The 72,089-nt window shown below is 44.2% G+C and overlaps 2 protein-coding genes across 3 annotated transcripts; one reads left to right on the plus strand and one right to left on the minus strand.

Moving 5' to 3' along the window:
• Positions 1-1,488: 1,488 nt before the first annotated feature.
• Positions 1,489-15,994, plus strand: tmub2 (transmembrane and ubiquitin-like domain containing 2). Its single transcript, XM_070864455.1, has 3 exons — positions 1,489-1,684; positions 7,386-8,006; positions 13,661-15,994. The coding sequence occupies exons 2-3, from the start codon at positions 7,408-7,410 to the stop codon at positions 14,010-14,012; spliced, it is 951 nt and encodes a 316-aa protein (XP_070720556.1). The 5' UTR covers positions 1,489-1,684; positions 7,386-7,407; the 3' UTR covers positions 14,013-15,994.
• Positions 15,995-18,452: 2,458 nt separating this feature from the next.
• atxn7l3a (ataxin 7 like 3a) lies at positions 18,453-59,343 on the minus strand. 2 transcript variants are annotated; one of them, XM_070864458.1, is made up of 13 exons: positions 58,864-59,343; positions 54,705-54,816; positions 50,793-50,925; positions 47,628-47,799; positions 41,200-41,297; positions 40,899-40,921; positions 40,734-40,779; positions 38,827-38,858; positions 30,095-30,163; positions 29,795-29,838; positions 27,718-27,789; positions 26,561-26,694; positions 18,453-23,215 (listed from the first exon to the last, which is right to left on the minus strand). In XM_070864458.1, the coding sequence occupies exons 2-13, from the start codon at positions 54,753-54,755 to the stop codon at positions 23,070-23,072; spliced, it is 1,020 nt and encodes a 339-aa protein (XP_070720559.1). In that variant the 5' UTR covers positions 54,756-54,816; positions 58,864-59,343; the 3' UTR covers positions 18,453-23,069. The 2 variants fall into 2 exon arrangements, with proteins under 2 accessions (XP_070720559.1, XP_070720558.1); XM_070864457.1 differs by lacking the exon at positions 58,864-59,343 and adding an exon at positions 52,577-52,775 and having other exon boundaries at positions 54,705-54,791.
• Between the last annotated feature and the right edge of the window lie 12,746 nt (positions 59,344-72,089).

The raw sequence follows: 72,089 nt of genomic DNA on the forward strand, positions 1-72,089 counted from the left end.
AGAGACAGACTATTATCTGAATGGTGACAGATTAGGAAAAGGGGAGGTGCAACGAGACCTGGGTGTCATGGTACATCAGTCATTTAAGGTTGGCATGCAGGTACAGCAGGCGGTTAAGAAAGCAAATGGCATGTTGGTCTTCATAGCGAGGGGATTTGAGTACAGGGGCAGGGAGGTGTTACTACAGTTGTACAGGGCCTTGGTGAGGCCACACCTGGAGTATTGTGTACAGTTTTGGTCTCCTAACTTGAGGAAGGACGTTCTTGCTATTGAGGGAGTGCAGCGAAGGTTCACCAGACTGATTCCCGAGATGTTGGGACTGACATATCAAGAAAGACTGGATCAACTGGGCTTGTATTCACTGGAGTTCAGACGAATGAGAGGGGATCTCATAGAAACATTTAAAATTCTGACGGGTTTAGACAGGGTAGATGCAGGAAGAATGTTCCCAATGTTGGGGAAGTCCAGAACCAGGGGTTACAGCCTAAGGATAAGGGATAAGCCATTTAGGACCGAGATGAGAAGAAACTTCTTTACTCAGAGAGTGGTGAACCTGTGGAATTCTCTATCACAGAAAGTTGTTGAGGCCAATTCACTAAATATATTCAAAAAGGAGTTAGATGTAGTCCTTACTACTAGGGGATCAAGGGGTATGGCGGGAAAGCAGGAATGGGGTACTGAAGTTGCATGTTCAGCCATGAACTCATTGAATGGCGGTGCAGGCTCGAAGGGCTGAATGGCCTATTTTCTATGTTTTTCCACGAGAGTTCACAGATGTTTCAATGAAGGACCCGATGTTCCAGTCCTGAACTCCAGTTGAAAGGGTGGAAGATGCCTGTGCGTGGATTTTTTTTTAAACGAGTGGTGACCGTTGCACATCAGCCACCACACGGGCTTGACAGAGCTCGGCCTTTATCCAGTGGCAAGGGTTAACCAGGACGACCGGAGACCTGCTCTGCTGCACGAACCTAGTGCACACACATATCGCAGTGTGGGCTGGCCCGTGCTGCCCCTGGGCCCTTGGCTCTTCTGGGCCCTGTACCGACATTCGCCGCACCTCTGCCACGATCTCTCGCCGCTTATCCGCCACAAAAAAACTTGCCGCTGCTCCGCCACAAACATTTGCCGCACCTCTGCCACGATGTTCCAGGGCCCGGCGCTCCAGCTCTATTTGTAGCCCCGACCTGCGGTGGTGTTCTCACACAGGTCGGGGCGGCCCACTGTTACCCCACTCCTGCTTAAAGTACAGGTACAATGTTGCACTTGTGCACTGCTTTTAAGCTTGTTAAAGAAATGCCACTTGATGACTCAAAATAATTGTACATGTGGCTCAAATTTCCCAGGAGACTGGCCCAGGCATTCCTTCAGGCCCACAGTTGCCTTCTCGCTGACGCTAGCAGCTGGTTGCGTTGACGTCATGGCGCAGTCGCGAAGGGGGGGGAGCGCGGCTTGCGGTGACGTCATGGCGCAGTCGCGTGGGGAAGAGCGCGGCTTGCGGTGACGTCATGGCGCAGTCGGGCGACAGGAGCGCAGCTTGCGGTGACGTTGCACTGTGTGTATGTTGATGGTGGCGGCGGCGGGAGCGGCGGAGGAGGAGGTTGACGTTGGGAAGGAATCTGCTGAGCCGACATTTCGCAGGCAAACTCGACTCCCAGCGCCCCGGGAACATGGTGTTCGGGGACAGGTGAGGAGGGGGAAAGATGGAGGCCGCTGCCAAGCGACGCTCGGGTGTACTTGTGTCGGGAGGCGCGCAGTTACCCGGCCTTGGCGGCGATGGGCTGAGGCCGGGGCCGACTGAGGCCGAGCTCTCCCCGGGCTGGGCTGGGCTGGGCTGGGCTGGCTGCAGCCTGCCCCGGCCCCTCGGATGGGTGGGTGAGTGGGGGCAGGCCCAGCAGCAGCAGCAGCAGCAGAGTTTACAGGGTATTATTTGTACTGTGCCATCAGCGCCCTGGCAGCTTGCCCAGGGCACAGCTCTGTGGGCGCAGGCATGGCCATTCGAGAAGATGTGCCTCAACCATTCCATGGAGATGCTGTGGGCATGACCCCTGTGTGTGTGTGCACATCTGCAACCCAGTGTCTCAAATCCAAGTAGTGCAGAATTACAAATTTAGCAGACTCTCAAATAAATATTTCATGGTAAAGTGCTGTGAAAACACTTCAGCAAGAATTCTGGGATTTGTGTCTAAATCAACTGAGATGCTGCCAAGCTGGGTATAACGTATTGCCATCAAGGGGTACGGTAGCACAGTGGTTATGTTACTCATGCAGAATACTGTCCTGCATTTCTAGTGTTCCAGTTTTACCTTTAGAATTTGGATTTAACATGACAGACCGGTTCAGGTGGGTCATTCGACACAGTTCAGTTACATTTCAATTGAAGTTTTAAAGATATTTTGCAATAAAGCTCAGACAAGCAGTCTTATATGTTTCAATAAGATCACCTCTCATTCTTCTGAATTCCAATGAGTAGAGGCCCAACCTACTCAATTTCCTCATAAGTCAACCCCCTCATCTCCAGAATCAACCTCGTGAACCTTCTCTGAACTGCCTCCAAAGCAAGTATATCCTTTCGTAAATATGGAAACCAATGATTGGGACTTGGCACTATTTAAATCAGCAGTTTGCAGCGGGATGAACAGTATGTGCAGAGCCACAGCCATTTATATGGGAAGTGGAGCTGAGCCTAAGATCCACTTTTGGTTTCCATATTTCCATGATCCGTGATTTAATTTGTGTCAATGCTACTCTTTCGTTTGTGGCCATAATCTCAAGCGGTGTCTAGCTTGAGGATAGTGCTCATGACCTCCCAGCAGCTGTCATAAAATGATTGTCATAAAAACCCATCTGGTTCACTAATGTCCTTTAGGAAATCTGCTGTCCTTGCCTGGTCTATATGTGACTCCAGGCCCACAGCAATGTGGTTGACTCTTAACTGTCCTCTGAAATGTTAGCCACTCAGTTGTACCAAAGTGGTACACTGCAGCGGTTCAAGAAGGCACCTCACCACCACCTACTCGAGGGCAATTAGGGATGAGTAATAAATGCTGGCCTTGCCAACGACGCCCACATCCCATGAACAAATAATTTAAAAATAAATCTCTAATGAGATGATCTCAAAACTGTGGACTGTTGAAATCTGGCCACTCATTAAGGAGGAATTCTTAAATGGGGAAGAGTTGATTTTCTACCACAAAGAACCCATAAAACCTAAATCGGGTAGGCTGGAAATAACCACAGTGTGTGTTGTACCAGGCACTCAGATCATTAATGATAACCTGCCAAACATTAAAAATCCCTTTATGTCTAGAATTTATCTCCCACCCACGAGACAAAGCTAATTTTTACACCACATGTGATGGTCTTACCTTTATGGTAGATATTTTGTGTTCCATGAAGATGCACAGTTTAAAATAGATTAGAATAATATTATTTCATCGTAGCAAACATATCTGCAGTCCTCTCATTAATTCAGTTACAACTCAACATTTATATCTAATTCCTATTTTAATTACTTAGCTAACAGAAAAACTGTTGGACAGTGGGATCTAATCCACATCCCACTTGTGGTGCTGGCCATAACTCTCACTCATGGTCATAGTTATTGGCTGAGCCTGAGTGTAGGAAATTAATTGCGTCCCACAGCTCCTTATCACGCATTATACACATTCATCCATACTTTCCTGAGTCAAGAAAGGAATGCAATCATTCCTGCTTCCATAAAACCAATGATAAATCTTCTGAGCTCTTAAGATTAACATGGAGATATGAATTACCGGATGGTACGTTAGTGATTTTGTAATCATACAGGGATTGAATTGTTTCATATATAACTAATGTATAGCAGTGATATTTTGGGGTCTATCTTTAGTTTATGTCACTATGTCTCAGTGTGAATGAGGCAAGGACTTAAACATATATATTTTGTCTTTGACTTGAGGAATGCTATTTAAATACAAGTTTTATTCATTTTTTCTTCAGATTATTATCATTACAATGAACAGTTTAAAATCGTTCGTTGAAATAGGAATGTAGAGATAATTAAAGTGCAAGTGCTTTAATCAGCTCAAGGTCTCTTATTCCAGTATCAGACATGCCGCTGCATTGATTATTACTATTAATAGAAGCAGCTAGTAATGGTGCTGTTAGCTTCATTTTAGGAATGTGGACCACAGCAGTACATTGCTGAAGGTTTTTTTTTCATATTTGTTCCTGGGATGTGGACGTCGCTGGCAAGGCCAGCACTTATTGCCCATCCTGAACTGCCCTTGAGAAGGTGGTGGTGAGCTGCCTTCTTGAATTGCTGCAGTCCGTGTAGTGAAAGTACTATCACAGTGCTGTTCGGGAGGGAGTGCCAGGATTTTGATCCAGCAACGATGAAGGAACGGCGGTATATTTCTAAGTCAGGATGGTGTGTGATTTGGAGGGGAACCTGGAGGTCTGCAGAAAGATATGTTCTGTGGGCCACTTTTGGATGGGAGACGGGATGAAATGTCAATTGTTGGTGATATTACTGGGCATATTTGTATGACAGTCCCCTGTCCAGTACTTTAATGCAGGTCCCTAACTGCGTTATTTTAAATTAGTTATTGACTCACTAAAATAACATACAGAGCAATGTCATACAAATGTGTATGGTATCCCCAACAGCAATTCCTAGGCTGTGGGAATAGAATCATTTTTTGACATTTTACAGACACCATCAACATTAAAACTTTCCAAGTCAAGTGTAACATGAATTAGGAACTAATTAAAGATCTTTCTACTCTACCTACTGCGACTAATGGAATGTTGACTATTATCTTGAGAGGGCTGGAGTACAAAGGGATGGAGGTTATGTTACAGCTGTACAGAGCTCTGGTGAGACCCCATCTGGAATATTGGTCCTGAAATTCCGTTTTGGCCTTCCCGCGGGCATTTTAGAGAAAAAAATACGCACCCACCTTAAGCTGCTGCACAGATTCGACTTTCCGAAGCTGAAGCCTCTCCTGACTGCCAGTCGCAGCACATGCACGTCGATGCGTGCGCAGGCCTACAGCTGGAGTCACATGGCTCTGGGCAGCCAATCAGGTAAAGTATCATAGTAATAGGAGTTCGTAGTAAACTTCTATTACTACGATTGTGATAGAGCCCGAAACACCCAAAACACAGCCCAAAACGCTAATTTAAAAAAAATAGAAAATAATTACACTACATTCGTTTAAATTAAAGTTATTAATGTCTTTTTAAAAAATCAGGAAATTACTTTTTTTTTAAGTTTAAGAAAAATAAACTTACCGTTGTGGGGAGAGTTTTTAAATGATAAAATATGTTTTAATAACTATTTTTGGATGTTTTTGTGTTTTTTTTTAAAAACACTTGCACCTGTAAAAGTAGGCTATGCGCCTGCTTTTTAAGCCGTAAGATTTTTGAGGACATTTGTAAGCGTAAATATCGGAAATTTCCACTTACAAATGTCCTCTCTCCCGAGATGCGGTCATCTGTCAAGCAAGAAGCATTTCCGATGCCTTCCCGGGTCCGTAGGAACTCCGTACGGACCCGAGGAGGCTGGAATTGTTGGCTCATTGTGTTCTCCGTTCTGGGCACTGCATCTCAGGAAGGATATATTGCCCTTGGAGGGAGAGGGGGTGGGGAGAAATGATTCACCAGAATGAAACTGGTGCTAAAAGGGTTAAATTATGAGGGCAGAATGCAGAGACTAGGCTTGTATTCCCTTGAGTATAGAAGATTAACGGGTGATTAAAGAATTTGATAGGGTAAGTAGAGAGAAACTATTTCCTCTGGTGGGAGAGTCAGAACAAGAGGGCATAACATTAACATTTGAGCTAGGCCGTTCAGGGATTGTCAGGAAGCACTTCTTCACACACAAGGTTGTGAAAATCTGGAACACACACTCCCAAAAAGCTGTTGAGGCTGGGTCAATTGAAAATGTCAAAACTGAAATAGATGGCTGTTTGGGCAGGGTGGTTATATTTCAGATAATGTCGTTCAGATGTTTGGCAGTTCTGTGTTCTGGTCAGAAGTGCTCAAAATGGCTGCAATGGCATGGTAAAAGAAGAATGAAGGTTCTTTGATATCCACGTCCCACTGTCAACTAGCAACTGCCTGCAGGATTTGCAAGTTCAAATTCTTCATGTTACCTACCACATGCCAGTGTGGTGTATCGTTGGGTAGCTGAGATTACAGATTAGTGTTGGAGAGGTTGTGGAGGAGTAAAACTATCTGTATTGTAATGCAGTCAAATTGACATTGCACTGCAAAACATTACACTTGCCTTCATCAAGTTTGTGTATAGCGCCCGACCTATCACATTGTCTCTTGGGCTTCCCTGCGGATGTCCAATTTGATGAGGAATGGGGCACTTAGTCGAGCTTTTCACAGTAAGTAATCGCCTTCCAATTCCCTGGAGAAAGGAAGCAACGCCATTTATATCTGTTTTTCCCCCCACCATTTACTGTTCACCTATTTTTCTCTGATTTTTATCTTTCTGTGGGTGTGTTCCTCCAAATAGTTGTTGACCTGGTGCTGAAAATCATGCCTACGACCTCTTCTAGTACATATTTAATGACTTGCTCACCTGATCCCAACCATCTCTACCGATATTCTGGTAAATGGTTCTCCTTGGCTTAGTCCTTGTCGAGATTCTCACCACCATACCGCATGTCTTAATTTACAGCATCATTTCATGCCACAATCTGCTTAGTCTTGCATCAGCTCTTTGGCTAGTTACAAACTTGTAATTAAGTTTGATATTGCAATATTGCTATTCTGCCTCATCGAGTGCGACCATGACACCTCCTTTATTGATAGATTTTTTTTCCTTGTATCTCTGTTTAGGGCTTTTCCCGCGTATTGTGACTGGTGCTACGTAATTCAAAAGTAAAACGTTTTACAAAAAGCTGAATCCTCCATCGTGGTCCCTTTTTTAAAAGAGCAACCTGGTACAATAATTCGTTTTCTTTAGTTTTTATTTCTGATTTTTGAATATTTTTGTTGAGTGCTGACCTCCGAATTGAGACAGCTGACTGGGGCAAATTAGTGTGTGATGGTGTAAGGATCTTATAGTCGTGTTTAATTGGATTTCCTCGCATTGTCAGTCTCTAATTTAGCTGACACCTCTTGATTCAAATGAACTAATAATTCAACATATTTTTTAGCGCTGAAATTCGCACTTTGCTTTTTTATTTCCATTGCTTATTTCAAATTATTGGAGGACTCAGAATTTTTTATGCAGAAATGGACTTAATTATCAGGAGTAGACTAATCAATAGATGAACAGCAAAAGACATTTAGGACATTAAAGATGTTATTAGTGACAAGGATGGCAAGAAAGCGCATTATAATGAAAGACTGCATGATGTTTACTGACTGTTTTCATTTTCCCTCAGTTTTTTTGAGTATTTTCTATAAATGGACCCCAGCGCCATGTCATTTATCGAAGGAGTTGGTGATGAAGTTACCATTCTGTGTGGCATCGTTCTCCTGGTTCTGGCGCTCATTCTCGCCTGGCTCTCCACACACGTGGCTGATCGTAGTGAGCAAATATTTGGGACCATTGTTACCACAGGGAACCCATCGTTGGTGGCTCTGGGCAGTGTAGAGAGATATGTGGCCAATGCAGCAGCCCCCGAGGCAGATGAAGCCCAGTCAGTAACAGCACCTGCTGAGCAAAAGCCCGAGGAAGAAGGCGAGTCTGCGCTGGGAGCATCACCTGGCAATAATGGACCCACAAGCGAGCAGGTGCCAATTGAAGGGGCTTCCAATTTAACCGATTCGAGTCTCGATCCTCTTCTGAACATACAGGGTTTACGCAAGCGAGCATCAACCAGTGAGATTAGCACTGGGGAGGGACTTGACCGAGGAATGCTTGAGAACTGTAATGCTCACACTCACACGGTGGATAGTGGTGAAGAGGGCGAAGGGCAGATTAAAGTGCGGCTGAAGTTTTTAAATGACACCGAAGAGGTTGCACGAGTGAAACCAGATGATACCATTGGATTTCTGAAGAGGTAAGATCATTGTAAGTTAAGATTATTTGGAGAATTTAAAAGCAGCTTTATCGCAGAACTCTTTGCTGTCCGACTCTCTGAAATGTCATTTAAAAATGATTTTAAAAATTCTACTAAAATTTCAATTGTAAAAAATTCCCGAGAACTTTGTATTTTGCAACAATGTAGCCAGATACTTTGTAATGTTTGAAAATGAAAGAAATGCTATCCGTAAAATATTGCTAACTGTTATAGAATGATTTGTTGACATGTAGTCACAATTAAAATACTATAAATATGGGAACATTGGTCTGAAGTTGACAAAGACCTGGGATTTCGTTTGCTCGGGGCTGGCTCCAAACTTAACGAGTATTACATGCCATGGGAGTCCTTGGTTCTGTGAGACTGCATAGCACCACCCTTGCTTTCTTTAAAACCTTTCAAAGTGTGCCAGCTGAGATGGTGTTGAGGCCTCAGAAAGATAGTCCATGGACTCGATGACTCCGAATGAGCTGATGGCGAGGACTGCACTCTCTTGTGTGCCACTAACAAGACGCATTAGCTCTCAGTGATGGAACTTTGCATAGTTCTCCCATGGATTTATGCCCCTGATTCCGAAAAGCCCATCTTTTTGGCTTTAGTAGGAGTTGCCCTTCCCTTCTTGGAGAAAATGTCGCAAAGAGTTCTGTGAAACATAGTCCATCAGCTGCCTTAAAGAGCCAGATTTGTTACATGCATCTAACCTGTTCAAAATTCTTATGTTCTTTACCTGCAAGTGACTGTTGTAATCTATCAGATTCATACAAAGCTCATTGAGCTCCTCAACCTGCCAACACAATACACAGGTCATAATTGGCAGTAGATTTTGGGTTGCTCTGTAAACCTACTATCTTAAGATTTTAGAGCTGACTTTGGTGACCATGACCAGGTTGACGTTTTTATTAGACAAATAGAAATGTCGTCATCAGAACCTTGACGTGATGCCTGGAATGGTTCTCTGACAAATCTAACGCTCACACACCAAAGTAGACACCATATCACCGTCGTCTTTTGTGAATTGTTAAAGGGCAGTAAGCAGTTGTCCCGAGCACCAACAGGATGTGCACAAGAAGCCCCCCACCCCGGGACCCCGTCCCTAATCACACACTGGTGATTCTTTTGGCCATCCTCTCAAGACGCGACTCGGGAGATCTTTTGTAGCCCAGTGGAGGAACATTGTTGCAAATGCTTAGGTCGGATAAACAAAAGAGCTGAGCTACTCCTTACATTTTAAGTCAGGATTGCTTGCATTTGAATCATCAAGGGAACCAAGCACTCTGGAGACGTTCTAGTAATTGAAGTGAACAGTATGCTTCAGTATGGTGTGATACAGGGGGTTTGATGAGGTGAGGTAGTGAAATTATTTTGTAAGCTTTGCAAATAATTAGGGCCCTGTGGCTATTAAAGACAATTTCTTAGAATTTTTCTGAGTGCTAATTGATTGCTATGATTGCCCACATAACAACAGTTACTATACTTCAGAAGTAATTTGTTAGTTGAGAAGCACTTTGAAATGTGCTGGGGGATATGAAAGGTGCTCTATACTCTATAAATGCAAGTTAGTGCTTTTGTTCTGAACAGGACAGATCCACAATGGCTTCCTGTTATTCAGGTAGTTTGCTCAGGGGATTGGCTGACTGCACTGGACCGTGAAAACACTTTCTTTGATGTGGTTGTTCATCTGCACTACTGTTTGAGGTTTCATTCCCCAGGCAGTCGTTACCAGCACTTGCATTGAGCTATAAATCTTCCCCCAGAGTGTTTATGAAATGCAGTTATATTGCTGCAGCTCAGCTACAGCTGTGACACTTGCATGTCTGTCTTTATTTACATAGTTGGTGTGTTGGATCACTTTATCAGAAGTCTACAAGAATGGAAATTCAGAAGCTTTGCTCTGTGTTCTTGTCAACTAAAAGCTATTTGGAGCCAAAATAAGAGTATTTGTACTGAACAACTCTGGGCATTCTTCCTTACCAACAGGCTATTTCTTCACACCCTCCAGAGCATGGCATCGCCCTTGTATCAAGAGCTGCAGTTGATTGCAAAATATGTTCAGTCTGAAATTACATAGTGCTAAAGGCAAGTTCAATGAAACTAAACCTTGCCCAGTGCCCTTCCGATCATTCCCCAGTTTCACAGCTGGCAGCAATGAATCTGACATCTTTTCTGATAGTTGGCCCGAGAGCTAAAGGTGCCAGCGTTCAGGTTACACCATCCATCACCACTGGGTGATGGTTAATGCACTGTGCGGAATCCAACCAGCGTGTGAACAGGCTGAGCTCCAAGCAGCAAAGCAAGAACTTATTTTCACAATGCACCTTGCCACATATCTCTCGCGTATCCCATTTACTATGGAGGTGACTCATGCAGCCATTTTGTGTAAAACAATGAACTGAATGACCAGTTGATCTGGTTTTAGTGGTGTCGGTTGAACGAAGACCGTTGGACGGGAACATTGGGAGAGCTGCCTGCTCTTTGAGGAGTGCGATGAGATCTTAAATATCCACTTAAACCCCCAGTAAAGGCAGATGAGGCCTAAATTTAACATCCCATCCAAAGGATTGCATCTCTGACCATGCAGTATTCCCTAATTATTGCACTGAAGTGTCAACTTAGACTTATGTGCTCGCATCCTTGGGTGAGGGTTGAATCCACATTCTTTTTATTTGGAGTGAAGAGAACTGCCAACTGAGTCATGTTGACACTGAAGTGAGGAAGACCATACCTATGGTACCGGATCTACCATTCCTGCATTTCAGCTGCCTCTGCACAGGTCACAGCTGGAACATAGAATTCAGTAGATGAATGCAGGAAGGGCTTCGGCTTGCACGTAGATGGAACAACCCCTATCTGCAAAAATAGGCAGTCCTCAACATTTTATGGGGCTTGTATGTCGTCTCCTGCTATTTTGAAACAGACTGGCAAGTGATAGTTAAAAGAATTCTACAATATTGTTGCTTGCCAAGTAGAAAAATGTCATTCCATTAGTTAACTTCTGTGACCTGGAAGCCATGCTGGACAATGTCTGCAGAGTTGCTGCTAGGAAAGATCTCTCACTTTTACCCAATCTAAATGTTTTGATCTGTCAGCCGTGATGAACAGTTTTCATTCTCTACACACCAAAAATTACTCCGAGCTTTAGTGACTTTAATAATAATCTCTGTAGTGACTTTCTGTGCAATAATTGGAATATTATACTGTATTAATTTGAATCGTACATTTAAGTTTCTGCCTAGAGGTAGGAAGAAGAGCATTGGCCGAGAACTCTGTTCTTGAAGCGATCCCCCAATTCTGGCTGGAAAACCTGTGTCTATAGGCATTGGATGAGGACATGATCAGGCTCTCCCATGGATGCTAGCCTGCCAGCATTCATTGTCTGGGCCCACGCATGAAGAATAGTCACTTGGGTAAAACTGAAGAGTTGCCAGTGGCAGCAGCTCACTAGCAGAAGTCATCTTCAGGAGTGGAAGGGTGAAGTTTGTAAGGGATAAGGACTAGAACTGATTGTTGGAAGAGGGCCTTCTCTCCAACCCAGCCTGTGTATAGACATCACATGAAACATTGAGAAGGCTACTTGTTAATAGTATAGAGATATTTTAATATTCTCTTTGATGCCTTCTGAATCTGGCCATTTTCATTCCCAATCCATTTGCCCACCTACATTACGTGGTGCAACTACACAATAGTCCAAAGGAACTGTTCAGCACAAAAGCAAACTACTGCAGATGCTGGAAATCTGAAATGAAATTGAAAATGCTGGAAATACTCAGCAGGTCAGGCAGCATCTGTGGAGAGAGAAACAGAGTTAACGTTTCAGCTCGATGACCTTTCGTCAGAACTCCAAATTGTTCAGGACAGCTACTTCCGATTGCCTGTTTCTTCTTGTATAGCATGAAGCATTTTATCGGAATTCAAAAACCGAAATTTGTCTCCGAGGACCATCAGATATTTTACGTTGATGCTAAAAGCCTCATTACATTGGTAAATTATCCTGGTGCCTCAGATCTCCATGTCCCTTTCATCTTGGGTGATTGAAACCCCATGTTCCTTTGTTGCTTAGAGCCAGACAATGTTCCCTATGTCCCCCTTGATTAAAGTACATTCAGCTCAAATCTGTAGTGCTAAATAAGTAATGATGAAGGTTAGCTATAATTCATGTGCTGATCAATGGAATAACCTATGGGGGAGGAGGGACATCATGATTCACTTGAAGTTTAGCATTTTAAACTTATTGTTTGAAATAAGTTAATGATTTAGCCTGTAACTTCACTTTATGGAATTTTGTGAGACTATAAATTATATTTTATCATTTGGAAAGCCTAAAGGAGAGGTTGATGCTGTTCCATTCAAAGGCCTAGAAATTACTGTTGTCATTATTAGTGGAGGAACACTTAACACATTGGTGTGACATTCCTCTGTTCACTCTGTAACCATGGGTTAATGTTCCCTTTCAAAAAGGCAGACCCAAGTACAGTTTGCCTGCTAACATCATCATCAGTCTTTTCCAGCCTAAAATGTTTAATCCAAAGGACACTTGCCATTTCACCGGGAACAAGTTTTTTGTCAACAACATCAGTATATTGGCAGCTCTTAGTAATTACCGTAAACAAATGAGTCATTCTGGTGAGATTGAAACGAGTGACGCTGTTCAAATGAATAACATAGGCCAGGCCAACAGATGGCTTGTTGGGCAATTTGTCAAACATAAGAATTTTTAAATATGAAATATTGACGGTTGTGTCAAAAATGATTTAAAATGTCATGGAAATAGATTCCTACATTTAGATTCCTAAATGAAAGACTGTACTGGGAGTGAAGGATAGGCTGATCGGGAGCGTAACATGATCAGAGTCAGTTAGTACGGGACTTGGGGTTCAACATAGGTGGTACAACAAAACAGAACGGGCAAGTTAGAATACGTGGCTACCAAACTTTCCAGTTTAAATTCTTCTCCACCTGCTTTATGAAGCTTATTCAATTACTGAAATCTTAAGTATCACACATTAAGGTAACATTCTGTGCTGTAGGGGTCTAGTGATGCGGTATATTCACACTAAGATCTTGCAAGAAACCTGGATCCTCAGCTGTTCATTTTGGAACAGGAGTTACATTAATTCTAAGTCCAAAGACAGATGATGGAACTGAGCCGCAGAGATCTGAAAGGTGCCAGGTTTGATCTCCAGTCTACGCTGAGCTAGCTGATCACAACTGGGGCAGTGGAAGCTGCAGTTGTCCTCTGCGCTGAGCTAGAGGTGGTTTCTCACTGATGGCTATCTCGCAATGCCTACTGAAAGTGCACGTATGGACTTTGCTTACTCTCTGTGCTCTCACCACAAATACTGGGCATTTGGACAAGGTGCAAAAGGGTGATTGATGTCGGTAGACCCGTACCCCAGCAAAACGTCAATGCCTTCAGGTGAAGGAGAGAAATTGGGAGAACAGAATTATGGAAACAGGAAGTATCTCCTATAATAAAGCATAGATGTTCTTTTTGTCACCGTTAATGCTAATTTATTGTCTGACCTCAGTGTTATTTCTCTCTTTAGAGTTTATGAAAATTGTTCTAATTTTCTCTCTGACTCACCGCTTTCCATTTTCTCTCCCTGTTTCTGTGTTCCCCTCCTCCCTCTCCCCAGCAAATATTTCCCAGGACAAGAACAGCAAATGAAGTTCATTTACCAGGGCCAGCTTCTGCAGGACCAGTCCCGCACCCTTGGGTCCCTCAACATCACAGATAACTGTGTCATCCACTGTCACATTTCGCAGACTTCATCCTCCCCCGGTCCCGCTGTCTCCTCCACGGTGGAACAGAACCAAGCTGCCCTGAATGTTGGCAATCTGATGATCCCAGTTTTTGTCATCATGCTTGCCGTAGTCTGGTACTACCGCATCAACTACCGCCAGTTCTTCACTGCACCCGCCACAGTTTCCCTGGTTGGCGTCACCGTTTTCTTCAGTTTTCTCGTGTTTGGCATTTACGGTCGATAAAGGCACAGTGATGTATTCTCATTCATCTTCATCACTGCTTATCCAGCCCAACTGAATGTGGTGTTACTGGTCAATGTTGAAATAAGATGTGATGTGGAACCAGTGTATTTTTTTTTAAAAAGAAAAACAGGGATCCAGCTCGGCACTGACTTTTGCCAGAGTATCATGCTGTTGGCAACTTACTAGCATTTAATGATATAAATTTTTTTTAAAGCCTAGCTAGGAAAATGATCATTCACAATTAAACAGAATTTGGGACGGGGACTTTTGCTGTTGATTTATAAAGGGAAAAGGTTACATTGAGCCAGATAATGTTTCATAGTCGAATCCTGATAAATGCAAAGCCAATTTGCCCTAAAAGAACATTTAAGCAACTGTTAATGTCTTGCATTCAATGAATATTAAACTGCCAATATAAAAATTCAAGTTTCAAATGGAAGGATTATTGTCTGACGATCAAATATTCAAGCCCCTATGGCATTGAAGGTATGTATGATTGGATCTTTCATAGTGCCAGCAAATGGGAATTTTATCATGGGTCAGGCATGCATTTATCTGGGCTCCAGTATATTTACTATAGCCATCAGCTTGCACGCCCGAAAGGTTTTTAGGAGATGGGGTGTATTACTGTAAAGCATGATGTATAAAAGCTATTAATCGTCACACCAACAGACAAAGCCTTGCTCAGTGGACAAAGAAGGTGTTATTTCATCTTGCGTTGTTAGAGGTCTCCAAAAGCCAGGGAGATGGAGATTTGACAGGATAGTAAAAGGTGTTCTTTCTTTGTCCACAACCGCTCAATGCCTTTACTCATGGCAGTTGGCAAAGGAGCTCATCAAATGATCAATTCTACGAGTTTTACCCCCTGATTTTTTGAATGTCAGGCTATGTAATATTTACATGATTTTTTATAACTGCTTGATCATATTAAGGTGCAGCAACCATTGTATTTGCATAGTTGTGTTAAGATGTGTCCAATCTCTGGTTTGTTCCATGACTGCTTTCCTGATATCATGTTTATCCTAAGATTACACCGTACTACTGCAGTTAAAGGTCAGAGTTTGAGAGAAAAGTGGGGAGCGAAGCTAGCCAATGTACAAATTTAGACAGCTCTATAGAGAAGGAAAGTTCTACAACCAGAAAAAGCAGCAAATTTTTAAAAAGTGGACTAGTGGAGAAAGAAAGAAGTTGGTTAATAATCAGAAATGAGCTTTGCAAAGAAAACACTGCCATAAACTGAGAAACGTGAGCTTTAAAAAATAAAACAGCAGCAGAGATTTAATTCAAACGCCAATTTTAAGGCCACAGCTTACATGGTTCAATGTTCCAAAATGGTGTAATTCATCTAAATTTGTTGGCCCTGATGTGGGTTATGTGTGCTTCTCAGCTGAGTCTAAAGCTCCACAGAAACTACAGCAAAGATTGGCTCAAGTGATCTGTGCTTAGGTTAATATTTCTCAGACATCACTATTTTAAATCAAGCCTTTAATCAAAAGAGAGCTGTTTATTTTGGAGATGTTTTCAATAAAAATCAAGACTGTGGTATGAGCCCAAGGCAAAGCTCGGAAAAAGTGCCCGGGCAAGGGAGCGTACCATGGTAGATACCGAGCAGAGAGGGGAAGTAGCCAGGTACTCAAAGGAAGAGGAGTGTAACCTACAATTACAACAGTGATTGCACTTCAAAAGTACTTCATTGGCTGTAAAGCGCTTTGAGATGTCCGGTGGATGTGAAAGGCGCTATATAAATGCAAGTCTTTCTTACAAAGTAGAGAGGTCTTGATGCTGGCCGGTACCTGGGAAGACGGATGGGAGGCAGTGAGCCCCCAACCTACATGGAGGCACTCCGAAGGGAGATGGAGGGCTGTAGCCAGAGGATGAGGGAGCGTGGTAGCTACCTGGAAAGAGAATCAGCGTAGTGGGTGCCCAGAGGGAGTGGTGTCAATATCTCTGCTGCTTTTATAATTTTTTTAATTGTTTGTGCCCTCGGGATTTTAAAATATTGCTGCTGTTTATTTTTCAGATCTGTAGAACAGACCTGTATTGTGCTGAAAGCAGGGCACTGGGGTATTCGGTTTAAAATCTGTAACATTTCTGAAATGTTCTCCCTTTTGTTTCGCAATAACAGCTCATTGAATGTAATTAAACACAGAAACCAGTTCTGAGTTTGTGGTGCTTGATTTATTTATGTGCATGGATGATGTAGGGCATTGGTACTGATCAGAGTACTGCATGTAGGACTGAGCTTGAGTGGAGATGATGCACAGGTGGGAATTCCTTCATTTCACTATCTTCTATAAAACCATCTTTTTAAGTGCATTAGATATATTTAATCAAGCGTGTTGCTTCTGCAATCTGTCCTGACGTGGTTTTAATTGCCTGAAGGAAGTGATTACAGTTTAAAAATTCCAATACATTAAAATATATATTTTAGTGAGTCCCATTGGCCCTAAAAGCTAATCTCCCAAAATCCCAATGTCATAACAATACTGCCTAGGACATTCAACTTTCAGTTTCATTATATAGTGTGCCATCAAGTATTTGATTATCTATGGCTGTATTTATCCCCATAATCTCATAAATTACTTTAAAAATAGAGTATGTTAATTGACAATGTTTCTAGTTTCACAGGGGGAGGGAGGGGAGGGGGAGGGGGAGAGGAAGACATTCGTACATCTGACCCTGTAAGTGGGTAAAAAAAATGTCTTTTTAACTTTAGTCTTGCTTGAAGCTTTACATTTTTTTTTAACCAATTTCTTCAATTTCTACATTTAAAAACTTAACATTTACATCATCAGTGCTTAATTGCAATTAAAGACCTGGATCATAATTCTTTTATAGTTTCTCCAAAGATAATTATCTACTTTTGGTACAATTCACAAATACACGTTTTTTGAAAGTAGGATTCACAAATTTGCACATTGATGTAGTTATTTTGGGGTTGGTGCTAAGATGTTATAATTTGGAGGCATTCTTTATACTCACAGCAACACAATTGCCTTAGGCATGCCTATGCCTCCTTTGAACAGAAATGTATACACCTAGTGTGAGGAGTGACTGGGTTGGTGTGTTTCAAGATTAAGAAAGATGCTCGGTAAACCCACCACATTCTCCGATAGATAGCAACATCACACTGGTTAACTTACCCTGAAATATTTGGTCTATCAATCAAATTTAATGCATGATGGAAATTAATACTGGAGCAAGAGGTAAAGAATATTGAACTTTCACTGATAGTTTTCGAAGATCAAAACACCAGTGTTGCCCATTTTATGTAATTACATAGAATGTATAGCACAGAAACAGACCCTTTGGTACATGCCAATGTTTATGCTCCACATGATCCTCTGCCCACCTCTCATCTAACCCTGAGTGAGTATAACCGTCTATTCCTTTCTCCCTTGTTTCTTTACATAGCTTCCCCTTGTGTCATCTATGCTATTTGCCTCAAATACTCTCTGGTAGCAAGTTCCACATTCTAACCACTCTCTGAAGTTTCTCCTGAATTCTATATTGGATGTGTTGGTGACTGTCTTATATTTATGGCCCCGAGTTTTGGTTTCAGCCACGTGGAAACTTTGTCGCAGTTTCATAGTCCATGTCTGGACTACATGTTCCCCAGGGCACAGTGCAGACATCATCAGGTCAGGACGCAATCAGATTCAGCAGTGATTGGCCCTTTACAGTTTAAATAACCTGCTGGCTGACACTCACAAGAGCTGATTTTGAGTACACTGAATTGGTAGGGACCTTCGCTGTAAAGTTATGGGCAGCCTGCCTGTATTTTTCCCAGTATAAGCAGCCAGTCACTATGGTTTTATGCTGAAAGCACATACTCGGAAAATCGGTTCCATGGAGAATAGCATTGTGGATGAATGAGATATCGAAGAGTGATGCAACCATAAGAGTGGAAATACAAAGTACAGCATTTGATTCCTGAATGGTACCAGAGTGCAATACTGCCACTAATGAACTTGTGGGCAGGACAAACCCTCAATATGCATTGCGGCTAGCTGGTTAATAAGTTATATCTCAATCAACATGATTAAAAACTGGTCATTGGCTGCCACATTTCCTACATTGCAACAGTGACTACAGCCAATGAAGTGCTTTTGTTGAAGTGCAAAGTGTTTTGGGACATCCGGTGGTTAAGAAAGGCACTATATAAATGCAAGTCTTTCTTTCCATTGCTAGGGGCGTCCAGTGGAGAATTTTTTTTTTAAACACAGTGATGGGACAAGTGCCCCCCACTCTCAAGAATCTTTCCATTTTAGATCACTTGTCCATTACTATGTAGTTAATCTCATGACAAAAAAACTTGCATGCACATGACTCATTATGATGTGACATTGTTTTTACTCACAAATAGAGATCTGTCAGGTGAAAATAAATTGGGTCAGTAACCAGCACTATTGAGAACAAGAAAGACAGTAAGCCACAAGATTCAGAGTTCAACTGTACACCTTTATTTACAGTGAAGCAGCACATAGTCACTATGGGTTACAGAAATATACAGTGAACCAGCATTCTGTTCAGGGATATGTATGAAAAATTAAAACTTACAGGATCCTATTGACAGATATAACTGCATGCATATTTCAGTGTCACTGCACAACAGTCACAAAAAACTGTGAGCCAAATGTTTCTCTCCCTCCCCCCCCCCGAAAACTCGTGATTATACATATTATCCTGCTCAAACCTGCAACCAAATAATAAATAAAACTTGCGTTTCCAGTTTCACAGCCAAAGACCAAAAAAAACCTATTGGGAGCCAGGAGGCTTTCAGTGCTGCATAGCTTCTACCAATTCAATGCTGACATTAAGGGTGCTCATTTTTCAGAGGGAATCGAAAGATTCATTAAACACAAAGAGGGGTCTTCAGCTGTTTCTGTGGAAATCATAGATATCTGCTCTGTGTCCCACACAACAAAGTATGCATAGCTAACTAATCCTCACTTATAAATAGCAAGTCTACAGGATCACTCTGCCTCCATGCTCATGGGGTCTGCATGGTCACAACTTCCTGCCTACACATGTACAATGTAAGAATTCTGGCCTTACTACACTGCAACAGAAGCACAGATGATTGATAATAAATGGAACTTGCTAAATTCACACAGTATTCACTTAAAATAATAAACTAGTAATATGAACATCTGTCAGTGTCAAGTACGCCTACCAACTTAATGCGAATGCAGACACATACCAGTGCTGTTACAAGAAATTTGACAAACCAGCATTACAAGACAGTATAGATATGCTTGGCAGTGGCACCATATTCCACAGTGTACCATCAAAAGTACAGAAAAGCCAGTGCCAATAATCATAAAAACAGATGGAATGAGCTTTCCAGCATCACCCGCTCCATGAGTAAGCCTTCAGTACCAATAGGAACGTCAACATCATTGCAAGTAAAATCTGGTGCTAGAATGTGTGCGGTCGCTGGCATGATGTATACGACTCTAGCGCCAAATGTCTGTACTTTTCCGCATAAAAGTGAGCTCAGTGTTCAAGTGGAGAATTGCACGCGAGATTCCCGCCTCTCGGTATGGCGAGAGACAGTCACTACATACATTCAAAAATGAATGATCTTTTACTTATTGTCCATCACAAATATGCGTGGATGTTTAGACTTATCTAGGCATAGTACAGCTTATGTAACAACAAAAATAATAAGCCTGATGAGTTATCAAATGTTGTTAAAATGAAAGAAACTTTTACGTTGAGGGGACTATTCCATTTTCAAGTACAGAATGTTTATGGGCATGTGTTTCTATACAAACAACAGCACAACCTGCATCAGCCTTATAGCTCGACTCAGAAGTAAATACAAACTCAGACATCAAGACACAAATCCGTTTGTAAAAATATTTAAAATCATCAAACCTCAAAGTGTTCCAGCAGTACCCTCGTTAAGAGGATTCTGGCGTTAACAATTTCCATCCAAGCTGTTTAGTAACATTAGATGCTGCACGTCACAGCAATCCATTATATACCCTACATAACTGACTGGTTATATAACTTGCCACTACAGCCCCTCTAAGTGCAGGAGGCAAATTGGCTTGGGCCAGAGACTTCATCATGATCAGTCTATGCTGCACAATGTCTGCTTTTTCCTCTGAGGTTGCAATAGAGCTTGCATTCAAGGTTGAGCATTCTATCTCAGTTCCTAGTTGGAAATCGATTAAACTCTGAACAATGGCAGACCCAGGACTGTAACCCACAAACTTCTGATTCACATCCAAGTATTGCACTAGAAAGGCACAACAATCTCCTGGTGCGTAAACTGTTGGAACTAATGAGTGGAAAACTGGAGCAGGTATTTTGTTAAGAAATTAACACACATAAGATGTACGGCTGTAATCTCCATCGGAAATACAATAAGTGGCTTGTGACCTCTCTGACCAGCAGGTGGTACTCCAGCCCTAACTTACAATACAAATACACAGAAAAGGCAAATAATCACTTCTAGAACTAAAAGGGATCTCAAATCCCAGTCTGACCAGCACTCTCACTTCTCTCGGAAGATCAGGTCGCCCAGGAACCGAAGAGCTCGTGCATCCTGAGCATGCCCTTCTGACTGCTTCGGTCTGCCCTGACTTCCTAGCCCAAGAAGGGGATGCAAGGAAGCTGCCAACTGCAGCAGGAATCAAAGGGTAAAATATAAAGATTCAGAAATAAAAGTGTCAAACGTTATCTGGTTAATTGAAAGATATTTAAAATTTCTGCTTTAAAATAAAGTTGCTAATATGAAAAGCAATGACCACAGCTCTCACGTATTTGGCTGCTACAGTATTACTGAACATAACTCTCGTATTATTCATTTGGCACACAATTTTAATGAAGCAAAACATTATAGCCAATGTATTAGTGGCCATTAAAGCCTGATCATATGCCATTTTTGTCCATGCTCTGCAAGGGCCCAGTATGGAATATATTTGTCTATCAAAATTAGACTGTAACATCTCTGCATAGCAAGGATTCATTCCGTTGCAGTTATTCCTTGATTTATATTTTGTTTTTATAGTCAAGATGCAGCAAAACTGGAAGCACAAGTTTTAGTCATGTTACATAATGATTCAAAAAGAACACGCACAATGTGCTACGCAGGTCAGCTGGCTACAACATAAAATACAAATGCAAGGCATTTGCCAAATTCATTCATGATTTTCTTTTTGTTTTCCTTTCTTTGAAATCTGCGACAGATCATTCAGTTTCATCTGCAAAGCATTTCACAACAGTTGTGTCGGTTCTTTTCTCATGGCCCTGAGAAAGGGCCACATCGACTCCAGAAGAACCTTCTGAATCCAGCACACACACACAAAGAGACGTAAAGTGCAATGTTTTTTTTAGTGTTGGGCAACATCATGCTGCCTGGCAGGAAGCAACACACAGACCACTTCTCCCAACGATTATAATGTCAAGAAGCAATTGAGACCCACCCATCTTAGGTTTGCTAATATATATACTTTGACAAAAAAAACTAGATTTCCAGCTTCTCAGATGTAAACACAATGAAATGTCTACTCCAATTTGGTCCCATACGCAAAAAGACATGCTGTTTTGAAAAATGATGACAATTAAAGGTTTCTTTCCCCAAGTATCCCTCATTCCAACCTGGGTACCTAATTTCGGCCGACCAATGTCGTGTTATCAGTAAGAATGGAAACAAAGGCAGTTTCACAAGGATTTGCTGACAAAGACTTTCCAGCATGAGCAGTAGCCACTTTCAGTGATCGTAGTCATTCCACTAGTTCAAAATATTTAGGACCATGGAGTCAGGCTATGTCACGGTGATCACTAGGTAACAAACAGGCTGCAATGAGTTGCTGTCTTGACCACTTGGAAGTGTTTGGTGTCAGCCAAAAGGGATTTCAAGGTTTGCTGCTGTCCATCCATCTGCTGTGCTGTTGTAATCGAAACTGGCAAATAAATGGCAGCCATTTGCCTCAATTCCAACTGACAATTGCTGAAAGAAACTGACCCTGCTACACCCAGACTGCATTTGAAACCCACAAGAATCGGCACAAAAACCATCATGTTCTTGGCTTCATTAAGAAATCAATCTCTGTCCTTCAGGTCCATATTATGACAATTGCTCAGCCTCCATTATTCAAATAGTGAAAGGCTGGGCCACGGTTCAGTGGTCAACCCCTCACAACCCATAAACTACAGACGTCCTGGAAATTATTGCAAGGTCAGACATAAATACCTTGCAGTATTTACACTTAGATTTCAATGAATCTTGTGGGAAGTTTGGAGAAGGCTGGAGCTTCGAAAAAGGTGCATTGGACAAACGTAGAGATTTTTGAATGACAGTCTGGATAAGCCAGCAAAAGGTTCCTGCTTGTGATACTGACATAATTTACCAGAATGATCAGATCAAATCAATCTTTGAGAAAGTCTTTTCTTCAAAACTGACTCTGCTTTTGAATTCTATGTGCTGCGCGTATCCTGACTGCTGGCCTGCTCTCCACAGCTCGTCTGAAGAATATAATGATCAGAAACCCTAACCTTCGATAAATACACAGTAACTCTACAAAGTTACACAGTGAATAACCCTTGCCCTGCTGAATCGACAAACCTCATACAGTTGGCACAACAAATGCTCTGACCAGCATGGTGAGGCATCGCAAAATGTTGCACTCTATACAAAGGGAAAAGACAAGTTGTAAACTTATAGCCAGGTCTGGCAAAACAAGGGATAATGAGGTTGATTTGGAGGAAGGTCAGAAATGAGTGGCAGCTTCGGGCATGAGTATTCATCATAGAGACCCATACACAATTAATGCAATCAAACAGCAATATTTCATCAGCTTTGTACACCCAGCAAAATCCCTCATTCTTTGAATAATAAATAGGAAAAGACAATATCAACCATCATGGAATGAAGCCTTCAGTCTACAGCACCACAGGCATCCAAGGGTCAAGTGCAGTCTTGAAGCCAATCCACCCTTCTTCGCACGTGGGCGGTTCAATGGCCATCTCATCACAGTAACCACCAACGTGAAACTTGTTGAGACACAACAGGAGAAGAAAATAAAAGTAGCTCCACTTCTTTCAGTTGATGTCATCGTATATGCTGGGAGTGGGCAGAGCTGGTGCTTTCAGTTTCTTCTTCTTACTGGAGCTCATGCCAGGAGCACTAGGGAGCCCAAGGTGAGGCTTCTTTTTTTTGCTCTTCTTGGAGTCAGAATTGTTGGTACCTTCACACGGGACAATAAAAAACGTGTTAGCATCAGATTCCTGAATACTGAAGGACATTTGTACCTTCGCAGACATAAAACATGCAAGCCATCTTCTGTGCTCCACACACAGCCAACTAGGTACCAAAAGCAACAGCAGGCAAATGAAACCTCATACCAACCACTGCGAGGGTTCTCTACTGGAAATTAATTCTTGTTGAGTTCGTTGCTAGTTAGCTGGGAGGACACTAATGTCCGAGGCATTCTAATCAAACTGTGGGGCCATCACTCAGCTGTGGCTCAGTGGCTAGCATGCTTGCCTTGGAGTCAGAAGGTTGTGGATTCAAGGCCCCAATTTTGCCCAGCACTGGGCGCTGTTTTTTCAGGGCCCAGCGATTTTTTTTGGTGCTGAAGCTCAGTTAAAAGATACCCCAATGTTGGGGCGCCGGCGTCTACTACCAACACCAGAATGTTTGGCGCCATACATTCTGCCGTTGGTGTACCTTAAAAGGTTATGCGCCATGTCTGGGCATAAGGCCAACTTTCACCATGAACAACATTTTTCAAACCGGCGCACCGTAGAAAAAACCCTTACCTGCAGTTAAGAGAAATCCGCGCTGGCCCGCTCCTATCCCCGGCCGAAGGGACTCCCTGTCTCTTATAAATAAACTTTTAGGGAATTTAAAAAGCGAACATGAACTATACGCGCGCATGCGCAGTGTGTATAATTTTTTTTTTTGCACATGCGCGTTTCAAGCGCACACTGGAAGCCCCGCCCTGCGAGATCGACTCGGGGAGCACCGGCGCCACAAGATGCCTATACTGGAAAAAAAATCTTTGTTGTTTTATTTTCAGCACCGAGGGGCCAAAACAAAACGGGCGTCCAGGTGAGTGAGCGCCATTATTGTTAATTCAGGAAACTTGGGCCCCAAGTCCCACTCCAGGGACTTGAGCACACAATCTAGGCTGACACTCCAGTGCAGTGAACATAAGAAATAGGAGCATGAGTAGGCCATACAGCCCCTCGAGCCTGCTCCGCCATTCAATAAAATCATGGCTGATCTGATCATGGACTCAGCTCCACTTCCCTGCCCGCTCCCCATAACCCCTTATTCTCTTATCGTTTAAGAAACTGTATTTCTGTCTTAAATTTATTTAATGTCCCAGCTTCCACAGCTCTCTGAGGTAGCGAATTCCACAGATTCACAACCCTCTGAGAGAAGAGATTTCTCCTCATCTCAGTTCTAAGATCATGCTCTCTAGTTCTAGTCTCCCCCACCAGTGGAAACATCCTCTCTGCATCTACCTTGTCAAGCCCTCTCATAATCATATACATTTCGATAAGATCACCTCTCATTCTTCTGAATTCCACTGAGTAGAGGCCCAACCTACTCAACCTTTCCTCATAAGTCAACCCCCTCATTCCCGGAATCAACCTAGTGAACCTTTTCTGAACTGCCTCCAAAGCAAGCACATCCCTTCGTAAATATGGAAACCAAAACTGCACGTAGTATTCCAGGTGTGGCCTCACCAATACCCTGTACAGCTGTAACAAGACTTCCCTGCTTTTAAACTCCATCCCCTTTGCAATAAAAGTCAATTCCATTGACCTTCCTGATCATTTGCTGTACTTGCATACTATCCTTCTGTGTTTCATGCACAAGTACGCCCAGGTCCCACTGTACTGCAGCACTTTGCAATCTTTCTCCATTTAAATAATAACTTGCTCATTGATTTTTTTCTGCCAAAGTGCATGATCTCACACTTTCCAACATTATACTCCATCTGCCAATTTTTTGCCCACTCAGTTAACCTGTCTATGTCCTTTTGCAGCTTTTTTATGTCCTCCTCACACATTGCTTTTCCTCCCATCTTTGTATCGTCAGCAAACTTGGCTATGTTACACTCAGTCCCTTCTTCCAAGTCGTTAATATAGATTGTAAATAGTTGGGGTCCCAGGTAGTTGGCATCATATGTCCTGCGGGACCCCAACTATTTACAATCTATATTAACGACTCGTTACTGATTGCCAACCAGAGAATGAACCATTTATCCTGACTCTTTGTTTTCTGTTTGTTAGCCAATCCTCTATCCATGCTAATATATTACCCCCAACCCCGTGAACTTTTATCTTGTGCAGTAACCTTTTGTGTGGCACCTTGTCAAATGCCTTCTGGAAGTCCAAACACACCACATCCACTGATTCCCCTTTATCCACCCTGTTTGTTACATCCTCAAAGAATTCCAGCAAATTTGTCAAACATGACCCCTTTCATAAGTCCATGCTGACTCTGCCGGACCAAATTTTGCTTTTCTAAATGTCCTGTTACTGCTTCTTTAATAATGGATTCCAACATTTTCCCAACCAGTGCTGAGGGAGCGCTGCACTGTTGGAGGTGCTGTCTTTCGGATGTGATGTAAAAACCTAGTCTGCTCTCTCAAGTGGACGTAAAAGTGCAGGAAAGTTATCCCTGGTGTCCTGGCCAATATTTGTCCCTCAATCAACATAACAAAAAAACAGATTATCTGGTCATTATCACATTGCTGTTTGTGGGAGCTTGCTTATGTGCTAAATTGGCTGCCGCGTTTCCCATATTACAACAATGACTACACTCCAAAAGTACTTCATTGGCTGTAAAGTGTTTTGGAATGTCCAGTGGTCGTGAAAGGCGCTATATAAATCCAAGCCTTTCTTTCTTTCCTCTTCCAGTATTGATGTCAGGAGAGGTATTATGTGATAGTCACTTGTCATTTTGGAGAATCTCTGCCTACACGGCAGGAAACAAGCATGCGCCTTACAGAGAAAGCACTATTCCGAAGCTCAGTGATTAAATGCATTGCCCAGTGATACAGAGCTATACAGACAGCGAAGGTCCCAGATTTGCCTGTGCTAATTCTGCTGATCTTACTTTGAGGCAGCTGAAGTCAGAATTAGCCTCAGTATTCTTGGTTGGGAGTGAGAATCAGCCAGTTCTGATCACTACCTCAAAGTGTAAGCTTGGGCAGGTTCAGGCTCCCAATGTCAAGATAGGCTTTCAAGACTCGCAGGTCAAAAATGTCCACCTGGCAAGGTACCAGTGGGCTAGTCAGCACCTACGAAATCATATCCCACATCATGGATCAGAATCGTATTGACATTAGGGAAGAAAATAGTGAATTTATTATCTTCCCCATAGCCTTATTCCCAAAGTAGAAAAGCCACTATTTGAGGCAGGGATTAAGCAGCAGCGCCAGTCCCACTGTTCAAAAACAATTATAAATTTCTGAGCAAAAAGATCCTCAGAATGATACAAGTCTGGTCTGTTGATGCTGGCTTTGGTTTCAATAGTCCAGCACTACCAAGCATTAACACAAAAAGGCACTCACTTGCTTTGGAAGATGCCGAGTCAGAAGGCGAAATATCTGATGTGCCATCCCACTGCAGTCGGCTCATAAAACTCTGGCTCTCCGAGGCGTCGTAACTCTCATTTTCTACACTTACTTCAGATTCCGGAAGGGATCTGAAATGAGGCAAGAGACAGTCTGAGCAACCACACCATTGTGTAATCATATTGTGATTATTACTGTCCTCCTTAGGTCGGTTCATAAGTAGTGACGGAGAAGAAATTGAGCAAGAGGAAGAGACCCAGGCCCCCAATGAGTTAAATTTAATTTGCATTGCACAAGTGATTGGATTAAATTGCTTTGCTTCCTTCTTCTTTTGGGTGGACTGTGTTGCTGTATTGAGTGCAGCACACTTTGCCCTTTCAAACCGGGCATGGCTTGGAGCTATATTATTGAAACAAATATGCTTACAAATAAAAAAAAGCCATCAGGACCAATAGGTCTGTCCTTTTAATATAATCTACCCCACTTATCCACTTTCTCACCATATCCCTCAATCTCTTCTCTTTCAATAAACACATCTCTTGAATCCATTTTTATTGTCTGTCTCAATGGCTTTCCCTTTTGAATAGTAACTTATTTCACAAGTCCCTTATCCTGATCTTTTGGTTTGTATTTCAGTGCTCTTGCTCACCTCAGTACATTCTCTTCCAGCCAAAGAAGGACGAGGTCAAGAATGAGCACAGCAAGAGAACACTACCTCGTGTCTCAGGACAATTTTCTTAAAGGGACAGTGATAATGTGTACGAGTATGTGTGGAATGGTTTCCGGACAGCTCATCATGTAGGCATTTCAGACCAAGCACTGAGCAAGTCATACGTTTTTGGCAATTAAAAACTGTAGGTTCCTTTCATTAGTTGTTTTCTTTTTGTTGATGGGCGGTAGAAGGAAGATGATGTCAAGTGCTATTTAGCACACTGCAAAGCTAGATCTGAGGAGTAGGTGGATGTCAGGGTTGACGCACATTAAACAGTTCAGACTATGGCGTCACATTTTTTGCTGAAAACCCCCAGTTTTATTTGCAGGAGTTAAGACATCCCAACGTGTGATTGTAGATATTCAAAGTAAGAGCCTAAAAAGTCTCCTTACAAACTTGCTGGAACGGTATTAACTTCGCATCCACACTCAACAGAACTTACACTGAAGATCCCAGGAGGTAGACCCGTACAGATCGCCGCTGCTCATCTGTGTGCTGAGGGCACCGCAATGATCTGAAAGTCAATAGTAAGCTGTAGTTAGACAGAAAGATACCATCTAGTGCTATACATATACAGCAGTGCGCCTGCATCGAGACTGATTACTCAGTACTGTGTATAGCAATTACCCCTGCTGGTACCGCCCATCATCCACATCATCGAATTTACAGCGGGGTCAGGATCCAGGTGCAGGAGGAGAGGCGGCGAGAAGCAGAGGAACGACGAAGTCAGGGCCGAGATGATGTGAGAGTTCGGGGCAGAGGAGAGGCGACAGTTCGGGGCCCAGGAGCGGTGGGGCCACGGCCCAGGTGCGGCAGGGTCACGGCGGGGTCAGGGCCCAGGAGCGGCGGGGTCGGGGCCCGGGGTCGGCAGGGTCACGGCCCATGTGCGGCGGGGTCGCGGCCCGGGTCGAAGGTGAGATGCGAAGCGGTCGTGGCCCAGGAGCGCGCAGCATATAACAACAGCGGGGTCGGGGCCCAGGGATGGCAAAGCACGAGCCAGCAGCGAAGCTGTGAGACCCACACTGCGTCCTATGAATTCCAAGGGCAATAGGAGTGTGTGTGCGTGCTAGGCCTGTGCAGCAGAGTTGGTCTCCAGTCGTCTAGTGAAGACAGATGCAAAGTACACATTTGGTACCTCAGCCAAAACCTCTGCCTCCACAAAAAGATCTCCTTTTTGGTTCCTAATTGGCCCTACCCATCCTTTGACTACCTTTTTACAATTCTATGTTTAGGTTCCATGTTATGTTAGCCGCAAATCTATTCTCATACTCTCTATTTGCCTCTCTTATTCCTTTTTTATATCTCCTCTGTACTTTCTTTATTCAACTTGGTTCTCTACTGTATTATGAACCTTACATTTGTCATATGTCTCCTTTTTCTGTTTCACTTTAATCTCTATATCTTTAGTCATCCAGGGAGAACAAGCTTTAGATGCCCTTCTTTTCTCCCTCGTAGGAAAGTATATCCAAACCATCTCCTCTTTGAAGGCCTTCCATTGTTCAATGACTGTTTTGTCAACCAGTTTTTGATTCCAATCCACCTGGGACAGATCCCTTTATACTCGCTGAAATTAGCCCTCCTCCTATTAAGTATTTTGACACTTTATTGTTCTTTGGTCCTTTTCCATAGCTATTCTAAACCTGATATTATGATCACTGTTTATCAAATGCTCCCCACTAAAACATGCTCCACCTCATTCCCCACAACCAGATCCAGCACGTTACACTGGAAACACACTGATCAAGAAAGTTCTCTTGTACACATTACAGGAATTCCTCCCCCTCTTTGTCCGTAACACTTATTTCAGTCTATATTAGAATAATTGAAGTCTCCATTATCACTACTCTATTGTTCTTGCATCTTTCTGCAATTTGCTCCTCTCCTACCCATTATTTGGTGGCCTATAGTATAGACCCAGTAGTGTAATTGTTTCTCTATTGTTCCTTAATTATAATCAAATAGATTCTGTCCCAACTATACCATCCCTTTCCAGTGCTATAATAGTTTATTTGATTAATACTGTCACCCCCTCCATTTTTTTCATCCCTATCTTTCCCGAATACCTTGTAGCCAGAAATATTAAGTTCCCAATTCATACCTTCTTTGAGCCAGGTCTCTGTTATTCCCACTATATCATAGTCCCACGTGGAGACTTGTGCCCGCAGCTCACCAACCTTATTTATCGCATTCTGTGCATTTACGCACTTGCACTCCAAGCCCATTTTAGACTGCTTCGCATTTGCTCCCTGTCTGATCCCTCCCATTTCTGAACTATCCATTACGCTAGTGCTATTTGTCTGTCCCAGTCCGCTGGGCACCTTATTATTCCGTACAAGGAGGGCCGTTCCTGTGCGCTTCATTGCCAATGCCATGACTTGCCACTGAATCAAACCTCATGAACTTAACCATCTTTGCTGAAGGGATTTTCAAGAGGCAGCTTACGAGACATGATTGGATGGTGGTCACTGCAGAGACTCCATCACTGGACTGCCTTGTTTTGTATTTTGTACAGTTCTTACCTTGTGCACATTTTCTTGGTGTGTTCTGAGATGACTCCACATTGCTGAAAAAGAGAAGACAGATTTACTGAGAATGTCCCACAGAATCTGGCTAAAGGCAGACTGATCATTCACATAAAACTGGACACTGTGGAAAATAGGGGGGCGGATGAGGAGAAGAAACTTAGAGAGTATTTTCACAAGTGAATGGACATGATAACTTACAAGTAACTGCGGGCATTGAAATTATCTTCACTGTACTTCAAGAGCTATCCAGTTTTCCAAGATCATTCGCTCCTATCACAGGCGATTAACACTCACCGTTGTAAGCAACGAGCGCAACTCTTCAGGACCCAGGTTTTCATAGTTGATGCCAGAATTATTATTGTACTGTGTTGGAGGAGAACAGAGACATGTATTACTGCAGGGTCCAAGACTTATTTCAGCCTTTCCCTGTTCTAATCACCCATGTTCCTGCCCAATCCATCTGGGAGACACTCGGCTTCTAAGCTGGGTCTGTATCCCTTCATGCTGTCCAAGGATTTCTGCTGGGGGGGGGGGGGGGGCATGGTGGAAGAGAGGAGGAGAGGCTTGCAACCGCAGCAGATGCAAACAAAGGGCAAGCAGGCTAGTGAGGTGGAAAAGGATGTCACTAGTTCTTCTGCCTCAATTTCCACCCCCAAAACCTCATTTTGAGGTGATCCCACAAGTAGACCTTAGGCACTTCACCCTGCCCCTCTCTGAGTAAAGGATTGGAAAAGGCCAGAGGACCCCAAAAAAGGCAAATCTCCTTTTCTTCCAGGGACAGCAAGCGGGGATTGGTGGTGGAGACCTTCTGGGTGATACCTTTTAGTCAGCAGCAAGAAAGTCCCAGAGCCAGTGACCATTATCGCCGTTGCAGGTTTCTCAGGGCCACTGCAGTAGTTTCATTTCCGCAACGGTTGCCGGACAGATGAAGCACACGTTCTGGCTCCCACTGATTAGCGCCCAGGAGTTGGGGTGTGAAGAGAGGCAAATCAGTTCCATCAAGTTTCAGAAGCAGCAATGTTCACAGAGCGCCTGAGACTTTGATTAATCATATGCTGTGATCAGGTTTTTTATGTTCTACTATTTACAATCTATATTAATGACTTGGATGAAGGGACTGAGTGCAATGTAGCCAAGTTTGCTGATGATAGAAAGATGGGCAGGAAAGCAAATTGCGAGGAGGACACAAAAAATCTGCAAAGGGATATAGACAGGCTAAGTGAGTGGGCAAAAATTTGGCAGATGGATATAATGTGGGAAAATGTGAGGTTATCCACTTTGGAAAAAATAGAAAAGCAAATTATTATTTAAATGGAGAAAAATGGCAAAGTGCTGCAGTACAGAGAGACCTGGGGGTCTTTGCACATGAAACACAAAAAGTTAGTATGCAGTTACAGCAAGTAATCAGGAAGGCAAATGGAACGTTGGCCTTTACTGCAAGGGGGATAGAGTATAAAAGCAGAGAATCCTGCTACAATTGTACAGGGTATTGGTGAGGCCACACCTGGAATACTGCGTACAGTTTTGGTCTCCGTATTTAAGGAAGGTTATACTTGCATTGGAGGCTGTTCAGAGAAGGTTCACTCGGCTGATTCCGGAGATGACTTATGAGGATAGGTTGAGTAGGTTGGGCCTATACACATTGGAGTTCAGAAGAATGAGAGGTGATCATATCGAAACATATAAGATAATGAGGGGGCTCGACAAGGTGGAAATTAAAACTAGGGGACATAGTCTCAGAATAAGGGGCTGCCCATTTAAAACTGAGATGAGGAGGAATTTCTTCTCTGAGGGTTGTACATCTATGGAATTCTTGGCCCCAGAGAGCTGTGGAGGCTGGGTCATTGAATATATTTAAGGCGGAGATAGACAGAATTTTGAGCGATAAGGGAAATAAAGGGTTATGGGGAGCGGGCAGGGAAGTGGAGCTGAGTCCATGATCAGATCAGCCATGATCTTATTGAATGCTCCTATTTCTTATGTTCTTAAAGCGTCTTCAATTTCAGATTTTATTGATTTTCAGATAAATTTGGGAATTGTAAATCATTCCAAATAATACCAGAAGATCTTCTGTGGCATTCAAAAGGTTGTGGGTTCAAGTCCCACCCCAGAAACTTGTAGTACAAAAAAATCTAAGCTGACACTCCAGTGAAGTGCTGAGGAAGCACAGCACTGTCGGAGGTGCCATCTTTCGGATGAGACGTTAAACCGATGATGTAATTATTTGTACTACACAATTTTGACAAGACAGGCATCTGTCAAGCCCTGCGCCCCCCCTGTCCAGACTGCACTTCTTTTTTGACTGACAGGCGACAAGGCCCTCCCCATCAAGCTCCACACCCGCTCTCCCCCCCCCCCCCGCCGCAGCTCAACTCATTCCACGAACGTAGTGCCGAGAAGCAGGACCTGAGACACCGACTCTCTCTCCACCTCTCCCCCCACCCCCCCCGGCCGGCGGGGGCCCAATAGCGGTGGTCCTGGGCCCGATGGCGAGAGAGGGGCCGGGGGGGGGGGGAGACATGCACACACCCTGTAGTCCTTCAGCCCCTTTCCACGGTCTTCCAAAATCGGTCACAAATTGGCCCAACCTGTGGATTTGGTTACTGGTAAAAAGCATCAACTCTTTTCAGTTCTGATTGAGAAACTAGAGAATCCTAGGTCACTGACTGCTACTCAATGACCCCACTGGATTTTCTCCTGGGACTACCCAAAGCAATCACCTCTATAGAATTGGTGTTGTCCAGGAAAATCTAATTTCTAGCCCCAGTAGGACATAGTACAAGCCATCGAGTCCCCCATTCTTCGAGGAAGAGGAAGATCTAGATAGTAATCACACATTGGATAGCTCTTTCAAAGAGCCGGCACAGACACAACGGCCCGAATGGTCTCCTTCTGTACTGCAGGAATCTATGATTCTATATCTCTCTCAGACTTTCAACTCTGTTAATACCATGTCCTCAGTTACTGAAAATGTCTCTTAGCATTTGGGCTGGACAAAACCCAAACAGAACCATTTCATAAGGGCACAATCTCACTTCTGGTACTAGCTAACACTGTAGCAAGTATGGGGGCAAAGCTTCAACTGAACTATTTGAAGTAAATAACTCTTTCATAAATGGCAAACTTTCGGTACAAGGACAACTGGTTCTGGGGGAGGTGGGACCAGTACAAACCGGACGGTCTGCACCTGGCCAGGACCGGAACCAATGTCCTAGGGGGAGTGTTTGCTAGTGCTGTTGGGGAGGTGTTAAACTAATATTGCAGGGGGATGGGAACCTATGCAGGGAGACAGAGGGAGACAAAAATGAGGCAAAAGCAAAAGACAGAAGGAGATGAGGAAAAGTGGAGGGCAGAGAAACCCAAGGCAAAGAACAAAAAGGGCCACTGTACAGCAAAATTCTAAAAGGACAAAGGGTGTTAAAAAAACAAGCCTGAAGGCTTTGTGTCTTAATGCAAGGAGTTTCCGCAATAAGGTGGATGAATTAAGTGTGCAAATAGATGTCAACAAATATGATGTGATTGGGATTACGGAGACGTGGCTCCAGGATGATCAGGGCTGGGAACTCAACATCCAAGGGTATTCAACATTCAGGAAGGATAGAAAAAAAGGAAAAGGAGGTGGGGTAGCATTGCTGGTTAAAGAGGAGATTAATGCAATAGTTAGGAAAGACATTAGCTTGGATGATGTGGAATCTATATGGGTAGAGCTGCAGAACACTAAAGGGCAAAAAACGTTAGTGGGAGTTGTGTACAGACCTCCAAACAGTAGTAGTGATGTTGGGGAGAGCATCAAACAGGAAATTAGGAGTGCGTGCAATAAAGGCGCAGCAGTTATAATGGGTGATTTTAATATGCACATATATTGGGCTAGCCAAACTGGAAGCAATACGGTGGAGGAGGATTTCCTGGAGTGCATAAGGGATGGTTTTCTAGACCAATATGTTGAGGAACCAACTAGGGGGGAGGCCATCTTAGACTGGGTGTTGTGTAATGAGAGAGGATTAATTAACAATCTCATTGTGCGAGGCCCCTTGGGGAAGAGTGACCATAATATGGTGGAATTCTGCATTAGGATGGAGAATGAAACAGTTAATTCAGAGACCATGGTCCAGAACTTAAAGAAGGGTAACTTTGAAGGTATGAGGCGTGAATTGGCTAGGATAGATTGGCGAATGATACTTAAGGGGTTGACTGTGGATGGGCAATGGCAGACATTTAGAGACCGCATGGATGAATTACAAGAATTGTACATTCCTGTCTGGCGTAAAAATAAAAAAGGGAAGGTGGCTCAACCGTGACTATCTAGGGAAATCAGGGATAGTATTAAAGCCAAGGAAGTGGCATACAAATTGGCCAGAAATAGCAGCGAACCTGGGGACTGGGAGAAATTTAGAACTCAGCAGAGGAGGACAAAGGGTTTGATTAGGGTAGGGAAAATGGAGTACGAGAAGAAGCTTGCAGGGAACATTAAGGCGGATTGCAAAAGCTTCTATAGGTATGTAAAGAGAAAAAGGTTAGTAAAAACAAACGTAGGTCCCCTGCAGTCAGAATCAGGGGAAGTCATAACGGGGAACAAAGAAATGGCAGACCAATTGAACAAGTACTTTGGTTCAGTATTCACTAAGGAGGACATAAACAACCTTCCGGATATAAAAGGGGTCAGAGGGTCTAGTAAGGAGGAGGAACTGAGGGAAATCTTTATTAGTCGGGAAATTGTGTTGGGGAAATTGATGGGATTGAAGGCCGATAAATCCCCAGGGCCTGATGGACTGCATCCCAGAGTACTTAAGGAGGTGGCCTTGGAAATAGCGGATGCATTGACAGTCATTTTCCAACATTCCATTGACTCTGGATCAGTTCCTATCGAGTGGAGGGTAGCCAATGTAACCCCACTTTTTAAAAAAGGAGGGAGAGAGAAAGCAGGGAATTATAGACTGGTCAGCCTGACCTCAGTAGTGGGTAAAATGATGGAATCAATTATTAAGGATGTCATAGCAGCGCATTTGGAAAATGGTGACATGATAGGTCCAAGTCAGCATGGATTTGTGAAAGGGAGATCATGCTTGACAAATCTTCTGGAATTTTTTGAGGATGTTTCCAGTAAAGTGGACAAAGGAGAACCAGTTGATGTGGTATATTTGGACTTTCAGAAGGCTTTCGACAAGGTCCCACACAGGAGATTAATGTGCAAAGTTAAAGCACATGGGATTGGGGGTAGTGTGCTGACGTGGATTGAGAACTGGTTGTCAGACAGGAAGCAAAGAGTAGGAGTAAATGGGTACTTTTCAGAATGGCAGGCAGTGACTAGTGGGGTACCGCAAGGTTCTGTGCTGGGGCCCCAGCTGTTTACATTGTACATTAATGATTTAGACGAGGGGATTAAATGTAGTATCTCCAAATTTGCAGATGACACTAAGTTGGGTGGCAGTGTGAGCTGTGAGGAGGATGCTATGAGGCTGCAGAGTGACTTGGATAGGTTAGGTGAGTGGGCAAATGAGTGGCAGATGAAGTATAATGTGGATAAATGTGAGGTTATCCACTTTGGTGGTAAAAACAGAGAGACAGACTATTATCTGAATGGTGACAGATTAGGAAGGGGGAAGGTGCAGCGAGACCTGGGTGTCATGGTACATCAGTCATTGAAGGTTGGTATGCAGGTACAGCAGGCGGTTAAGAAAGCAAATGGCATGTTGGCCTTCATAGCGAGGGGATTTGAGTACAGGGGCAGGGAGGTGTTGCTACAGTTGTATACGGCCTTGGTGAGGCCACACCTGGAGTATTGTGTACAGTTTTGGTCTCCTAACTTGAGGAAGGACGTTCTTGCTATTGAGGGAGTGCAGCGAAGATTCACCAGACTGATTCCCGGGATGGTGGGACTGACCTATCAAGAAAGACTGGATCAACTGGGCTTGTATTCACTGGAGTTCAGAAGAGTGAGAGGGGACCTCATAGAAAGGTTTAAAATTCTGACGGGTTTGGACAGGTTGGATGCAGGAAGAATGTTCCCAATGTTGGGGAAGTCCAGAACCAGGGGTCACAGTCTGAGGATAAGGGGTAAGCCATTTAGGACCGAGATGAGGAGAAACTTCTTCACCCAGAGAGTGGTGAACCTGTGGAATTCTCTACCACAGAAAGTAGTTGAGGCCAATTCACTAAATATATTCAAAAGGGAGTTAGATGAAGTCCTTACTACTCGGGGGATCAAGGGGTATGGCGAGAAAGCAGGAAGGGGGTACTGAAGTTTCATGTTCAGCCATGAACTCATTGAATGGTGGTGCAGGCTAGAAGGGCTGAATGGCCTGCTCCTGCACCTATTTTCTATGTTTCTATGTTTCTAACCCAGTTTGCCTCTGATTCTCAGGACTTGAGAATGAGGCCTCAGCAAGATGTTTGTTTAACACATTTCATTTGATGAGCTTAATGGCAGAATCTTTCAGAACTTACATTCTGGATTGAGTAAGCATGTCAAAATGTCTTGGCACATTCCCATGGGCTCCTCAGCAGAGGAGGACTAAGGGTTTAATTAGGAGGGGGGAAATAGAGTATTAGAGGAAGCTTGCAGAGAACATAAAAACTGACTGCAAAAGCTTCTATAGATATGTGAAGAGAAAAAGATTAGTGAATACTAATGTAGGTCCCTTGCAGTCAGAATCTGGGGAATTCATAATGGGGAAGAAGGAAATGGCAGACCAACTGAGCAAATACTTTGGTTCTGTCTTCACGAAGGAAGACACAAATAACCTCCCGAAAATACTAGAGGACCCAGGGTCTAGTGAGAAGGGGGAACTGAGGGAAATCCTTATCAGTCAGGAAATGGTGCTGGGGAAATTGAAGGGACTGAAGGCCAATAAATCCCCAGGGCCTGATAGTCTGCATCCCAGAGTACTTAAGGAAGTGGCTCTAGAAATAGTGGATGCATTGGTAGTCATTTTCCAACATTCTATAGACTCTGGTTCAGTTCCTATGGATTGGAGGGTAGCTAATGTAACCCCACTTTTTAAAAAAGGAGAGAGAAAACAGGGAATTATAGACCAGTTAGCCTGACATCGGTAGTGGGGAAAATGTTGGAATCAATTATTAAAGATGTAATAGCAGTGCATTTTGAAAGCAGTGACAGGATCGGTCCAAGTCATGGATTTATGAAAGGGAAATCATGCTTGACAAATCTAGAATTTTTTGAGGATGTAACTAGTAGAATGGATAAGGGAGAACCAGTGGATGTGGTGTATTTGGAATTTCAAAAGGCTTTTGACAAGGTCCCACACAAGAGATTAGTGTGCAAAATTAAGGCACATGGTATTGGGGGTAATGTATTGACGTGGAAAGAGAACTGGTTGGCAGACAGGAAGCAAAAAGTGGGAATAAATGGGTCCTTTTCAGAATGGCAGGCAGTGACTAGTGGGGTGCCGCAGGGTTCAGTGCTGGGACTCCAGCTATTTACGATATACATTAATAATTTAGACAAATGAATTGAATGTAACATCTCCAAGTTTGCAAATCACACTAAGCTGTGTGGCAGTGCAAGCTGCGAGGAGGATGCTAGGAGGCTGCAGGGGAACATGGACAGGTTAGGTGAATGGGCAAATGCATGGCTGATGCAGTATAATGTGGATAAGTGTGAGGTTATCCACTTTGGTTGCAAAAACAGGAAGGCAGATTATCTGAATGGTGACAGATTAAGTAAAAGGGGAGGTGCAACGAGACCTGGGTGTCATGGTACATCAGTCATTGAAGGTAGGCATGCAGGTACAGCAGGCAGTAAAGAAGGCAAATAGCATGCTGGCCTTCATAGCAAGGGTATTTGAGTATAGGAGCTGGGAGGTCTTACTGCAATTGTACAGGGCCTTGGTGAGACCACACCTTGAGTATTGTGTGCAGTTTTAGTCTCCTAATCTGAGGACGGACATTCTTGCTATTGAGGGAGCACAGCGAAGGTTCACCAGACTGATTCCCGGGATGGCAGGACTGACATATGAAAAAAGACTGGATCGACTAGGCTTATAGTCACTGGAATTTAGAAGAATGAGAGGGGATTTCATAGAAACATATAAAATTCTGACGGGAGTGGACAGGTTAGATACAGGAAAATTGTTCCCAATGTTGGGGAAGTCCAGAACCAGCGGTCACAAGGATAAGGGGTAAGCCATTTAGGTCTGAGATAAGGAGAAACTTCTTCACTCAGAGAATTGTGAACCTGTGGAATTCTCTACCACAGAAAGTTGTTGAGGCCAGTTTGTTAGATATATTCAAAAGGGAGTTAGATGTGGCCCTTACGGCTAAAGGGATCAAGGGGTATGGAGAGAAAGCAGGAATGGGGTATGGAGAGAAAGCAGGAATGAAGTTGCATGATCAGTCATGATCATATTGAATGGTGGTGCAGGCTCGAAGGGCCGAATGGCCTAATCCTGCACCTACTTTCTATGTTTCTGTTTACCATCTTTACAGCGACTATGACAAAAAAAAACATTTGGGAAAATTTATGCTATGCAATCTTGGTAGCATCCGGCTCTATTGTGTCCCCTGGCTTTAAAATAATTTCTTTCCACATGGCCAACTCTTGACTTGCTGGTTGTCTTCCTAACTGCAGGAAAAATTCCAGTTCCTTCAGAGTCACTTCCCTGAAACCATGGAGAAAGAGGCTTTATTCCAAGTTGCCACAAATTGGGACTGGTTCAGCAACCACTCAAGCACCTGCTATTGAATAAAAAAAATGAAGCCTCCTCAAATACATCCACTAGCAAGTAGAATCTCGTCAAATATGGCCAATATCATTGGTGAGTAGAGACTCCTCAAACACGACTACCAAAAGCACCCATTAAGTAAGTACTTAATCATAATTAACGTTAAATACAAGCTACAATGGTCGTAAATGAAGGAGTGAAATGAAGCATTTTATATTCATCTGTGTGTGGGTCAGCTTAAGGGACATTTCTCATTCTTATACACCACATTTCAATTAAATAGTCACACTGAAATATGAGCCATACACACAAGCAAATAAGCAAAACAGAAGTGTGCATTATTACCTTATATGGATCTGAGTTTCCACTTAGCTCGCCTGTAAAAAGATGGCACAAATAATTTGATCAAAAGCTGACTCATCTACTTCAAGGTTTTATCTAAACGAGCAAGCAGCGCTTCATTCTCTGATTGGAAAATGTACCTCAGTTTCACATGGCATTTAAAAACAAAAAGTTTTATCATCTTTCTCCTTTCCCCATGACTTCTGCAGGTGTCAGATGCCTTTCCCATGTGGCCACTTATCATGGATGAACCTACAGTGTGAACATTAGCAATCCATACAATCGTGGCAGAGCTGGATCCTGCTGTCATCCACAACATCCGTACACAGGCACATCCAGCGGGGAGAATTCAGCACGGACTGCAGCGGTTCAAGAAGGTAGCTCACCACCACCACCTTCTCAAGGAATGGCCAATAAATGCTGGCCTTGCCAGCGACGCCCACATCCCATGAATGAATTTTTTTTTTTAAATCACAAAATAGCAATCAGGAACCGGAACCGGGGCCAAATGTTCCCATCTAGCCCACTGGCATGAAACCAATTCAACATCCCCACTCAGTACTGGCCAGGTATCAAATGTGCCACACTCCAGTAAATTTACCTAATGAGTCATCAGGGTACATGCTGCATTTCTGCAAAGCCACAAGTCTGCTTTTAAATGAACACTGATTATTCATTACCCGGTTTGCATTAAATCCCTTAAATATTGTAGTTTTCCTTCTCCATTTGATAGTGTTTAACCTCCTCTGCTGGCTAGTTTCTAAAATGTGTGTTTGCTGTTGAAATTTGTGCTCATCTTCTGAGAAGTGGAATACTATTTCAATTTTTGCAATCTGTGACAAAAATTGAAAATATGCCCAGTTATGATTTGCATTCTTTAAACCTAAAGTAAAGTCAAACCAATTTCTAAAATAAAAACGTAACATTCTGGAAATACACAGCAGGATCATCAGCATCGAAAAGTTGAAAAGGCAGGTTAACGTTTTGGTCAGAAGTTTGTTTCCCCCCTGGCTCCAGTGTGGCTGGACTCACTGCATGCGATTTGGGATATTTGGCTTGAAATGCGAATCGAAGAATTCGGTGAAGACAGCTTTGTTTGCTGCCGGCTGATTCATAAGGGCAGTATTTCTTTGGTGCCAGACATTCAGGATGTTTAAATGTGTGTCAACAGAAAGTGATTTTTCTTGTTTCAAGTATAGGATCAAGAATTGGTAATAGGTATCAGGATGTATTTGAAGCAAGATTGTCTCTAATCATCAAAGCTCAGTGTTATTTGCGTTTAGCATCTGTTAATCTGATGGTATTGTTAATGCAAAGTTCAAAGAGAAACATGGTTTATAAGCTGGATGTTTCAACAGAGAGCTCACCTGAATGTGTGTGTGTATGTGTGTGTGTGTGTGTGTGTGTTCTTCAACAAAGTTTGAGCAGGAGGAAGAGAGTGCTTTGATGAATGGTTTACATTTTTCTGCTGCTAATACTGAGACCTCTGTTTAATTCTGAGCCCACTAAATTTCTGCTAGAGAGCTATTAACTTTCTGATGGATTTTCGGTGTTATGTGGATACTGCCTTGTGCTCTAGTGTTCCTAACATTGGTATTTCATTATTTAAACGGTAAAGAAATACAGAAGTAACCTTAACCTTTGTACGGTTTGATCTGTGGCTGACGTCGCCTTTCATAACTCGGGACTGTATTTCTTCCAACCACTTGATACATAGCAGAGATTAGGGATCGAACCCAGGAATATTCCCAATCTGTACGTCCTTGGTACACACTGAATTAAGACGCTGAACCACTAGGAAAGCCCCTAGATAGATGTAACTCTAAGTGCAAAATAAAAGGTACCAGGTTTGCAATAGTTGTTGTGTATTTCTTAAAATGACAGAAACACTTATGGAAAAACAAGCTCACCGTTTTTATGCTTGAGAGATTTGGATCTCCTCGGCGAGTTGGGATTCTAAAAGACAGAAGCAGCTCTTTAAACAGCAGCAGCAGCAGAGATGCTTTGTACCATCAGGGCAACAAATAAAAGCCTTCAACCTCCTGAAATACAAATAACCCTGGGTCGGTACGTACCTTATCAGATTTTCTCTTCTTTGCTGGAGGAAGTAAAAGAAAAAAAATCTTAGCTGACGCAGAACATCATTTCCAAACTCTAGTGTTTTTAAGGAGGCCATAGAGGATGATATTTTGTCAACTGAGAACCCATTTTGGGGTGCATGGAATGAGACATTAGCTGTGGCACACACCGAACCAGAGAGCAATCAAGGCATAAACTGAAGCACACCAGTCAGAAAACATAAGGAAAGAGACAGCTTGCATCACAGAGTATATCTGAAGCTGAGGCCCAATGATAATAAGTATCGATAAAGTTTACCCTTTTTCTCAGATCCGTATGACCAGTCGTTATCATTGATGTCATCGTTGTCCTCTTGGTCACTTTCAGATTTGCTGAGGTTGTTGCTACTGGCTATTCTACAATGTAAAATAAAATACGCATCAGCATCAAGGCCACAGACACTATTACATTTAAGCCCCTTGCCAAGGTGCCTAAATAATTAATTCAAAGTAATTAATGTCCACGGCGGTTACATGTTCAATCATCATCGTGGTGTCTACTAACTAGTTTTTTTTTTAAAACATGCAATGAAATGTTAAATTTACAGAAGAGATGGTTAAAGAAACAATTCAAAGCATTTCCTGGAATACTGACACTTAGCAATCATTACAGAACAGGTAAGGTTGAGAAAGCACCCATTAAATGCTTCTATGTATTGGACCCTTTTGGAACCATTGAAAAGATGAAAGAAAAAGGCTTGAAAAAAAAATTAAAACTTGCATTTATATAGCGCTTTCACGACCTCAGGTCATCCTAAAGCGCTTTACAGCCAATAAAGTACTTTTGAAGTGTAGTCACTGTTGTAATGTAGGAAATGTGGCAGCCAATTTGTGCACAGCAAGCTCCCACAAACAGCAATGTGATAATAACCAGATAATATGTTTTAGTGATGTTGATTGAGGGATAAATATTGGCCAGGACACTGGGGATAAATTCCTTGCTCTTCTTCGAAATAGTATCTTTTATGTCCACCTGAGCGAGAAGATGGGGCCTTGGTTTAATGTCTCATCTGAAAGACAGCATCTCCAACAGTGCAGCACTCCCTCAGCACTGCACTGGGAGTGTCAGCCTAGATTTTTGTGTTCAAGTTTCTGGAGTGGAGCTTGAACCCACAACCTTCTAACTCAGAGGCAAGACTGTTACCAACTGACAAATACTTGCGTGTACCCTATATTGCAGACTTCTGAATTACATCAACATGAGCCTGAATCCAAAGATGCCTTGTTGTTTGAGAAGTCAGATAACCACAACTGCTACCCTATGCTATACCCTATAGGGAACGGTGGCATAGTGGTTGTGTTAGTTGACTAGTAATCCTGAGGCCTGGACTAATGATATGGGGACACAAGTTCAAATCCCATGGCAACTGAGGAATTTAAATTCAGTAAATAAAAATTCAAAGATGCCTTGTCGTTTGAGAAGTCCGATAACTGGATGGCCTAGAAAGCCACTCAGTTAAGGGCGATTAGGGATGAGTAATAAATGTTGCGGTTGCCAGCGATGCCCACATCCTGTGAATGAATAATTATCGGCAATCCCAATCTGGCATGCGGCGGATGGGCCTATCCTCCACAACAGAGTCTGGACCTCCCGTTGTGACAGACGATCTCCTCCTCAATGACGATCAGGTCCCCCTCTCTCATGTCGGCAACTGACCTCCCCATTTCCTTCAGCGATGACTGGAGCTCTCCTTCCCCACTGGCGACCTGGCCGCTTCTCCACCTCCAATACATGGTGAGTATCATGGCTGGGACCTCCCACCCTGAACCCCGGTGGGCCACTGACCCTTCCAATGCCTGCCCGCAACTAGGCCCATATAGCAGTGCCTGGTCTCCAGTTGTCTTGAACCCCCTTGCCACTGGATTAAGACCTCGCTCAGCTTAGCCATAGAAAATAGGTGCAGGAGTAAGCCATTCAGCCCTTCTAGCCTGCACCGCCATTCAATGAGTTCATGGCTGAACATGCACTTCAGTACCCGCTTCCTGCTTTCTCGCGATCCCCCGAGTAGTAAGGACTTTATCTAACTCCCTTTTGAATATATTTAGTGAATTGGCCTCAACTACTTTCTGTGGTAGAGAATTCCACAGGTTCACCACTCTCTGGGTGAAGAAGTTTCTCCTCATCTCGGTCCTAAATGGCTTACCCCTTATCCTTAGACTGTGACCCCTGGTTCTGGACTTCCCCAACATTGGGAACATTCTTCCTGCATCTAACCTGTCATAACCCGTCAGAATTTTAAACGTTTCTATGAGGTCCCCTCTCATTCTTCTGAACTCTAGTGAATACAAGCATAGTTGATCCAGTCTTTCTTGATAGGTCAGTCCCACCATCCCGGGAATCAGTCTGGTGAATCTTCGCTGCACTCCCTCAATAGCAAGAATGTCCTTCCTCACGTTAGGAGACCAAAACTGTACACAATACTCCAGGTGTGGCCTCTCCAAGGCCCTGTACAACTGTAGCAACACCTACCTGCCCCTGTACTCAAATCCCCTCGCTATGAAGGCCAACATGCCATTTGCTTTCTTAACCGCCTGCTGTACCTGCATGCCAACCTTCAATGACTGATGTACCATGACACCCAGGTCTCGTTGCACCTTCCCTTTTCCTAATCTGTCACCATTCAGATAATAGTCTCTCTGTTTTTACCACCAAAGTGGATAACCTCACATTTATCCACATTATACTTCATCTGCCATGCATTTTCCCATTCACCTAACCTATCCAAGTCACTCTGCAGCCTCATAGCATCCTCCTCACAGCTCACGTTGCCACCCAACTTAGTGTCATCCGCAAATTTGGAGATACTACATTTAATCCCCTCGTCTAAATCATTAATGCACAATGTAAACAGCTGGGGCCCCAGCACAGAACCTTGCGGTACCCCACTAGTCACTGCCTGCCATTCTGAAAAGTACCTATTTACTCCTACTCTTTGCTTCCTGTCTGACAACCAGTTCTCAATCCACGTCAGCACACTACCCCCAATCCCATGTGCTTTAACTTTGCACATTAATCTCGTGTGGGACCTTGTCGAAAGCCTTCTGAAAGTCCAAATATACCACATCAACTGGTTCTCCCTTGTCCACTTTACTGGAAACATCCTCAAAAAATTCCAGAAGGTTTGTCAAGCATGATTTCCCTTTCACAAATCCATGCTGACTTGGACCTATCATGTCACCATTTTCCAAATGCACTGCTATGACATCCTTAATAATTGATTCCATCATTTTACCCACTACTGAGGTCAGGCTGACCGGTCTATAATTCCCTGTTTTCTCTCTTCCCTCCTTTTTTAAAAAGTGGGGTTACATTGGCTACCCTCCACTCGATAGGAACTGATCCAGAGTCAATGGAATGTTGGAAAATGACTGTCAATGCATCCACTATTTCCAAGGCCACCTCCTTAAGTACTCTGGGATGCAGTCCATCAGGCCCTGGGGATTTATCGGCCTTCAATCCCATCAATTTCCCCAACACAATTTCCCGACTAATAAAGATTTCCCTCAGTTCCTCCTCCTTACTAGACCCTCTGACCCCTTTTATATCCGGAAGGTTGTTGGTGTCCTTCTTAGTGAATACCGAACCAAAGTACTTGTTCAATTGGTCTGCCATTTCTTTGTTCCCAGTTATGACTTCCCCTGATTCTGACTGCAGGGGACCTACGTTTGTCTTTACTAACCTTTTTCTCTTTACATACCTATGGAAACTTTTGCAATCCGCCTTAATGTTCCCTGCAAGCTTCTTCTCGTACTCCATTTTCCCTACCCTAATCAAATCCTTTGTCCTCCTCTGCTGAGTTCTAAATTTCTCCCAGTCCCCGGGTTCGCTGCTATTTCTGGCCAATTTGTATGACACTTCCTTGGCTTTAATACTATCCCTGATTTCCCGTGATAGCCACGGTTGAGCTACCTTCCCTTTTTTATTTTTCGCCAGACAGGAATGTACAATTGTTGTAGTTCATCCATGCGGTCTCTAAATGTCTGCCATTGCCCATCCACAGTCAACCCCTTAAGTATTATTCGCCAATCTATCCTAGCCAATTCACGCCTCATACCTTCAAAGTTACCCTTCTTTAAGTTCTGGACCATGGTCTCTGAATTAACTGTTTCATTCTCCATCCTAATGCAGAATTCCACCATATTATGGTCACTCTTCCCCAAGGGGCCTCGCACAATGAGATTGCCAATTAATCCTCTCTCATTACACAACACCCAGTCTAAGATGGCCTCCCCCCTAGTTGGTTCCTCGACATATTGGTCTAAAAAACCATCCCTTATGCACTCCAGGAAATCCTCCTCCACCGTATTGCTTCCAGTTTGGCTCGCCCAATCTATGTGCATATTAAAGTCACCCATTATAACTGCTGCACCTTTATTGCATGCACCCCTAATTTCCTGTTTGATACCCTCCCCAACATCACTACTACTGTTTGGAGGTCTGTACACAACTCCCACTAACGTTTTTTGCCCTTTGGTGTTCTGCAGCTCTACCCATATAGATTCCACATCATCCAAGCTAATGTCCTTCCTAACTATTGCATTAATCTCCTCTTTAACCAGCAATGCTACCCCACCTCCTTTTCCTTTTATTCTATCCTTCCTGAATGTTGAATACCCCTGGATGTTGAGTTCCCAGCCCTGATCATCCTGGAGCCACGTCTCCGTAATCCCAATCACATCATATTTGTTAACATCTATTTGCACAGTTAATTCATCCACCTTATTGCGGATACTCCTTGCATTAAGACACAAAGCCTTCAGGCTTGTTTTTTTAACACCCTTTGTCCTTTTAGAATTTTGCTGTACAGTGGCCCTTTTTGTTCTTTGCCTTGGGTTTCTCTGCCCTCCACTTTTACTCATCTCCTTTCTGTCTTTTGCTTTGTGAAAGTGGTGAACCTGTGGAATTCTCTACCACAGAAAGTTGTTGAGGTCAATTCACTAAATATATTCAAAAAGGAGTTGGGTGTAGTCCTTACTACTAGGGGGATCAAGGGGTATGGGGAGAAAGCAGGAATGGGGTACTGAAGTTGCCTGTTCAGCCATGAACTCATTGAATGGCGGTGCAGGCTCGAAGGGCCGAATGGCCTACTCCTGCACCTATTTTCTATGTTGCTAGGTTTCTATATAAACATCACTGCACTCAAATCAATGATAAAGCTCAGGCGAACGAGAGGATAAAATCTGGGTAAATCTTGAAACAAATCAAATTTACAAGATTGTAACCAAAAATTCAAATGCCGCCTAATGTTGGTTCTGTCTGACAAAATATAATGCTGAGTCACTACAATATAAAGTTTGCTCACTTGACACTCAGAGTTACGAAGAATTCACTTCCTTCCAAAAGTAATTTTACTAAAAATGAAATTTCAATGAATTCATAAAGTGCTACACAAGTGTAAGTTTTTTTGTTGTGTTTCAGAATTTGAGGTACTCAAAATCATTGGTACAATCAATGTTCCCTCTAATTTTTTATGGGCTCTTTAACAGGCCATTCGGAATTCCGCGCATGTGCGCTTTTTCTATTTACAAGCCGGCTCACCAGCTGCACAGAACCTCTGCACGGCTGCACAGCCATGCAGCTTAACGGGAACGTTGGACACAACCAAGCTGGCATTGTTGGTAAAACCAAGTGGTTTATGTCTCCACGTACCTTCCAGGAACCCCAATGCCAGCGTGTGCTCCCCAAGCTTTGTACACGCAGTTGGAGGGTGCTGGTCTGCAATGGTTGCCTGAGAGAGCATTAGGCCTCAAGAATAATGAAAGCTTTGTATCTCGGAGCAAATAATACAAAAAGCAATGTTGAACTTGGGCAAGACCTTAGTTAGGCTGCAGTTGTAATGCTCTGTACAGTTTTGGGCACCCCATTATAGGAAGGAGATAAAGGCAAAAGATACAATGTAGATGCACCAGGGATATGGGGAAAGAGAGGCTATAGATATGAAGAAACCTGAGAAGTTGCTGACAAGTTTATAGGGTGACCTGATGGAACCTTCATGATTATGAGGGGTTATGATAGGGTAAATATGATGTGATAAAATATGTTCCATTAATTGACAAGATGCTAACAGGAAGGCCCAAATTTAAGATATCAATGAAAAAGGATTAGAAAAAAAATCTTTGGAATTCTCTGGGGCAAACAATTCTTAAAGCAGAGTCCATAATATTTTCAAAAAGGAAATCAGGATAGCTGCTCGAAAAAGAGGAAAATTAAAGGGTATGGGAAATGAGCAGGAAAGTGGGATTAGGCTATGTGACAAAAAACACTGGCATAGGCTTAGTGGGTCAAATGGCCTGCTTCTGTGCCATATCATTCTCAATGGCAGCTGTCAAAATGTTGCAATTAAGAGAAGTGAAGAAATGAGCCCACACCAATATACAGATATCTTCTATTATGCTTTGTATACCTTAATAATGGAGGAGCTGAACTGAACCACAGCAGATCAAATTAAACAGGAGTTTATAAAAGCCGAACTAAACCCTGGAACCAGATCAGACGAAGAACTTTGAAAAGCTGGAACTAGTCAAGAGTCTTGGAAAGCACGATTATTTGTAAGTGAAAAAGTTAGTTAAGAACCACAATAAAAAAAGAGCACTGAAATATGTGCAAGTTTAGATTTTAAGACAGCAGTTGCCTTTTAGATTCACCACTCAAGCTCAAGAGAACCCGAGTTCAGGCATTTAGCTGACCTCCTGTTTGCAATCCGGCTGCTGTTGCGACCCATTCCCAAACATTTTTCCAGGTGGGGAGCAAAGCGGGAGGCAGCGATGCTGCGACTGCAGTTTGGACATTCGCACTCCTTGTTCTTCCACTGGTTGTAGACTTGACCAAAAATGTCCACCCCTGGCTGGTCCACAATTTCTGAAACGCGGAAGCAAACATCACTAATTAGTGGATTGAAAAATATTGCACAATTTAAAAAAATTTATTTATTCATTCACAGGACGTGGGCGTCACTGGCAAGGACGGCATTTATTGCCCGTCCCTAATTGCCCCTTGAGAAGGTGGTGGCGAGCCACCTTCTTGAACCGCTGCAGTCCGTGTGGTGAAAGTACTCCCAACAGTGCTGACTTTTGTTATAGCAGTTTGCTATAACTGAGTGGCCATTTCAGAGTCAACCACATTGCTGTGGGTCTAGAGTCACATATAGGCCAGACTGGGTAAGGGCGGCAGATTTCCTTCCCTGAAAGACGTCAGTGAACCAGTTGGGTTTTTCAGACAATCTGGTAGTTTCATGGCCTCCATGACTGACACAGTACTAGCTCTTTAGTTCCAGATTTATTTAATTGACTGAATTTAAATTCCCCCAGCTGCCATGGTGGGAGTTGAACTCACATCTCCGGATTATTCGTCCAGGCTTCTGTGATAATCCTGCTCTCCTTTGCCTGCAACAAGCTCTAAACCAGTGCCATATTCTCATGCCAACAATAAATCTTAATTTGCAATCCCAACAGCAGTCTTTAAGCCCCAACACCCAACAGCATTCTCCAATCCCCATTTACAAAGGCATCCTTCAAATCCATAGGAATTTCCTGTTCCCTTACCCTCAAAGACAATCTCTAACCATCCTTCCCTCACTGCTTACAGTTCCAGCCACTGAACTGAGACCAGAGATATGTGCCATTTGCCCTTTGGGTACGCATTACATCACCCCCATGAGATGCACTGATTTCTTGATTTCTAAGTGTTTTTACAGCAACAGAAATATGTTACTATCTACACAATGAAATCTGCACTTCATTGTCAAAAGAAATGATGGATGGACGCAAATATGGTCTCTTCCTGGGAAAGATGAAATGAATCTTGGATTTGGTCCAAGGATAGTCAAGCAAATATGCTTCCTCCAAATATGCAGAAACACTTCTGGCTTGAAAAGGAAGCACAGTATAAATCTTTTTTGCTTCTGGGGTGACCTTTGTGTGTGTGTTTATCTAGTATATCCAGATCGCTTTTGGCGTTTGCTGAAAGGCTTCATCACGGTGACTGAAAACCCTTGAACTGAATGCATTCTTCATTGAATGAGGCCTTGAAATTCTGCAAAGTTCCACCCACCAATTTTCACCCTCCTCTTCTGAAAACACGGTCATTTTCACAGATCCAGGGATGCTAAATTGTGAGATCCTCACCAAGATAGAATCTGTGATAATTCCAACAGGAAAGATTTAATCTGTACATGGTGTATAGGAAACTCGTAAACATGTTCTTTATAAACATGTTAAAAATGTTACTACACATAGCACTTGGAGGAAATCACCTATCCATAAATTCTATTCTATTCTCTCCAACATGCAAACAATTTGGCATACAGGCAATGGTCTAAAAAATGTTGGCCTTTCTCAGGGGATGAGGGAAGCACAGGTTGAGGCAATGGATATTTAAGTGCATTCCTCAGTAGCTGCATTTAGCGTATTTTCAGCTTAAAAACCCCCAAAATTTTGGAAACAAGATGATTACAAATTAGCATTAGAATGAGACTAATTCCTGTATACACGGCTTGTCATGGGTCTGTTCCTGCATCCAACCAAAGTCATAATCTATGATGCAGTTAACAAACTACTTATCATCTGCATATCTCGCTGGTGGCCGGAGATCAGTACAGGACCAGTTGCTCGATCATTTATTCAACCCAGTCGAGGACTCCTGGCCATAGTTTGGGCTAATGTTATATTGAATGGAGCATTTATCTTATTCTAATGCTAATTTTTAATACTTTTGTTCCCCAAATCTTTTCAGGATTTCTAACGTAGACATCTGCCATTGTCCAAACAAGGAATTCCTAACATGCCTTTAAATCCTTGTGCAAGTGGGAACGTTCCTGCAGCTTTGCAGATCAGAGGCTGCATGTTAATTGTGACTTTGATTGGATGCAGAAGCACCCTTCCATGGGTCCTAACCAAAGTTAACATTTTAACTTTTCTCTAAAGTAGAATGAACAGTCAGGGAAAATTAAATCAAACAAAAGTCTGTGGAGAGGTTTCGCTATGCTAAGGAACTAAATTAGCCAAATTAGGACAAAGAAGTGAAACCCAGGATGCAGAAGCATACTGTGTGAGAAAGGAGGGGCACACTTAATAGACAACCTCTTAAAAGGGATACAATTCTTGCAAATCTCTCCTCATTGTTGTGATGCTCACTTACTGTACATGAAGGATAACTGAATGAAGATATGACGTTATCTTGATTTAAGACACTAGTCATTTCGAAAAATTATAAGATAATTGTAAGATAATTACTAATGCCTGTACCAAATGCTGGATTTGTTAGCCCAAAACACCAGTGAGTGTTTAATTAAAATGGCACAAACCACAAAGCAAGATGTTACCCTGAGCAAAATGCAGTCTTTGTTCAATGAGTCCCTGAAACTCTCTGAAAAAAGCCCACCTATCAAATTGTTCCCCCCGCCCCCCATTGAAACTTGGAACCACAGTTCCATTGGTGCTCGCACGCAAGCAGCCATTCTTCATGTGTAAGCTTCACTAGTGAGTGTTATACCCTGCCATTGGGTCTTAGGGATAATTTCAGCTTACATACATTTTCCAGCATGGCCCAGTGGGAACCCTGGTTAATTTTTCTTCTCTCTGCTCTCAGGGCTCTGTGGCCAATTACACCAACCCACCTGCCACCCTGACCGAGATCAACTAACCCAGCATTGACCAAGACCTGAACCTGGGATGTCCCTGATCTGTGACGGCTTATCTCCACAATGATGCAGTTATCCACTAAACCTGCCTATAAACCGTTCTCTACGCCTGCTCCCAGCTCTCGCTCAAGAGTCGTGGTGGCAAAAATAATGCCTCGTTAAACATGTCTGTATTCAAGGCACGCATCCTTCTAGTCACACCAAACACACTTACCAAAATCCTTCATGCTGTCTGGGTCCGTCTCATCCAAAAAGAAATAACCACACTTTACAGCTCGGTGCACCTCAAAGCAAAGTCCCAGACACGCATCGTCTATGAGATCAGAATAGATCTCATGAGCTATGGCCTGAAACACAAAGCTCACAGGTAAATGGAAAGAGATTCACAAGAGAAACACTCATTAAGGAGGCTAACTGATTCCTCCTCAGACACACCAATGGAAGTCTACCAGTCTCTCTTCATATAAGCTTCCTTACTAAGGAAGCTGGTTTCTAATCAGTTCCCAAATTTGGTCACTAGGCATCGCAAAATGAAAAGCAACTTTCAGAAAAATGTTGAAATCAAAAGAAAATTCGAAGGATGTTTAGTCCCTCTGGCGAGGAGAGTAGCCTTCACGATGAAGCACTCGGACGCCGATTTTCCGCCAGTAGAGTACACCACACCAGCAGCCTCCAGTGGGGGTACTCCCGGCCATTTAACAATGTGCACATCATGTACTGACCTCTTACTCCCACACTAAATTGGTCCATGTGTCACATTACGGGTTCTACCCGAACGCCAGCACCCAAGCTGCAGCAAATTCCAACGGCTCTTCTGCAGAAAAGAGCACCAAACCACAAGCTGGACACAGAAATAATACCACCATGTCATCACAGGCATGTACAGTGAGCTGAAAGGTGATGGTACACAGAGTCCATAGATTTACTACTTTTCGATTGAACCTGCCAATATATCAGGATAGCAAAGGATGGCAGTCGGGCTACTGGCTTGCACGACCAAAAGGCTCAAAACATGTTGCCAGCTATCCTTTTATTTAAACCCTATAAAATCATGATTACTCTGCCCACGCCCATTCAAAGTCCTGCGCAATAATGTCACAACGCCTCAGCTCATGCGATTGAATCCCTGGGTGACCTCAGCCACTCCTTACCCACCACAATAAGGCCAAGGACGCAGGGATTCACAAAGAGCAGTGCAACCTTCTGTGGAATGAACTGTGGTTTGTTTCTCATTGTTCAGCAGCACAATTCCGAGTCCCCCATGGCAATACCGCAAGTAGAGACGCCGCACAATAAACACAGGCAATGCCTGTACAGGACATGCGTGTTTATGAGCCTCAAGCTCACAGGGTTGTCCCCACGCTGCCTGGAAGTTGGTAGCCACAACTGAGGAGAGCGATAAGAAAATAATAGGAGCAAGAGTAGGCCATACAGCCCCTCAAGTCTGCTCCACCATTCAATAAGATCATGACTGAACTGCTGCATCAACTCCACTTTCTTGCTCTATCCTCATCTCCCTTGATTCCCTTAGTGCCCAAGAATCTATCGATCTCAGTCTTGAATATACTCAATGACTGAGCATCCACAGCCCCCTGGGGTAGAGGGTTCCAAAGATTCACAACCCTCTGAGTAAAGAAATTTCTCCTCAACTCAGTCCTAAATGGTCAACCCTTTATCCTGAGACTATGACCCCTAGTCATGATGGTGGCAATGCCTTGTTCAGAGGCTTAGCCTTGTGGCAGTCCCTCAGGGAACAGCCATGTATAGTATTGTAGAAATCACGGTTTTAAAACAAAAACTGCAAAAGATGAAGCAACAGAATACACGGATAACCAGCGTTGAAGACAGAACCTTTATTCATTCAGTGAACCAAAAGTGCGTCCTCAACATAAAGAAAAGTGCGATTAACATCAAAAGCATTCAACGCTGGGACACGTAAGCATGGTAGAGCAATGAAACGCAGTGATAGAGAACAGAAGAGGGTGTGGTGGTACTGGCCTGCTCTGCGGAACTTTCGGGAGTAGCGGCAAACTCCATGGTCTGGTCACTGTGCTCTCTGCTCATCTGCCTCTGGTCTCGTTTCAGCTGCCGCCAGTATTTCTGCTTCTTCTCCGAAGATACCCGCTTCAGCTTGGGCATGGCTGCAGAGTTCGCACAAAACGATCCTCTTATGAACTGCCTTCTCTCATCATCTGTTCTGTTAGGTTAGAGAACAGAAATTTAGGCCAGTCTAAATGACGCCGAGAAGCTGAGCAAAATTATTCGAAGGTTAGTCAGTGCGAGTGGTCCACCTGGGCAGATTCAGTTCCCAGTGACTGGCACGCACTTTAGAAACACTGACTAAAAGTAAAAGATGGAATCAGTTAGCGTACTCACCAGCAGAACCGGAGCCACTTTATTCATTTTCCATATCTGAGGAGACAGTCAGGACTCTGGACGAAAACCTTCGCTTGTGGCCAAAAGAATCTCCTTCAAAGTTCAAGATTTGCTCAAAGTTTTCTTTCCTCTGACCACAGAATGCTCTAAAATGCAAAAAGAAGGCGCTGTCCCTTTTGATCACACGCCAGGGGATTGTCACAGTGACAAGCTCACTTTGAAATGGTCCCTCATCACTGGAGACTATATTCAACTTGCAGAGATCAAGAATCTGTACACTCAAGTTACAGAGAACAGCAGACGTCAGTGAGCGAGCTTCACAGCAGAATACCAGATGCCTGGAACTGAGCAAAGGTGGCTGGCCAGGTGGGAGCATTCAGTGCATCCTTCAATTAATTGTAGAAAATGTCATCGCTGCGCTGTAAAATGCTTGATCAAACCTGAAGTTTTCTCTGAGTTTTCATACGCAGCACGTTACTAATAAATGGACAAAACACATTCTTATCGCATCCTGCAGACCAAATCCAAACAGGTATCCTTATGTGCTTCTCAGAACACCAAAGCTTAAAAGATGAGGAAAAACTGCTCCATAAACAAGGGAAGTGGACACTGTGCTTTTTTCTACTCCGAATCCTAGGAGTCACAGTATCGTTCCAAGCCTTTTGTTTGATAGCATGGGTCAGAGGTGAAATGCAACAGGTAAAGACCACAGCAAATAAAGGGTCTCCCACAGGAAGAAGCGAGTGTCAAGACTGGGGAATAAGAAGAAACTCAGAGGAACATCAAGAGCAGGTGTGTCACGAGGACGAATATAAACGAAGCACATCCCTGCTGCATGTTCGAGGTCAGACATCAGAATTAGAACATCAACATATTCAGAGATTAAAATTGATTCTGCGGTAGGAGAAAATGGTTATTTCACTGTTGTAGTTGACTATCACCAGGAACACCATATTTATAGGTGCCAGTGGAACCTGTAAAACTGGTGCCCTGGTGAAGCTCAGCTTCCCCACCGGTCGTTCAGCCACATCTGCCTATCGCCTCAGACACAAAACCAGTACAGGTACCTTATATAAACCCTTAGGAATGTGTGACCAGATAAACGAAGGCCATCTATGAGTGCATGGCAAGCACAGGGAGAAACGTGGTCATTTGTGAACACAGAAGAGCGACAGACAGACTCACACTGAGAAAAATAGATAGGACACACGGGAAGAGAACAGATGGCTGGGAGTGTGTTCAAAAGGCTGCAATAAAATTGAGGGGCATCGAAGAGGTCATCAACAGCAAGAAGAAATCGGGAGAGGTTTACAGTCGTAAGAAAAGCCTGAAACACACCCCAACCCCACGACAGGAACAAAACTCACAAATGGCAATTGACAGACCGAATTCTACTACAGGTGATGGAAACCCATGGTTATGGCTGAAGATATCCTGAAGTAACTCACACACTTACTGTTTTTGAATTCATTACTCTGTATGTGTAATATGCACACATATCATACACAATACATATACTTCCTCACCGTCATCGGACACTTACACATACATATCCCTTCAGGGCACATGCATATCTCCCAAACAAGCACATATGCAGCACATAGCCTCAGCAAGCGCATATTCCCTCACTCATGACAGACATCATCATTCACTGGATAGACACGTCCACACACCCAATAAAACCAAACAACCATATCATCTCAAAATAGTTACTGAGGTAGGGCCAACTCCCAAGTCTCGCACTCCTTACCTCGGATTTGCTGTTCTCCAGGCCAGATAATGACATTTCCTCCATTTTCATTGGCAATCAGTACTCCGTACTATTTTCTTTCTACATAGTAACAAGGTGGTCACCGAGAACACTGGGAAAAAGAAAAGATAATCTGTTAGTTTAAAAATAAACATGGAGATTTGAAATCGACACTAAGCCAGGGGCCCATCCCAGGAAAACTATTTGTGAGGGGAAGTTTATATTCTATTCTACATGGTGTACAACAGGACAAATAGCAAACACAGGAAGCTAATATATTAATCGCTCTCAAAGGCATTGCTATTAACCCTATTGGTTGACATTACTCTTCTACTTTATTACTTACAACTACATAATGAATTGTAGCAGCATTTATAATGTAACTGAGGCTGACAGAATTTGACTTTAAATGTACTGAAACATCTGCAATCTATAAAAGAATAAATCAGAACTGGGTCAATCTGGGATGTGTGAACGTTGTATTTTGGTAGATTTTCCATATACGTTGTGTTTTAGATGTTGTATTGGTCTGCAATAAGCATGCTCGTGATTACACATTCATCACAATAGACTTGAATTGCAGTTAAACATGACTACTTTGTGAAATAATCAAGTTAATCCTCTATTGAGAACTCAGTGATCCAATGTCTGGGACAGGTGGGTTCTCTCACCAATGGGACCTGAAGGGTTAGACTCATCACTGGGACCGTAGATTCTTCACATTCAGCTACAGATAATTTCTCATAGACAGGATGGTCCTGGCTGGAGAAGATGTGGAAAATGTATCAGCAGTCTGTGCTGGGAAGCCGTGTGATTTTCGGTAGTTGAACACCAGAGTCCTAAGCCTTGGCTTTGGACAACCTCGCTGAAAAAAATCTGGACTTGGGAAGTGGGATGTATCCCTACATTGTGTGTGCGTGGGCAAACAGAAACTCCAGCTGTATGTTTTTCTCAGGAGCTCAATTGTGACTCTCGAATATGGCGATGGGTTTCCGTACACATTGGGGAAAATAAATCAAGATCAGTATTGATTAGAATTCTGTAGAATACAATCAGACCATTTTCATTTTACATTTTAAAGAAACAAAAGTGTTCCCCCATTTATATTGTATCATTCACAAATCATTCCTTTAGAAAGGATCTGGTGTGTCCTGCTTGTGTGTGCTGAGCCAAAGATGTCTTTTCATTGAGTCGAAGATCCACCCCGCCCCTGGACTGTGTCTAAAGATCACTCCCTCAGACTGAATACCTCACTCTCAAGTGTATTCCCCAGCTGCTTCTTCCTCAGGCTATCCAACTCCCCCAGGATGTATGTGCAGATCCCGCTCTTTCCCAAACTGTGCATGCAGTTCCCTCTCTCTCCCAGGATGTATCAGCAGATCCCCCACTCTCTCCCAGGAGGTATCTGTAGATCCCTCTCTACCAGACTGTATGTGCAGACCTCTTTCTCTCTGCTAGACTGTATGTACAAACCCCCCTCTCACTGTGCAGATCCCTCCCTCTCTCACAGGCTGTGTCTGCAGATCCCACTCTCGCCCAGGCTGTTAGTGCAGATCCCTCCCTCTCGCTCTCTCTCCCAGGCTGTAAGTGCAGATCCCTTCCTCTCTCTCTCCCAGGCTGTAAGTGCAGATCCCTCCCTCTCCCAGGCTGTAAGTGCAGATCCCTTCCTCTCTCTCTCCCAGGCTGTAAGTGCAGATCCCTTCCTCTCTCTCTCCCAGGCTGTAAGTGCAGATCCCACTCTCAGTGTGTAGATCCCTCCCTCTCTCTCCCAGACTGTAAGTGCAGATCCCTCTCTCTCCCAGAAGGTTATGTGCAGATCCCTCTCCCTCAGTTGTGTCTGCAGATCCCTCTGTCTCCTAGACTGTATCTGCAGATCACTCTCTCGCCCTGCCAGGCTGTATGTACAGATCCCTCTCTCTCATTGTACCAGACCCCACCCTCTCCCCCGGGAGGTATATGCAGATCCCTCTCTGGCTGTGTGTACAGATCCCTCTCTCTCTCTCACAGGCTCTATGTACAGATCTCTCCCTCTCAGGCTCTATGTACAGATCTCTCTCTCTCTCACAGGCTGTATGTACAGATACCTCTCTCTCACTGTACCAGATCACTCCCTCTCTCTCTCACAAGCTCTATGTACAGATCCCTCCCTCTCTCACAAGCTTCATGTACAGATCCCTCTCCACCAGGCTCTATGTACAAATCCCTGTGTTTCACAGGCTGTATGTACAGATCTCTCTCTCAGGCTGTGTGTACAGATTCCTCTCACACAGGCTCTATTTACAGATCCATTTCTCTCTCTCTCACAGGCTTTATGTACAGATCCCTCCCTCTCTCACAGGCTCTATGTACAGATCTCTCTCTCATACAGGCTGTATGTACAGATCTCTCTCTTTCACAGGCTGTATGTACAGATCCCTCTCTTTCACACAGGATTTATGTACAGATCTCTCTCTCTCACAGGCTGTATGTACAGATCCCTCTCTCTCACAGGCTGTATGTACAGATCCCTCTCTCTCACAGGCGCTATGCACTTATCCCTCTCTCTCAGGCTCTATGTACAGATCTCTCTCTCACAGGCTGTGTGTACAGATCCCTCTTTCTCACAGGTTGTGTGTACAGATCCCCCACTCTCACAGGCTCTATGTACAGATCCCTCTCTCACAGGCTGTGTACAGATCTCTCTCTTTCACAGGCTGTATGTACAGATCCCTCTCTCTCACACAGGCGCTATGTACATATCCCTCTCTCTCACAGGCTGTATGTACAGATCCCTCTCTCTCACAGGCTGTATGTACAGATCCCTCTCTCTCACAGGCTGTATGTACAGATCCCTCTCTCTCACAGGCTGTATGTACCAGATCCCTCTCTCACAGGGTCTATGTACAGATCTCTCTCACAGGCTGTATGTACAGATCCCTCTCTCTCACAGGCTGTATGTACAAATCCCTCTCTCTCACAGGCTGTATGTACCAGATCCCTCTTTCTCACAGGCTCTATGTGCAGATCCGTCTCTCTCTCACAGGCTGTGTGTACAGATCTCTCTCAGGCTGTGCGTACAGATCCCTCTCTGGCTGTGCTTACAGATCCCTCTCTATGACTGTATCAGATCCCTCCCTCTCTCTCACAAGGTGTATGTACAGATCCCTCTCTCACACAGGCTCTATGTACAGATCCCTCTCTCTCACAGGCTCTATGTACAGATCCCTCTCTCTCTCACTGTACCAGATCCCTCCCTCTCTCACTGGCTCCATGTACAGATCCCTGTCCCCCAGGCTCTATGTACAGTTCCCTCTCTCACGGGCTGTGTGGACAGATCCCTCTCTCTCACAGGCTCTATGTGCAGATCACTCTCTCTCACAGGCTGTATGTACAGATCCCTCTCTCACTGTCCCAGATCCTTCTCTCCTTCTCTAACAGGCTCTATGTGCAGATCACTCTCTCTCTCTCTCAAAGGCTATATGTACAAATCCCTCTCTCTCTCTCTCTCAAAGGTTGTATGTACAGATCCCATTCTCTCACAGGCTGTATGTACAGATCCCTCTCTGTCGCACAGGATCTATGTACAGATCCCTCCCTCTCTCACTGGCTCCATGTACAGATCCCTGTCTCTCACAGGCTCTATGTACAGATCCCTCTCTCTCTCACTGTACCAGATCCCTCCCTCTCTCACTGGCTCCATGTACAGATCCCTATCCCCCAGGCTCTATGTACAGTTCCCTCTCTCACGGGCTGTGTGGACAGATCCCTCTCTCTCACAGGCTCTATGTGCAGATCACTCTCTCTCACAGGCTGTATGTACAAATCCCTCTCTCACTGTCCCAGATCCTTCTCTCCTTCTCTAACAGGCTCTATGTGCAGATCACTCTCTCTCTCTCTCAAAGGCTATATGTACAGATCCCACTCTCTCACAGGCTATATGTATAAATCCCTCTCTCTCTCTCTCTCAAAGGTTGTATGTACAGATCCCATTCTCTCACAGGCTGTATGTACAGATCCCTCTCTGTCGCACAGGATCTATGTACAGATCCCTCCCTCTCTCACTGGCTCCATGTACAGATCCCTGTCTCTCACAGGCTCTATGTACAGATCCCTCTCTCACGAGCTGTGTGGACAGATCCCTCTCCCCCGCAGGCTCTCCCCCTTTCCCTCAGCCTTTTACCTGCAGATGCCTCTCTCTAGCGCCGCTGCTTCCGGACCCAATCAATCCTGAACGGTGCAACCCTGCCGTCGCAAGTCCATCCTCCTCCTTGCCTTAGAGCCGGGTAGCGCCCCCGACCCCACGGACCTCCTGCATCTCTCCCCCTCACACACTCACACACACACAGGGGGAGAGCGCGGCTTCCGATCCGCGCCCGGCTTCTCCGCTCTCTCTCTCTCTCTCTCGGCGCAATCGCACTTCACGCCCGAGCTGCCATTTTGCAGCGAGCGGCCCCTGGGGGAGAGGAGGCGGGGGGAGAGAGGGCGGCGGGAGCTGGGCCTGCCTCGGGGCCTGGCCGGGAGGCGTTGCGATGGTAGCCTGTGGTGTGTGTGTGGGTATGTGTGTGTCTCTCACTCGCCTCACTCCCCCAAGCCCGGGCTGGGCCTCTGTTGCCCCGGCGCCCGCTCGCTCTCGCTCTGCCCAGGCCGCGTGCAGCGCAAGCCCACGGCGGATGCGCGTCACCCCCCCGCCATTGATTGACAGCGGCCCCGGGCCCGGCCATTGGCAAAGCGAGGAGGGAGGTGAGGGGCGGGGCCCGCAGTCATCCCGCCCTCTCCCGCCGCCCGGGTCAAGTTTGGTTGCATTGCGCGCTGATACACAGGTGGACGCAAAATGCAATGTTCCTCCTCCCACCCCCCCGGGGTAATGCAAAGCTCTTCCCCTGGGGTGAGGCAATGCTCCTCCTCCCTCCCCCCCCCCCAGGCAATGTTCCTCCCCCGGGGTAATGCAATGTTCCTCCCTCCCCCAGGGCAATGCAATGTTCCTCCCTCCCCCAGGGCAATGCAATGTTCCTCCCCCGGGGTAATGCAATGTTCCTCCCTCCCCCAGGGCAATGCAATGTTCCTCCCCCGGGGTAATGCAATGTTCCTCCCTCCCCCAGGGCAATGCAATGTTCCTCCCTCCCCTAGGGCAATGCAATGTTCCTCCCTCCCCCAGGGCAATGCAATGTTCCTCCCTCCCCCAGGGCAATGCAATGTTCCTCCCCCGGGGTAATGCAATGTTCCTCCCTCCCCCAGGGCAATGCAATGTTCCTCCCTCCCCCAGGGTAATGCAATGTTCCTCCCCCGGGGTAATGCAATGTTCCTCCCTCCCCCAGGGTAATGCAATGTTCCTCCCTCCCCCGGGGTAATGCAATGTTCCTCCCCCCCCCCCAGGGTAATGCAATGTTCCTCCCTCCCCCAGGGTAACGCAATGTTACTCTCTCCCCCAGGGTAATGCAATGTTCCTCCCCCGGGGTAATGCAATGTTCCTCTCTCCCCCAGGGTAATGCAATGTTCCTCTCTCCCCCAGGGTAATGCAATGTTCCTCCCTCCCCCGGGGTAATGCAATGTCCCTCCCTCCCCCAGGGTAATGCAATGTTCCTCCCTCCCCCAGGGTAATGCAATGTTCCTCCCTCCCCCAGGGTAATGCAATGTTCCTCCCCCCCCCCAGGGTAATGCAATGTTCCTCCCCCAGGGCAATGCAATGTTCCTCCCTCCCCCAGGGTAACGCAATGTTCCTCTCTCCCCCAGGGTAATGCAATGTTCCTCCCCCGGGGTAATGCAATGTTCCTCTCTCCCCCAGGGTAATGCAATGTTCCTCTCTCCCCCAGGGTAATGCAATGTTCCTCCCTCCCCCAGGGTAACGCAATGCTCCTCCTTCCCCGGGGTAATGCAATGCTCCTCCCCTGGGATAATGCAGGGCAGGCAATGCTCCCCCCCCAGAGTAAAGCGAGCAAAGTGTAATAGAGTTCCCCTCCAACTGCTCCACCTCGTGGACTACTGTGGTAATGCAACCACTGCTGTAAATACAATAAAAATCACATGATGTAATGGAGCCATCTTGTGTGTGTGTTTTAGTGATGTCGTAAGAAAATATCTCACAAAGCTCCACCCTCCCCAGTGTAAAGCAAGCAATGCACCCCCCCCCCCCCGGGTTAATACAAGCAATGCCCCCCCCTCACCCCACCCCCAAACAGGGTAAATCAAGAAATGCTCCTACTCCGGGGTAAAGCAAGCAAAGTTCCTACCACCCTGGGTCAGACACCCCAAGAGTGTCTGAATCCAGCCTTTCCTCCCGGACCAGTAAGTCCCCACTCTGCTCGGAAGTGCTTTGAGGTGCAAGCCTTCTCCTGGGCATTTGCAGCCAGATCCTAAGAGTCTGCAACACCCAGCCTGTATGCAGATCGCTAAAACTGCTTAGAAATTGACCTCACTCAATAATTTCTCACTGATGCATAGTGGTCATTCTTCCAAGACCGAGGGCAGAGGAGAAGGAGTTTTATACTTTGTCTAACTGTTGTGGGAGTGATACTGATACCAGGGTCTTGCATTGGGAAAGTAGTCAATTCCTGCCACCTACCCCTGCCCCCAGCACAGACATCTTGAGCATATATAAAATGTTCCCTCTACTCGTTAATATACTCCTGGTAATCAGTTTGCTTACATTCACATGAAAGGTAAAATTGATATATCCATTTTGTAATATAGTACTGATAAGTATTGTTCCTTTAACCTAAAACTGTTTTTAGTATAAGAGATCGTGCACAACATTAACATTTGAATAAAGGAAAAGAGTACAGTCAATGCCTCATGAGGAAAAACTTGCCTCGGCTCCTGATATTGCCAGGAAAGAATCAGACTTCTAGGTTTCATTTGTTTTCTTCATCTTATTCTTGTCTCCATTATTCCTGAAAGGGAAGTAAAATATTCCACCAGAAAAATACTGCAGATGCTGGAATCTGAAATAAAATCAGAAAATGCTGGAAATCTCAGCAGGTCAGGCAGCATCTGTGGAGAGAGAAACAGAGTTAACGTTTCAGGTCAGTGACCATCCATCAGAACTGGAAAAATTCGATGTGTAACAGATTCTGAAGGAAGTGCAGAGGCAGTGAAAGGGGGAGGGGAGGAAAGAACAAAAGGGAAGGTCTGTGATAGGGTGGAAGGCAGGAGAGATTTAAGAGACAAAAGGGATGATGGGCAAAAATGAGATGGTTATGATATATAGATTGGGCTAACCAAACTGGTAGCAATACAGTGGATGAGGATTTCCTGGAGTGTATTAGGGATGGTTTTCTAGACCAATATGTCGAGGAACCAACTAGAGAGCAGGCCATCCTAGATTGGGTGATGTGTAATGAGAGAGGACTAATTAGCAATCTTGTGCGAGGTCCCTTGGGGAAGAGAGACCATAATATGGTAGAATTCTTTATTAAGATGGAGAGTGACACAGTTAATTCAGAGACTAGGGTCCTGAACTTAAGGAAAGGTAACTTCGATGGTATGAGAAGTGAATTGGCTAGGATAGACTGGCAAATGATACTTAAAGGGTTGACAGTGGATAGGCAATGGCAGACATTATAGATCACATGGATGAACATCCCTGTTTGGAGTAAAAATAAAACAGGGAAGGTGGCTCAACTGTGGCTAACAAGGGAAATTAGGGATTGTGTTAAATCCAAGGAGGAGGCCTATAAATTGGCCAGAAAAAGCAACAAACCTGAGGACTGGGAGAAATTTAGAATTCAGCAGAGGAAGACAAAAGGTTTTAATTAGGAGGGGGAAAATGGAGTATGAGAGAAATCTTGCAGGGAACATAAAAACTGACTGCAAAAGCCTCTATAGATATGTGAAGAGAAAAAGATTAGTGAAGACAAACGTAGGTCCCTTGCAGTCAGAATCAGCTGAATTTATAATGGGAAACAAAGAAATGGCAGATCAATTGAACAAATACTTTGGTTCTGTCTTCACTAAGGAAGACACAATAACCTTCCGGAAATACTAGGGGTCCGAGGGTCTAGCGAGAAGGAGGAACTGAAGGGAATCCTTATCAGTCAGGAAATTGTGTTAGGGAAATTGATGGGATTGAAGGCCGATAAATCCCCAGGGCCTGATAGGCTGCATCCCAGAGTACTTAAGGAAGTGGCCTTAGAAATAGTGGATGTATTGGTGATCATTTTCCAACAGTCTATCGACTCTGGATCAGTTCCTACGGACTGGAGGGTAGCTAATGTAACACCACTTTTTAAAAAAGGAGGGAGAGAGAAAACAAGGAATTATAGACCAGTTAGACTGACATTGGTGGCGGGGAAAAGGTTGGAATCAATTATTAAAGATGAAATAGCAGCGCATTTGGAAAACAGTGACAGGATCGGTCCAAGACAGCATGGATTTATGAAAGGGAAATCATGCTTGACAAATCTAGAATTTTTTGAGGATGTAACTAGTAGAGTGGACAAGGGAGAACCAGTGGATGTGGTGTATTTGGACTTTCCAAAGATTTTTGACAAGATCCCACACAAGAGATTAGTGTGCAAAATTAAAGTACATGGTATTGGGGGTAATGTATTGATGTGGATAGAGAACTGGTTGGCCGACAGGAAGCAGAGAGTCGGAATAAATGGGTGCTTTTCAGAATGGCAGGCAGTGACTAGTGGGGTGCCGTAGGGTTCACTGCTGGGACCCCAGCTATTTACAATATGCATTAATGATTTAGACTAAGGAATTGAATGTAATATCTCCAAGTTTGCAGATGACACTATGCTGGGTGGCTGTGTGACCTGTGAGGGGGATGCTAAGAGGCTCCAGGGTGACTTGGACAGGTTAGGTGAGTGAGCAAATGCATGGCAGATGCAGTATAATGTGAATAAATGTGAGGTTATCCACTTTGGTGGCAAAAACAGGAAGGCAGTATATTATCTGAATGGTAACAGATTAGGAAAAGGGGAGCTGCAACGAGACCTAGGTGTTGTAAGAGAAAAATTTGGCATTAGGGGTACGAGCGGGACAGGGTTAAAGTGCTGGTTCCTGCACCGACCGATAAGGAGGTAAAAGGCCTCTCTTTGGCCTTGTACAATCCAGTACCAAGGCTCCAGAAGTTATTAATTCAATAATATTCCGACAGGATACGATGTGAGAACCTAAACAGACATTGATAAGACCTTGCGAAGAGGCTCGAGGCTCGAGGCAGACTCACGGGCATCAAGGAGAATCAACAAATTCTGACCTAATGAAGTCATTCTAGTCACGGCCTGAGGTGGTCACGAGGGTCTTGGCCTGTCAGTCCAAAGTAGCACTAATGAGGTAGTCCAATTAGAGAAGTAGCACTGATAAGGCAGTGCAATTAGAGATCTAGGGAGGTCTTACCAGGGAACGGAGGGTTTTTTGAAATGTATAAAAGTTGTATGATTGTGCTGTTCGGAGAGCATCTCCACTCACAGGCGGCAGTGCTGAGAGGTGTTCCCGAACGTTCGTAATAAAAGATCGTTATAACTTGCCATCCGTCTCTGTCTGCTAACTTCGAGAACTGCTACGCGGGTTGGGGCGAGTGTCGACCCTCTATATCAGGGGGCCCGCTCGTGGGAGGAGAAGCTTTCCCATTTTCCCCTTACAGTGTCATAGTACATCAGTCATTGAAAGTTGTTAAGTAGGTACAGCAGGTGGTGAAGAAGGCAAATGGCATGTTGGCCTTCATAGCTAGAGGATTTGAGTATAGGAGCAGGGAGTTATTACTGCAGTTGTACAGGGCCTTGGTGAGGCCACACCTGGAATATTATGTTCAGTTTTGGTCTCCTAATCTGAGGAAGGACGTTCTTGCTGTTGAGGGAGTGTAGCGAAGTTTCACCAGACTGATTCCCGGGATGGCAGGACTGACATATGAGAAGAGACTGGATCGACTGGGCTTGTATTCACTGGAGTTTAGAAGAATGAGAGGGGATCTCATAGAAGCATATAAAATTCTGACCTGATTGGACAGGTTAGAGGCAGGAAGAATGTTCCCGATGCTGGGGAAGTCCAGAACCAGGGGTCACAGTCTTAGGATAAGGGGTAAGCCATTTAGGACCGAGATGAGGAGAAACTTCTTCACTCAGAGAGTTGTTAACCTGTGGAATTCTCTCCCGCAGAAAGTTATTGAGGCCAGTTCATTAGATATATTCAAAAGGGAGTTAGATATGGCCCTTACGGCTAAAGGGATCAAGGGGTATGGAGAGAAAGCAGGAAAGGGGTACTGAGGTTGAATGATCAGCCATGATCATATTGAATGGTGGTGCAGGCTCGAAGGGCCGAATGGCCTACTCCTGCACCTATTTTCTATGTTTCTATATTTCTAGATGAGTCTAGATGGGGTGTGAATGGCGGAATCACCACCAGCTGCCCTGGGAAAGAGAAAAAAAATATTCCAGTTGTGTAACACATAATATGCAGGTCTTGTATTTATGTTAGGTATAACTGTACTGTACAAGGTAGCTTTGCTATATGAGGCGTCTAAAACTACTTAGCTGATGTAATAAAATGCAGTTTTTAAAAGTGATTGTACAAAAAATTCATTCAAATGCATTAGGCATAAGTTTGTAAAGAAGTATTCCAATCCCAGGGTAACAGTGATTGGAATAAAGCTGTAATCTTTAGCTGGATTTCTTGCTGAAGGAGTGTCGCAGAGTACAGCAACTGGCACATTAACCTTTACTAGAAGTTAGCAATCCATTCTGCAAGAGGAGTGATTGCAGAGTAGAAGAATGGGATACAAATGAAGATATCCTTGCATAGATAAATACACCGTCTCAAAAGCCAAATATAAAACCAGATCTTTCGAGGGAGCTGTGCCAGATCTCAACCATCCTTTGCAACGGCCCCCTGATGCGTGGAAGCACTATATTGTTCAGAGACCTGAGAACAAAGCTCGGTATGAAAGGACATCATGGAAAGATACCGAGAGCAACTTTGGTTAAAAACAGAAAATGCTGGAAATACTCAGCAGGTCAGGCAGCATCTGTGGAGAGAGAGAGGAACAGAGTTAACGTTTCAGGTCAATGAACTTTCGTCAGAAATGGGTATCGCTGGGTTCCTGTTGCAAAATCTATGCAACCTCTTGTGAATTAGTGCCAATAGAATTTTCTTTGGGTAACTCTTCACTAAAAAACTATATGAAACATCTCGTGATGGTCTGATTGTCTGCTGCGTATGATGCATTTTATACTCCAGTGTGGTTATAAAGCAAAAAGCATAGTGAGGTTCTGACGACACCGATAGTTTTTTTTTCGCATCCTGGCATAAGGAGCAACAGTGATCCGTTTCTCGTTCACCAGCTATGCTGCACTGATGGTATCAATTCATTTGCTGACTTGTACCTTGAACCAGATACAAAAGTACACACCATTCAAGTCGAATTTACAGGGTCCCACTGCTTAAATCACAAGGCTGTTAGATTGCGACTGGACTCATACCTTGTGTGTCACTTTCTAGAAATGCACCTTTTCTCTTCATTAACAATTTAGTGGATGCCATTACAATGTAAGATTTTTCTCCTTGACGTCACTGGCCTGTATAGAATGGTTGCCTCATCTGAAAGACAGGTAGGGAAAAATGACTTGGATGTTGGCTGATTATTTTGAAGTCTAAGGAGGTTAGATCAATAATAATTAAGAAAGAGTGACTGTGATATGAAGATATTAAGCTCGCCCTTTCTTGGACTCAGTTTACTCTTGAACAAATAAATGAGCGTGGCTGGAAAATTGGGAAGCTTTAGGAATTTGAGGCTGCTAATCACAGTTGGCAACATCATTGTACTAAAGAAGCAATATTTGCATTTACATAGCATTGTATCAAAGTATTTGATTTTGTTTTGGGCTCACCAACTGTTTTCAATGCATTTTGCTTTACATTGATCTAATATTGTGGCCCATTTAGCAGATTGCAGAGAAAACCCATCTCTGCCTCCTGAATAAGTACACTCCAGTTATAGGAACAGGAGTAGTCTTTTCAGCTCCTCAAGTCTGCTCCACCATTCATTTAGACCGTGGATGATATATCTCAACTCCATCATCATCATCATCATAGGCAGTCCCTCGGAATAGAGGAGGACTTGCTTCCACTCCCAAAGTGAGTTCTCTGGTGGCTGAGCAGTCCAATACGAGATCTACAGACCCTGTCACAGGTGGGACAGACATTCGTCGAGGGAAGGGTGGGTGGGGCTGGTTTTCCGTGCGCTTCTTCTGCTGTCTGCGTTTGACCTCTTCACGCTCTTTGCGGTGAGACTCGAAGAGCTCAATGCCCTCCCGGATGCACTTTCTCCACCTCGGGCAGGGTCTCCCAGGTGTCAGTGGTGATGTCGCACTTTACCAGGGAGGCTTTGAAGGTGTCCTTGTAACACTTCCGCTGCCCACCTTTGGCTCGTTTACCATGAAGGAGCTCCGCATAAAGCATTTGCTAAGGGTGTCTCGTATCTGGCATGCGAACTATGTGGCCTGCCCAGCGAAGCTGATCGAGTGTGGTCAGTGGCTTCAATACTGCGGATGTTAGCCTGGATGAGGACACTGCTGTTGGTGCGCCTGTCCTCCCAGGGGATTTGCAGGATTTGCGGAGACATCGTTGGTGATATATCTCCAGTGACGTGAGGTGCCAGTGGGAAGCTGTTCAACCTAAGCTGCCTCCAGGCCAGGTGCAAGATCACCCCAACCTCTGTCGTTGAGCTGCAGTAGGCGGACGAGGCCTGCGTCTACGCACATTCTGAGGCTGAACTCCAGGAAATAGTCAATATATTCACTGAGGCATATGAAAGCATGGGCCTTACGCTTAACATCCGTAAGACAAAGGTCCTCCACCAGCCTGTCACCGCCGCACAGCACTGCCCTCCAATCATCAAGATTCATGGCACGGCCCTCGACAACGTGGACCATTTCCCATATCTCGGGAGCCTCTTATCAACAAAGGCAGACATTGATGCGGAGATTCAACATCGCCTCCAGTGCAGCCTTCGGCCGTCTGAGGAAAAGAGTGTTTGAAGACCAGGCCCTCAAATCTATCACCAAGCTCATGGTCTACAGGGCTGTAGTAATACCCACCCTCCTGAATGGATCTGAGGCATGGACGATATATAGAAGGCACCTCAACTCCATAAACCCACCTTATCTTCATATACCTATCCTGCAAATCCCCTGGGAGGATAGATGCACCAACATCTGTGTTCTCGATCAGGCCAACATCCCCAGCATCGAAGCACTGACCACACTCGACCAACTTCGTTGGGCGGGCCACATCGTCCGCATGCCCGACACAAGACTCCCAAAGCAAGCGCTCTACTTGGAACTCCTACAGAGCAAGCAATCCCCAGGTGGGCAGAGGAAATGTTTCAAGGACACCCTCAAAGCCTCCTTGATAAAGTGCAACATTTCCATCGAGACCTGGGAATCCCTGGCTTTAAGAGGAGGAAAATCCAAATTTCTACTATCCTTTGTGTGAATAAATGCCAATTTCCCTCCTAAATGGCTTGCTGTTAGTTTTAAGATTATGTTCCCCTGTTGATTCCCCAATCAGAGGAAAGAGTTTCTCTGCACCTACCCTATCGAAACCTTTTCACATTTTAAACACCTTGATCATATTATCTTTCAATCTTTTGTACTCAAGAATACAAGCCAAGTTTCTGCAACCCATCCTCATAATTCAAGCCTCGAAACTCTTTGTGGTTTTGACCACTAAACCGGATGATAATAACCTCCTCCATACTACAGTTCTTCTTCTTAGGCAGTCCCCTCGGAGTTGAGGACGACTTGCTTCCACACTAATATGAGGTCTAAGGTGACTGATGAGTCCAATGTGGGATCTACAGACTCTGTCACAGGTGGGGCAGGTGGTGGTTGGAGGGATGGGTGGGTGGGGTGCTTAGTTTGTCATACGCTCCTTCCTTTGTTTAAACTTGGTTTCCATGTGCTCCCGACGAAGAGACTCAAAGTGTTCGGCGCCTTCTCGAATGCTTCTCCTCAACTTTGAGCGGTCTTGTGCCAGTGATTCCCTAGAGTCGGTGGGGATGTTACAGTTCATCATCTAAAACATTACAGATGTGATCTAAGCGTTAACCCTCTACACAATGACACCTATACACTTCACTTTGTTGCACTGCCTCTAAGGCAAGTTTATCCTTCCTCAGATAAAGAGACCAAATGAAAAGGATCTTTGTTACAAAATAGCACAGAGCATGATCTGCTGGATGTAAGAGCAGGGGAAGAAATGGGTTGTCTCATGCCACAAATGAAACCCAGAATCCTGAGCATAGGTCCACAAGACAGATACCAAATGATAGGAAATTACAATCAGAAAAGCTGCAAGGGGGGAGAAATGGGATGGGGAGGGAAACAACAAATTATAACGATGTACTGATGCACTTCTGAAGTTGGGGTTTAGGTACATTATTGGGGGCAAGGACAATTTTGCTTTACATCTAAATTACGCTGGACCAGAGCATCAGTTTGATGTTGACAATAGCTGTGTTCCACTTCCCGGCACCAATAACAACTTGTATTTATATAGCACCTTTAATGTAGTAAAATGTCCCAAGGCTTCAAAGGAGTGTAGGCAAACAAAATTTGACACCGAGCCACATAAGGAGATCTTGGGATAGATGACCAAAAGCTAAGTCAAAGAGATAGGTCTTAAGGAGCGTCTTAAAGGCGGACAGAAAGGTCGAGAGGCGGAGAGGTTAAGGGAGGGAGCTCCAGAGCTTAGCGCCTAGTTAGTTGAAGGCACGGCTGCCAATGGTGGAGCGATTAAAATTGGGGATGCTCAAGAGGCCAGAAATGGATGTGTGTAGATATCTCGGAGGGTTGTAGGACTGGAGGAGATTGGAGATATGGAAGGGTGGAATTTGAAAACAAGGATCAGAATTTTAAAATCGAGGCGTTGCTTAACCGGATGCCAATGTAGGTCAGTAAGGATGGGGGCTGATGGGTGAATGGGATATGGTGTGAGTTAGGACACGAGCAGCAGAGTTTTGGATGATCTAAAGTTTATGGAGGCCGGAGAGGAGTGTATTGGAATAGTCAAATCTAGAGGTAACAAAGGCATGGATGAGGGTTTGAGCAACAGATGATCTGAGGCAGGGGCGGATTCAGGTGATGAAACAGAGGTGAAAATATGTGGTCTTGGTGATGGCGTGGATATATGGTCAGGAGCTCATCTCGGGGTCAAATATGACACCAAGGTTACCAACAGTCTGGTTCAGCCTCAGAGAGTTGTCAAGGAGAGGAACGGAGTCGGTGGCTAGGGAACAGAGTTTGTGGCTTGGACCAAAGACGATGGCTTCGATCTTCAGTGTTTAGTTGGGAGGAAATTTCTGCTCATCCAGTACTGGATGTCCGACAAGCAGCTTGACAATTTAGAGCCAGCAGAGGGGTCGGGAAAGGTGGTAAGCAACGTTCCCTCTAATTTTTCTTTGGGCTGTGCAGCCGATTCTAATTACAGCGCATGTGTGTTTTTTTCAAGTTAAAAGCTGGCTTACTGGCTGCGCAGCTTAAAAGGAACATTAATGGTGAGGTGGAGCTGGGTGTCATCAACGTATATGTGGAAATTAACTTTCTCATCGATGTAGGTTTTTATATACGTGAAGAATGAATTGACACACTTATTGATATTGCTATGCACAACCATTAAGATAACTGCCCCTCTGATTTTCCAAATTGCTCATGGTTACAGGTTACATCTGACCTCGAGTCCATGATCCAGAACCAAAGGTTGAGGTTTTTATTGATAATTATGGCTATATCCTCCAGACTGATTTTCCACTTTTTTCAATTCCATTGTTGGAGCACCACAAATGACATCCATTGTGACTGTGACAAAGGCAAATATCCTTCCTTGTCATTTTTGTCTGCAGCCTTCAACATGGTTGGCCACTCTATCCTTCTCCAATGCCTCTCTACCGTCATCCAGCTGGGTGGAACTGCACTCACTGGTTCCATTGTTATCTATCTAATCCTAGCCAGAAAATCACCTGCAACAGATTCTCTTCCTGCCCCGCATTGTTACCTCTGGTGTCCTCCAAGAATCTTGCTTGGCTCCCTCCTATTTCTCATCTACACATTGCCCCTGGGAGACATCATCCAAAAACACAGCGTCAGTTTCCACATGCACACTGATGACACCCAGCTCTACCTCACTGCCACTTCTCTGGACCCCTTCACATTCTCTAAATCGTCATACTGCTTACCTAACATCCAGTTCTTGAGCAGAAATTTTCCTCCAATTGAATATTGGGAAGACCGAAGCCATTGTTTTTGTTTCCTGCCACAAACTCTGTTCCCTAGCCACTGATTCTATCCCTCTCCCCAACTTCTGTCTGAGGCTGAACCAGACTGTTCATAGAAACATAGAAAATAGGTGGAGTAGGCCATTTGGCCCTTTGAGCCTGCACCACTATTCAATAAGATCATGGCTGATCATTCACCTCAGTACCTATTTCCTGCTTTCTCTCCATACCCCTTGATCCCTTTAGCCTTAAGGGCCATTTCTAATTCCCTCTTGAATATATCTAACGAAGTGGCATCAACAACACTCTGCGGTAGGGAATTCCACAGGTTCACAATTCTCTGAGTGAAGAAGTTTCTCCTCATCTCGGTCCTAAATGGCTTACCCCTTATCCTTAGACTGTGACCCCTGGTTCTGGACTTCCCCAACATTGGGAACATTCTTCCTGCATCTAACCTGTCCAGTCCCGTCAGAATGTTATATGAGATCCCCTCTCATTCTTCTAAACTCCAGTGAATACAGACCCAGTCAATCCAGTCTCCTCATATGTCAGTCTTGCCATCCCAGGAATCAGTCTGGTGAACCTTCGCTGCACTCCCTCAATAGCAAGAATGTCCTTCCTCAGATTAGGAGATCAAAACTGAACACAATATTCCAGGTAAGCCCTCACCAAGGCTCTGTACAACTGCAGTAAGACCTCCGTGCTCCTATACTCAAATCCCTTAGCTTTGAAGGCTAACATGCCATTTGCCTTCTTTACCGCCTGCTGTACCAGCATGTCAACTTTCAATGACTGATGTACCATGACACTCAGGTCTCGTTACACCTCCCCTTTTCCTAATCTGCCGCCATTCAGATAATATTCTGCCTTCATGTTTTTGCCACCAAAGTGGATAACCTCACATTTATCCACATTATACTGCATCTAACACACATTTGCCCACTCATCTAACCTGTCCAAGTCACCCTGCAGCCTCTTAGCATCCTCCTCACAGCTCACACCGCCACCCAGCTTAGTGTCATCTGCAAACTTAGATATTACACTCAATTCCTTCATCTAAATCATTGATGTATATTGTAAATAGCTGGGGTCCTGGCCTTGAACCCTGCGGCACCCCACTAGTCACTGCCTGCCATTCTGAAAAGGACCCATCTATCCCGACTGCCAACCAGTTCTCTATCCACGTCAATACA

This window comes from Pristiophorus japonicus, chromosome 21, assembly GCF_044704955.1.
Source record: "Pristiophorus japonicus isolate sPriJap1 chromosome 21, sPriJap1.hap1, whole genome shotgun sequence".
NCBI lineage: Eukaryota > Metazoa > Chordata > Chondrichthyes > Pristiophoridae > Pristiophorus > Pristiophorus japonicus.

Excerpts from the sequence above, each read along its gene's own strand:
- tmub2 (XM_070864455.1), top strand. The coding sequence starts at position 7,408 with ATGGACCCCAGCGCCATGTCATTTATCGAAGGAGTTGGTGATGAAGTT. Across the intron at positions 8,007-13,660 it reads ACCATTGGATTTCTGAAGAG|CAAATATTTCCCAGGACAAG; the intron begins GTAAGATCATTG and ends CCCTCTCCCCAG.
- atxn7l3a (XM_070864457.1), bottom strand. The coding sequence starts at position 52,717 with ATGCCCAAGCTGAAGCGGGTATCTTCGGAGAAGAAGCAGAAATACTGG. Across the intron at positions 50,926-52,576 it reads CCGAAAGTTCCGCAGAGCAG|GCCATAGCTCATGAGATCTA; the intron begins GCCAGTACCACC and ends TTTGTGTTTCAG. Across the intron at positions 40,922-41,199 it reads ATACGGATCTGAGAAAAAGG|CAAAGAAGAGAAAATCTGAT; the intron begins GTAAACTTTATC and ends TACTTCCTCCAG.